The 72089-nt window shown below is 40.0% G+C and overlaps 1 protein-coding gene across 1 annotated transcript; it reads left to right on the top strand.

The window, feature by feature from the left end:
* Positions 1-14457: 14457 nt before the first annotated feature.
* Positions 14458-46645, top strand: CMPK1 (cytidine monophosphate (UMP-CMP) kinase 1, cytosolic). The gene is made up of 6 exons (XM_008578001.1): positions 14458-14673; positions 38828-38974; positions 42424-42576; positions 44300-44376; positions 44598-44694; positions 45581-46645. Exons 1-6 carry the CDS (start codon positions 14503-14505, stop codon positions 45620-45622), a joined length of 687 nt encoding a protein of 228 aa, XP_008576223.1. The 5' UTR covers positions 14458-14502; the 3' UTR covers positions 45623-46645.
* Positions 46646-72089: the final 25444 nt, after the last annotated feature.

Here is a 72089-nt window from a genome sequence, read left to right as displayed (position 1 = left end):
ATGGATAACAGTATTCAGGATGATAAATGCAACTCTACAAAGTATATAAAGAGCCATTTTTTCTTCTTTAAACAGAAGTGTCTTAAAATTTCATATTTGTCCGGTGCGCTCACAGCGCTCACTGGCTGAGCACGGTGCGGCCGGTCTCAAAAGGGACCAAAAAAAAAAAAAAAAAATTCATATTTGTCTCATCCTTCATGCATTGAAGTGAAAACATGGATAATGCTGATCCAGTTCTCATTTTAATACAATACACATAAGGTAGTTTACTCTGACAGGGTTACGAAAGCAATTTAAGCTAATGAAACTAAAACTACACAACACCTATACCTAGCAAAACATATTCTCCTTGGATAACGGCATCATCATATATCAAATGGAAACCATCAAGTCATCCTCTCCTCTTCCTCCTCCCTCTTCACCCATATAAATTGTCTTTCCATCCCCAGCACCTTAGTTGCTAACTTCATCAACTCTCACCAGATTTACAAAAAGCCCCCACAGTGCTGCCAGAAGGGGATTTCTATATAAATGTGAAAGTTATTCTGCTGCTTAAAAAGTTGATGGCTCTTCTTTCTTCATATGCAGAATAAAGGGTCTTTCACAATCTGGCCTCACTGCATTACTCCAACCTTATCCCCTATGTACTAATCATACACCTCTGTCAAACTGAACTACCTGCAGTCCCTGAGTTTTAGTACTATATCTGCACAGGTTGCCCCCTTTATTCGGAACGCAAGAGCGAGGTTTCAGCCCTCAAGAAATTTCCACAGTAAAAACACCTTTAAGTGGCAAGTTACTGACTCAAACGTCTTTCACATACAGTACGATTCCAAGGAATTCGAGGTCTGCTTAATTTCTCCCACTAGCTCCCCTTCCGTCATAGGCCCCAGGCTCCTGGAGGGCTGAACCCACCTAGGGTCCGGAATGTTACCCACTGCCCTGTTCCCAGCCCCGCTGCCGCTCCCTCAGCGGGACCCACAGCACAAAGCCCCACCTACCGCAACCTCCGCCGAGCTGGGGTTTGTTTGTTGGGCCAGAACTGAGGCCGGCTCCAAGGAGCGACCTCACTGTCTCCGGCCCCGCCTCTGGGACGTTAGGGTCGCGGGAACAGAGGCGGCAAACAAGCTCGCGAAACCAAAGGCCGCGCCGCGCCTACTGATTGGTTACAAATCATGCCAGTCAGGGAGTGGGGGCGGTGCTGGAGGAGCACGCACAATCGCCGCGACGTGCTGTTGTGCCAGCCAATCAGCGCCACGAGCCGGTTCTGTGCTCGACCAATCTCAAGCCTCCTTGGAGCACTGAGGGTGCCACCAGCACTCCAGGATCAGGAGCCAAGGATTTAAAACCTTCCTTTCGTAACGGTTAAGTTCCGGGAATGGGTTGGGGCGGGGCTTGCGCACGCGCAATGAAAAGCTTAGCTGAGTAAAGATGAGAGGGCGGCAGAGGAAGCCGGAAGTTGCGCGGCGACTAGAAGCAGACTCGTTGGTGGCATTTCCCAAACCCGTTATTGAATGGACAAAAGAGAAGGGAAGTTAGATTTCTCCCAGTTTCTTTCCTCAGAAGCATTCTCTCCTCTCAATAACAAAATCTTAGGAATTCTTTCCCATTGAGCGGAAAAGAACATGACTTTATAAACCACTTATGCTTATCTCCGCAGCTGTGGGTATTATATGTAGTATAGGTACTTTATACGTTTATATATGGCATTGATGTTGGTTTGATAATTTGTAGTTATCTCCACCGCTAATGTGGTAATTGTGCCTTCTTCACCAGTATCTTGTATGATTCTCCTAACAGCCAAAGCAGATAGGTGTTATTCCTATTCAACAAGGGACGAAACACTAAAGATCCCACGGGTTGGTAGTGCACACTCAGGATTCAAAGTGCCGCTTATTTGCTCAAGACTCCACTTCTGGGCTGGCCAGTTAACTCATTTAGTAGAGCATGCTGCTGACAACACCAAAGAGTTTGGCATCCACTTACCAGCCAGCAGCCAAAAAAAAAAAAGACTCCACTTCTGTTAGTTTTCTGAGCAATATGGGAATGTCTTAAAGTTTGAGCTGCGTTTATAGGCTGTTCTATTTAGAATAAGCTTCCACCCTTTTGAGAGAATGAAAAACTATCCCGAAAAATGTATGAAAGTAGCCAAGAAATACATGCTCTATAGGGTGTCATTTTCTTCCTTCCTGGAAAAACTCTTGGAATTTAAGGCACACATTTTAAGGGAATTGTTGGTCAGTTCCTCACCTCTGGTGCGGGAGCAGGAGGAGCCTCAGACCGCAAGGTACGTCTGACAAACTGTTGGCCAACCCAATAAGGAGCTCCAGAGGAAAAAATTGCCTGTTAGGGGAGTCCCCCATTGGACAGAAACAGCTATGCCCTAGAACTTTTACTGTACCTAGTCATTGCTTGAGGCTTTCCAGAAAGACTAAGCACCAAAGCTAAGGCAGAGTCCAAAGGCCACAGCAGGAGGCTTGTTAGCCAAGTGTACTCTTTGCAGCTGATTGGTAAGTTCTTTCAAGAGAGAGAGCTAAGTGACACACCTCAGTAGCTACCATGGGGTACATGACATGCAAAGGCCCTAAGGTGGGAGCTTCCTGGCATCTTCAAGGAAGAGCAGGAGGCCAGTATGTCTTGGGTAGAGTGAGTGAGGAGAAGAGTATTAAAAGTTGAAGTGAGAAGGGGTTAGGAGTATGGATAGACCACATAGGGCCTTACAGGCCATGCATGATAAGGATTTGGCTGCACTCTTGAGTTAGATGGCAAGCCATTGGAAGATTTTAAATAGAGGACAGACATAATCTGATTTTAGGTTTTAAATGGAACACTGGTTGCTACACTGAGAATAAACTGTAAGGGGCAAGAGTGGAAGCAAGGAGACCAGTTAGATGGCTGCTGCAATAATCTAGGGAAAGAGAATAATGGTGGCTTGGACCAGAATGGTAGCAATGGAGGTGGTGAAAGGTTGTTGAATTTTTTTTTTTTTTTTTTGGTGGCTTGCTGGTACGGGAATCCATGACCTTGGTGTTATCAGCACCATGCTCTAACCAAGTGAGCTAACTGGCTGGTCCGCTGGATATATTTTGAAGGTAGAATCAACAGGATTTGATTACAAATTGCATTTCGGATGTAAAGGAAAGGAACTCTGTGTGGGCCCCTCATGATTTGTGATTTTCTTTAAAACTACTTTAAGATATCTGAGAGAGAAATGTAAAATGATATGAATTAAACAAAAAGGAAGGAGTGAGCAGAACACGTAACTTTTCACTCGTTATGTGTGGGCCATGCATAATGACATTCTTCCTAAGTCTACAATATGGGCAAGTGGGGAGGGTGAGGAAAGAGTAACTTTACAGTGGAGAAACCTGATAAACACTACTTCAGCCAGATGATCAAGGCCACCATTAATAGTCTTTAGTCTTGCTCATAGAATGCACACTTCATATGATATGATGAAAATGGCACTTTATTTTTGCAGTCTGTCTCCCAATAAGCCAAACTTTTTTTTTTTTGGTGGCTAGCCAGTACAGGGATCTGAACCTTGGTGTTTTAAGTCTGCACTCTAACCAACTGAACTAACCAGCCAGCCCGTATAACCCAATCTTATCCTAAGAATGACATCAGACAAATTCCAATAGTGAAGAATCTTATAAAATGCCTGGCCTGCACTCTTCAAAACTATTCAATTCATCAAAGACAAGGAAAGTCTGAGAAACTGCCAGAGCCAAGAGAAGCCTAAAGAGATGTGACAACTAAATGTAATGTGGTATCGTGGATTGGATCATGGAATAAAAAGACATTAGGTAAAAACTAAGAAAATCTAAATAAACTACAGACTTTAGTTGGTAATAATGTACCAGTATTGGTTCATTAATTGAAACAAATGTACCATACCAATATAAAATAGGGGAAACTGGGTGTGTGGTATGGGAACTCTGTACTAGATTTTTCTGTAAATCTGAAATTGTTCTTAAAAGCCCATTAGAAGAAAAAAGGAAGGGGCAAGGGGAGAGTTGAAGCATGTACTAATCTTTTGAACAACTAAAATAACATGTCTTCTTTTTTGCTTAATAATAGCTCAGATACCAATAAGACTTAAACATTTTATTACCACTGGACTTCTAAGAAGGATATACCATTCATAGAGTAAATACTTTTTGACTCGAATGAAAAGTAACTTTTTTAAAAAAAGAAAAGTATTGATTTCATTTTAGGATTAGAATGATTCAGCTTTATATTTAGGAGGACTTGGAGGTGACGAAAGAGCTTTCCTTCCCAGATATTTAAAAAATTTTTTTGGAATTATCGTGTAATGCAACAAGCAATAGCTTTGGCGATCTGGCCCCAATTCTGCCATTTAATCTGAGATTGATTGCCCTCATTTGCATATTGTATATTATCCTAAAAAGAATTAATACATTATGAGTGTAATAACTTTTACACTTTTAATTAACTTATTAAAAGGGCTGCTCATATATTATTATTAGTCTAGGTATACTGACAATAAATGAGCAACACAGTGCCCTACATTCAAAGAAATTAAGGGAACTGACTGTTAAATAGAGAGAATAAGTTTAATGAAATAAAGTCTACAAATGCTATACCAAGAACTAACTTCACACTAAACTTTGTGCTACATGCTATGTGGAACTGAACAGATATACACAGGCAGAGAACAAGAAAGGCACAATTTTATAGGCTGAGTAATGCGAGGTAATTATCCAAAGCAAATATGAATTATTGTTAGATTGCTGGCCAGTTTAAATAGACTGAATTCATACTATGCTATTTCATTCCTGTTTATATCTATTTATGTGCCATTTCAAGACACTGTGGAATTGCTATCACTATTAGCCCCTTCAGAGAAAAGCTACCAGTCTTACTTTTCAAATTTTCAAGTGCTTTAATTTACTTCATAGAAAACCATTGCCAGTGTGTCATGCTTTTAGAAAATGTATGAATTTGTTGTGTAATCAATGTTATAACAAGAAAAAAATTGTAAAGGGAAAAATTCATCCAAAATTCTACATCCTAATTGCTGTAGACTGAATGCTTGTGTTCTCTCCTGCCCCCAAATTTATTCATATGTTGAAATCCTAATCCCCAGTGGGATGGTAGGAGGTGGGGTCTTCGGGAAGTGATTAGGTCATGAGGGCAGAACTCTCATGAATGGAATTAGTGCCCTTATAAAAGAAACCGCAGAGAGCACCCTTGCCCCTTTCCACCATGTGAAGTTGCACATGTTTTCCTTAACTAGTGCTCTCACCTTCTCATAAAAGATGGCTGTCTATGAACTGGGAAGGAGGCCCTCAGCAGATACTAAATCTGCTGGTGACTTGATCTTGGAATTCCCAGCCTCCAGAACTATGAAAAATCACTTTCTGTTGTTTATAAGCTACCCAGTCTATGGTATTCTGTTATAGCAGCCCGAATGGATCAAGACACTAACACAACAATTTGTCTCACCTTGTTCCCTTTGAGTCCCTGTCCACATGACATGGTTTTTATGATTAGACAAGGTAAACGTTCAGTGTTATAAACCCTGACGGTGCCTACTAACAAGCTGGCTGTGAGAATTAAAGAGCTGTTGTTATCACCATGATCAGAGAAGTTGGAATCAGTTATTTCTCCTCTTCCTGGTTCTGTTACTTATTTACTGTACCAAGTTTTTTGAAACACCCAACTTTTCCAATCTCAGTTTATACTTCTGAGCTAAGTTGTACTACTGCTTTTTAAAAACAGCTGTGCTTTTTAAAAATGACTACAGCTTTGCTTTTAAGGAACATCATATTTTTAAAGGGCATTACTAATCTGTCAATTTATGCAAAACTATTTTTAGACACTTAAAACTCTTAGGAAAGGTAACAATAACAATTTATGTCTCAAGTCATGTTGACTTATTTTACTTATTTTTTATTTATTTATTTATTTTTTTTGTCTTTTTTTTGTCTTTTTTCGTGACCGGCAACGGATCGCAACCCTCAGTGTCGCGCCCGTACCGGACTGGGACCGGCAACGGGATTGCAACCCTCGGCGCTGCTCCCGCCCCTCGTTCAGCCAGTGAGCGGGAACCGGTCTGTATGTGGGATCCGAACCCTCGGCGGGAGCACCACCGCGCTTCCCAAGCGGCGCACTGTAGCAGTGCGCCACCGGGCCGGCCCCTTATTTTACTTATTTTTTAATTAATTTGTTTGTTTTAATCAACACATTGTAATTGTACATAGTCATGGAGTACCTTCTGATGCTTTGATATATATATGTATTGTATAATGATCATGCTGATCTAAAAAAGAAACTGAGAACAAATATATATAGTAAGGATTTATAAAACCAATATGAAGATTACAACCTGGGAGACAGATCAGGTAGCCCTGAAAATGTGTTCCAAGGAGGGCAGGCAGAGCTTAACATTTTATAATCACAAGGGGGAAGAGTCAAAGGAGAGAGGGAAATGGAGCCCCACCTAATTACTTTATCTGGCTTTCTGTTGATAGTACATGACATCTAGATTTGGGATTGTTACTAGGTTACATCCTACATGCAGGGATCTAGGGTAAGGGTAATAAGAAGTATTCTAGGTTATTTTATGGCTTTCTGGCGCCATATGGCTGCTTTTAAGTAAAATGATCTTATGATAATATTTTCCAGGACAGGTGCATGTGATTACTGACTTATCCCAGATCTCTCAGGGCACTAGAATTTAGCTCAGCTGGTCAAAGCAGATTCTTTTGGTCATCAGTCAGGTCAGGGTAGTTAAGGTATCCATCACCTCATGCATTTATCATTTCTTTGTGGCAAAAACATTCAAAAGCCTCTCCTCTAGCTATTATGTAATATACAAAACTCGACTGTTAACCATAGTCACCCTACTGTGTAATAGAATACTGGAACTTATTCTTCCTATCTAACTGTCATTTCCCCTTCCCAGTCTTTGTTATTTTACTTATTTTTAAAAGCTTGGGTTATTTGAAATGAAGACTGGAATGATGAAATAACACATACCAGTAAATTCTCTAAAAGTATTTGCTGAACTGAGTTAATGTACCACCACCCTGATTTTTCAGACAAGTAAATTGAAGGTGTAACCAACCTAACTAAACTTACAAAGTTAATGAGTAAAGAGACTGTAAGATCAGCTAAAGACAATCTCCCTTCACTGGTCTGCCTGCAGTTCTGCAGTATGGAACTAACTAAACTCAGCTGAAAAAGTCACTCCTGGAGGGTAGGCATATTGTCTGCTGCCAGATTTGGTACATCAGATTTTTAAAGACTATGTTTTCCTTAACTGATGCTCTAAGAATCTTTGATAAATTTCCTTTGATAAAGCCTTACAGTAATAAACATGCAAATCTGAGTAGCAGGAACCTTCATTTTAGAAACTCCATTAAGCTCAGGTTATACAATCGGCTAAGCATCCCTCCAGGAAATAGATCTCAATATAATACATGGTTATAAAGGCTTGAATACAAAGCATGTGACCTGCATGCCTAAGGAAGTGAATCATGATATAACAATAACACACATCATGCACTTAATTCAATGCTGTACAAAGAGCACTCCTTCCTTCAAGAAGCTCTAAATCTAGTGTGGAGATACCCAATACAACGTAGTGCTACAACAGAAGTAACAAGGGACTTGTGGGAGAGAGTAGAAGCAGAAAAGAGGTGCACCTAACCCAGTCTTGGGAATACAGAGAACTTCCTGGAGGAGGAAAAATCTGAGCTGAATCCTGGAAAGTGAGTAGAACATAGCCAGCAAAGAGGAGTGGTCAAGAATGGGAAAATGAGGGGCTGGCCTGTGGCTCACTCGGGAGAGTGTGGTGCTGATAACACCAAGGCCACGGGTTCGGATCCCATATAGGGATGGCCGGTTAGCTCACTGGGTGAGCTTGGTGCTGTCAACACCAAGTCAAGGGTTAAGATCCCCTTACCAGTCATCTTTAAAAAAAAAAAAAGAATGGGAAAATGAAAGTATGAAAACAGATGATTTATCTCCAAAGGGCAATTATGATAAACAGGACAGATGAATGGTAACAAGGCCCTATTTCTAAAGCTCCTACAAAGTGCACTAATAACATAGATATACCTTGGGAATAATATGCATGCACTGAATATATGCCAAGAGACCTAATGTACTCGATGATGAATTAACACATATGGGTAGAAGTGGGTTTTAAGGATAACTCTTGCTATTCATCTTTCTGAAGACAGGTCTTCTCATTTGTAATATAACTTACTTCAAAGGGATTTTGTGAGTATGGAATTTTTATGGAGTCAGTATTATATAGAAAGAGTGCAGATTTTGAAGCCATACATGCTGAGTTTGAATTTGACTTTGCCATCTACTGCCCTGTGGTCTTGAACAAAGTACTTCCACTTCCTGGCTCTATTTCTCCATCTGTAAAATGACAGTACTAACTTCACAGCATTATAAGGATTTTATAAGGGAAGGCTGATGTTTAGCCAATACACAACTGGTAAGACTGTGCTGGTGCTTAAAATACTGAAATATTTATATATGAGTTGGTATATAGCTACTCTATTAAGCACCTCCAGTACCCTTGACTTCCCTGGGACACCCTGGACCTCTCCGTGATCTAGCAATTAGAAGATGTATGGCACAGAAAATCCTGGCACAGAAATCTCTGCAGATATTCTGATTGTTTCAATAGTTTAAAAGTTTGATTATCATCTAAAACATAAGTAATATACATGCAGTGCCTCGCACATGGTGGACATTCAATAGATATTCATCAAATTTATTTAACCTATGGATTCAATCTATGGGTTTAGATAGGGAATGGCCCTCTACTGGGTGACATCAATTTATTCTATATATATTTATTGGGACATACTATTATTGCATGTCTGGTTTTTTGCATTTAGGTGTAACTCATTGCATTTCTGCCATCTCCAAGGAGTAGGAGCACTGATATATGGCTAAGACAAAATGGATTCTTTGGGGACAAATTAGGATAAAGGTGCTAAGAGGTAGACCTTTCACTATGGATAAGCAGAAGGGTTAAATGTTCAAGTATCGGTGTAGTATGGTGTCTTTTATGAATTCTGGCCTCCTTGGCTTGGCTCCATGTGACTGCCTAGTATGTTAAGATAGGGCAAAAGCTACCTGGAGATCCTGACCTCTGTGGCTTGTTTCTCTTCTGGAGTGCTCCCAGGTATCTGTTGCCAGGGAGGCATCTAAGAAAAGAAAGGTCATCTAAGCCTGACTTCACTGATTACTCAAGAGAGTTTTCTAAGTTCTATATGATCCAACTTAGCTTACTAAAGCTAAGGTTCCACACAGGCATTCTGGGCCCTGTACCAGCTTTAAAACATGGCTCCAAAATTCTCTAACACTTCTGTTATCGATAAGGAGGGTCTGTGTACCCTCTCCTTAAATCTGGGCCCTGTCTGCTTGACTGAAAGAACATGGTAGAAGTGATGCTGTGGCAGTTTCTGGGCTGAGGTTTTAAAAATTGGCAGTTTTCACTCCCCATTTCTTTGAATGTTGACTCTTTGAACCCAGCAATCATGCTGTAAGAAGAAATCCAGACAACCTATGGTGAAACCCATGGTCCTGGCTGAGCTTCCAGCCAACAGCCAACACAAAATTGCCAGCCATGTGAATGAGACTTCTTGGAAATGGATCCTCCCTCCCCCAGTTGAACTGTCCCAGCTGATGCCATTTGGAGCAAAGATGAGCTATCCTCACTGAGCCCAGCCCAAATTTCACATCATAAGCAAAATAAATGTTTTTTTGTTGTTTTAAGCCATGAAGGTTTGGGGGCAGTTTGTAATGTAGCAATAGAAAACCAGGACAGGCTAAAAGAACCAAATAGGAATAAAGTGTTCTTTTGCCTAACCTTCTTTCAGGAAATGACTCCCTGGAAAATGCTTGTCAGGGATGGGTTTCACTTTTTTATATCTTTCTACATTAATATTTTCTTTAATAGCCTAGCATGGTTGGCAGAAGGAGATGGGCAAGGTGCAGAACATTAAGTACTCAACCTGCTATGGTCATCGTTATCCAAAGAGACAGAGAGAAAAACCAACTCATGTTGCTGTAAGTAGGTATACAAGGAAGTTTTGGACCCAAACCCCTATGTGGAATCCTTAGTTCTGGTTCTCTACCAAGTAAGCAACAAAGACTGCCTTTTTGTCTCTGGCCTAAGGCCTTCACTAAAAGCATGCCAATAGTTTCCTAGACCCTTTTACCACAGAGCCCATACCCTTAAGATCTTCTTCTCTAATTTCCAGAAGAGATACAGAAAAGTCACTGAAGAGAATGTGGAAAAGGAAAGAGCAGAGGAAAAGAAGGCACATTTGCTTTGATATGGCCTTTTTTATACTCCCGCTACCCCTTCCTAATAGGACCAATTGTCCTTGTTCTCAGCTGCCCATGTCTTAGCTCCTCCTCCCCAGAAGCTGGAGGGTTTGGAGGCTTTCTTTGAGATTGGATTAGATACCAGGTATTCTGCTAGGTCAGAGGTGGTCAGCAAACTATAGCCCCAAGCTAGGAATGGTATTCACATTTTTAAATGGATTTAAAAAATAAAAAATAATATTTTTGGACATGCGCAAATTATAGGATAATCAAATTTCAGTGTTCATTTAAAAAGTTTTATTGGAACATAACCATGCTCATTTGTTTATGTATTGTCTGAGGCTGCTATTGCACTACAATGGCAAAGTTGAGTAGTTGCAACAGAGATAAAACCTAAAGTATTTATTATCTGGCTCTTTATAGAAAAAGTTGGCATCTCCCTGGGCTAGATACCAGGGACATGCCTTCAAGACACTCAGTAGCATCAATTGGGTAGCTTTCCTTTTTCTAATCAAGAAACATAAGCATGGGAGGCCCCTTAGAGGTTGTCTACCAAGGCTTTCATTTTTCCTTTTTCTCCATTTCCCAATTTAAAGATGAAAAAACTGAAGGTCAGAGATTCATAGGAGTTTCCTAAGGTCAGAGAGAGTTATTGGTAGCACAGAGACTTAAACCTAGGTCTCTCTGCTCATTGTCAGATGCCCCTTGAATATTCATCCTCCCTGAGTCCTAATAACTGTACTAAAATGGGGCAACATCTTGGACAAGGTAATTAATTCTCTGTATCCTTGCTTCCCTACTGGTAACATGAAGAGTTTGGCTTTCAGAACTCTACAGTCCCTTTCGACCTATATGTGCTTGGCTTTTTAAATGAGATGGTACCCAGCTCTACAGTAATAACAACATGAGATATGGACTCAGAAGTTCTGAATTCCAGCTCTTGCTGCCTACTGGCTGTATATCCTTGGACAACTTTTGGCTTCAGGTTTCATCTGCAAAACGAGGTTATGTAAAAGTAACATCTATATTATTAGGTCAATGAGATAGTAGCTACAATAGGGCACAATAAACAAACAAAGAACTGGAATATTTTGTAAGAATATTAAGTTATTAATAATAATATTTCTCCGGCTGTGATAATCTGAAATATCTCATTTCCCCTTTCATGGTGGGAAGGAAAAGGTAGAAATTGTGGAAAGGAAGGAGGTAGGAACTGAAGGGAGAAGGGAAAAGAGTGGCAAAGAAAAGAAGGTGGGGAGGACAGGAAGAGAGAAGCAGATGGGGAGAAGGGGAGGACGGATGAGTAAAAAACAAAAGAAAAGGGCAAGGAGGGAGGGTAGAGTGAGATAGGGAGGAGTGCAGGAAATGTGGGGTGAAGGAAAAGGAAAGGAAAAGGAAAGTGGGGGTAGTCAGAGAGCCATACCACCATCTTCCTCTCTTGTTCACTATCATTTACCAACCTCCTGATGACTCTGCCCTCAACAACTTAGTTCTTTTCTTGTAGTCTCTCTTCACGCCAATACAATCTGATTTAAACTTCTACATGGATGATAAACCTAACACACTGCTCTCTCAGTTCTAATGACAGGGCATACATTAGGCCTCAGCCTTTCATTCTGGTGTTCTCACCTCCGCATGGGTTCACCACAGACCTCGGCATCATCAGAAACTCACAATCTCTGAAATTTCCATTCCAAATATCCCACTTAGGCTACTGTTATCTGTTCTGCCAGCTCACTTGCTAGAATACCCTACTGCAACCATTCTCCTGTCAATGCTTTAATACCTTGGTCCCTTTCCCTGCCACCCTCTACTCTTCTACTATCAGGCTTCACATGTCATTATTTGCTTTTCTTTATGGTTTTGATTCTACAATACATCATCATAAACATTCTCTTGCAAACACCCTCAACTCATTTGGCCTTCTCTCTCTGTTGTACTTGCCAGGCAAAACTCCATTTCTGGTTGAAGCCAACAGTCTGTCTTCTCTGCCTGCACCTGAACAGCCACACATCTTCAATTATTTTAAATCCATTATCTCAAATACCAAATGAGCACATTGCCTACAAGTGCTGTTGATTAGTTTTCCTTAGAAAACCAACTTTTCCACTCTCAGAAACCAACATTTCCACTCTTCATGTCTATTTCATACCTTCTCTCTCCTCAAACATCTTACTCCCTTTCTCCTTAGCCTCAGCTGATATTGCCTTTTTTTTTTTTTGGCCGAGAAAATAAAAGTCATCAGACAGGACCGCTCTCATCATCTTCCTACCATCAACCTTCAAACCTTCTTGCAACTGAACTCTACTTGCAATTCCTATTACAAATGAACTTTTTCCTATGCAAAACCTTTGAAATTACTTAAGACCCTCCACGTGCACTGTGGAACCTATCTGATTTCTCTTCTCAAGAGATTAGCTCTCTTTTCTATCAAATCATTCCTAGTTGCTTAATTACAAACTCTAATATAGCACTGCCCAATATAACGTTTTGTGATGATGGAAAAGTTCTGTATGTGCACTGTCCAATACGGTTGTCAGTAGCCCCATGTGACTATTGAGCAGTCAAAATGTGGTTAGTATGACTGAGGAACTGAATTTTTAATTTTATTTAATTTAAATAGCCACACCTGGCAGCTGCCATATTAGGTAGCATGGCTTCTATCTCCCACCCTAAATAAACTTTGCCTTGACCCCTTATTTGCTCTATTGTTTTCATTCCTCATCTTCTATCCACTTCTCTTTCATTCCAGCTTCAAATTAAATATAGTGTGATATGCTTTGGGCAAGATAATCAGTGTCTCCCTGTTGCCAAATCAACTTATCTGTACTCATCTGCTTTTATTATAATGTTCACCATTACACAAGCACAATCTCATCCCAAATACTCTCCTCTTCGCTGGGACAACACATTCTCCTGGTTTTCCTTCTATCTTTCTGGCTCTTCCTTCTCAGGCTCTTTCTTCCTCTTCTCTCCCAACTTATAAAGGTCTGTGTTCACCAAGGCTCAGTTCCTGGATTCCTTTTCTTCTCGCTTAAGATTTTTCCCTAATGAAGGGGGCAAAGGAATAGAATTATATTTAAAGGTCTTCCCGGGGCCGGCCCGGTGGCGCACTGGATAGTGCGCCGCTTGGGAAGCGCGGCGGCGCTCCCGTCCGAGGGTTCGGATCCCACATACAGACCGGCTCCCGCTCACTGGCTGAGCGAGGCGCGGGAGCAGCGCCGAGGCTTGCGATCCCGTTGCTGGTCCCCGGCCCGGTACGGGGGCAACACTGAGGGTTGCGATCCGTTGCCGGACACGGAAAAAAGACAAAAGACAAAAAAAAAAAAAAAATATGCTATGTGGGAGCCTGCTTTCATCACTTACAAAGATTACGACCATTTCTTTGAGGATGTGTACACACTCATCCTCGCTGTAGTGGTCATAGCGATAGGAGCTCTGCTTTTCGTTATTAGGCTAATTGGCTGCTGCAGCACAATCTAGGAAAGTCTCTGCAGACTTGCTGTGTTTGTCATCACACGGAAAAAAAAAAAAAAAAAAAAAAAAAAAAAAAAAAGTCTTCCCACTGCAAATAGAATATAATCCAAATTCTTTTCCATAACCAATAAGCCTGAATGGTCTGCCACAGGCCTAACTCCCCCACCTCTTCACCTTCCATTATCCCTTCATTTCTCCCAGCCCTGGTCTCATTGGAGGGTTTTGCACATGCTTTTCTCTTTTTGTGGGACATTCTATCCCAGTTGTTGCCTGGTTTTGCTCTTTCCTATCCTTATGTCTTTACTTAAATGTCACCTCTTCTGACTACCTTAATATTCTTGTTATTCCTTGGGTTTTTTCCTTCAAAACCGGGAGGCTGCTTGTAGTCATTTATTTATTCGTGTGTTTCCTTATTCAGGTCAACTGCCTCCCCACTGGAATTAAAATCTTTGCAAGCAGAGACAATAGGTTTTGCACTCGCGTGGGGCACGTCCCAGCCTCGAGCACAGATCCTGGATAAAACATCTACCACCTGCGCGGCGGGAGATCGCCCGGCGCGGAAGCTCCTCCCCTTCTGGCCGCGTTGGGCGCCGGCTCGGCCCGCCCCTTTCTCCGGCTGCCTCGCTGCCCCGCCCCGCCCCGTGCCTCCGCCGCGCCGGGTGCTGTCAGCAACCTCAGCATCCGGCAGAGGCGTGGTGTATGCTGAGCCACTGCCGCCGCCGGCTACTGCTCGTCCTGGGCCTTAGCTTCCCGCTGCTGACCCGCCGGCCGCTTCTCCTCTCCCCTTCCCGCCTCATGAAGCCGCTGGTGGTGTTTGTCCTCGGCGGTCCTGGAGCCGGCAAGGGGACCCAGTGCGCCCGCATCGTCGAGGTGAGGCCCGGGCAGCTGGCGGGCTCCCTGGCGCTTGACGGGACGCGGGCCGGCCTGTCCCGCAGCGCCTGGCCGTCGTGCCCCCAGGAGCCCCTGAGCTGCGGACTACGAGTCCCAGCGGCCACCGCTCCGCCCGCGTGGCAGTGGCCGAGGGTCCGCCAGCGCGCGGCATGCCGGGACTCGTAGTCGGTGTCCGCCCGCCTCTGGGGGACCGCTTGGGGTCGCTTTGTTTCTGCGCCCCCTCTTTTCTCACAGTTTGGGGACCAGATTCGTCTGAGTGGTCTGGGAGAGGGATCCCGGGAGGGCCAGCCTCTGCGGGTCCCCAGCGCGCAAAGATCAGTGTGACGCTGGTTGTGTGACAGGTGAAGGCAGCAGGAGCGCGTATTTATTTGGGTTGGAGGCCATGTGCGCCCACAGCTGCCTGATGGCGCTGTAAACTCGCAACTCTCAACAACGGGTCCTTACCCTAGAAAGGAACCCCTTGAGGCAGGGTGTTATTTTAGGCATTCCGTGAGCTGCAGGCTTCGGGCAGGGCCAGCCAGAGACTCAGCCCCAGGTCTGAAAAGCCCTGGAGCGGTGTACTCAACCTTTGGCCACAACCTTTGGCCCTGCTGCCAACTCACACTTCGTCCTTGGGCAAGTAGTTCTCTCTCCGTGCCTCAGTTGCTCCTTCTAATGCGATAAGAAGAGGCTCTGCCGGCCGGCCCGGTGGCGCACTGCTACAGTGCGCCTCTTGGGAGCGCGGTGGCGCTCTCGCGGAGGGTTCGGATCCCACATACAGACCGGTTCCGCTCACTGGCTGAGCGAGGTGCGGGCGCAGCACGAGGGTTGTGATCCCGTTGCCATCCCGGTCGGGTACTGGCTCGACACTGAGGGTTGCGATCAGTTGCCGGACACGAAAAAAGACAAAAAGGAAAAAAAAGTAAATAAAAAGAAGAGGCTCTGCACCCAGATTTACTCAGAATATAAAACACCTCCCAGCTATAAAATCGTGTTACTTTCTTCCTCTTTTGCTTCAAGGTGTGAAAAGGTTACCAGTTCAATTCCGTTAACCATTTTCGGGTTAGAGTGACAGGTGGTTAGCTGCAGTGATACTGCGAGGAGGTTGAGTGGACAATCTGGGGAATTCTGGGGAGAGAAGGAAAAACAGAAGATGTGTAGAAGCAGAAGAGGCGACCAGTGGTGGTGTAAAACCCCCAAAGAATCGCTGTGAAATTCAGTGATCAACAAAAGTTGTTAAAATAATTTCCTCCTCTTCAGGATATGGCCTATATGAGCTTTGGGCTTTTACTTCTCTCCTTCTATATTCATACCATCACCTCCTGTCCTATATTTTATTCTCTAAAGAGCATCCAGAAAAAGTCTACGTGTTCTAAGTCATTATGTGTTGTACAGCTGTATTTATAATTATTGATCATTTTTAGAAATAAAAATGGAGGGCCGGCCCGGTGGCGCACTCGGTAGAGTGTGGCACTTGGGAGTGCGGTGGCGCTCCCGCCGAGAGTTCGGATCCCATATACAGACCGGTCAGCTCACTGGTTGAGCGCGGTGCGGGCGCGACACCGAGGGTTGCGATCCTGTTACCGGTCACGAAAAAAGACAAAAACAAAACAAAACAAAAAGAAATAAAAATGGAACTAGTCCAACCAAAAAATATTTTTCTCCTTATTTTTATTTTTGTTGGTTCTTTTCCCTTTTTTAAAGACAAGTGACAAGTTGTTGATTTCAAGTTATTGTTTTATATACGAAATGACTTAACATGTGAATAGCATGATAGGGGAAGGAACAAAGACTTTAGAGTCAAACAGATATGCATTCAAACTCTGACTCTGCTGTTTACCGTTTTTTCTAGGACCAGAGAATTTTTTAGTTTTAGCTTGAGTTCCTTTGTGAAAAGGGAGAAAATAGAAATACAAATAATTTTTGAGAAGCAAATAATTTTTTTCTCCACTTTAAACTTCCTGATCTCGTTATATTGGTTATTTTTAAGTAATATTACTTTTTAAACATTGGTTAATGACTGTTATATTTGAATGCATCTAAATATTTTGTTTCTGAATCGTAATGTGCCTTTAAATGTCCACATCCAAACTAATAATAATACTCATATTACTCCACTGAAATCAAAATAATCTACACATTCTGTAACTAGTATTTATTCTTTACTCTGTTCAGTAACTGCTGATAATATTTTAAATCTGTTAATTATCAATTATAAAATTCCGTGATGAGATATGTACTATAATATATTATTTAAGATTTCAGCAACCCTATGAGCTTAAACTGTTTTGAACTTCTTTCACGAAAATGTTTGCTGTTGATTCCAGTTACCATAAATGTTATTGAGCTGATAGTCAACTAATTCCAAATAGTTTATAATTTAGTAATTGCTATCTCCTGACTAAATAAACAGTAGAATGTCTATGGTCAGAGGTGGTTCCCCCTCCCCCACTTTGTAAGCTTCTTGTATTTTGACTCAATATTTTATTATATAAGCTATCATAAGCTGAATCCCAAAAGATTGTAATTTTCAGAATTAAATTTTTTTTTTCCTATAGGAAAAAATTATATACATCAATGTGAAATTGCCCAACTATCATGCCAAAGCTAATTTAGCTCAGAGGGTGCCTGAAATAGAATTGTTTCTTTGGGAAAATTACATTAATTTCCAACTCTCCCTGGCAGAAGTACATCTTTGGGTCCTGGCCATAGGACCTGAGGATATTTTGCCCTTTAAGGTTCTGGGGCATCACAGTTAGAGAATGGGGTATGGTTGGAGGGAAACTGGAACTGTACTTATTTTTTCTCTCTGAAGGCTCATTCTTCTCTGCTAACTGCTGTCATGACCATGAGGAAGAAAAGGCAAATCTGAAAGTGTTCTGAACAGGGAAGGAAATTTTGAAGGAGGTTTTTGGATTGATTTTACCCATTTATTTGTACTGATGTTTACCAGTTTTTACTTTATTTTCTAAATGTTTCTAAATCTGTGTTCTCTCATACAAAATTTGTTTTTGAAAATTAGCCATTTTCTAAATCAGTGCAATACTTTATTAAAGTGCTTAGAGTGGAGTTATTGTGGGATAACTTGCTTCTAAAAAATCATGATGGAAAAAAGATCATGATGGAAATACTGTGTCATTTTGAGTTATTAAAATTAAGGTTTATTTGTATTTGTTGTTTTGGCCCTAGAGAAATTATGGCACCATAACCTAAACTTACCTTGGAAAATAACAATTTTGCATGTGTTAGTTGGAAGAAATATTTAAACCTCCTCTCTTGTATAGGTTGTGAACATTTTGCTTACATAAATTATGACTAAATCTTAAATCTGTACCAAATTGCATTCTGTAGCACCCAGAAAGCATTACTTATCATCTTGTCATAACTTCCTTCAGGGCTTGTATGGGTAACTCATACTTTGCATGGCTGTCTGTATTAATCAGTTTCTGTTGCTTATAAAAGAATACCTGAAACTGGGTGATTTTTTTTTTTTTTTTGGTGTGTGGCTGCGAATCTGAACCCATGACCTTGGTGTTCTAAGTCTGCGCTCTAACCAGTTGAGCTGACTGGCCTGCCCTGGGTGATTTAGAAAGAAAAAAATTTATTCCTTACAGTTTTGGAGGCTGGGAAGTCCAAAGCAAGGGAAGACATCTGGTGAGAGCCTTGTTGGTGGGTAGTGACTCTTCACAGCAATGCATGGTGTCACATGGTGAATGGCTTGAGCGAGAAAGAGAAAGTTAAGCTTCTCACTTGCTCTCCTTATAAAGCCATCAGAATCCACGCCCATTACTCCATGAATGGATCAATCCATTCACAAGAGTACAGTCCTTACAATATGGTCACCTCTTCAGTTACCACCCTCTAATACTGCCACAGTGGGGATTGGGTTTCTAATACATGAAACTTTGGGAGACGCATTTAACCCACAGCCCTGTCCTATTTGTTGTGCTCAGAAAAAGTTTTGGATGATATTTAGTTAAAGCATATAGAAATCAGAAACTCTCCATACAGGCCAGCTGCCAAAAAAAAAAAAAAAAAAAATCAGAAACTTCTTTTTATTTATCTTTTTGTCTCCAGTGTTGAACATTGTGCCTGGCTCATAGTAGGTGCTTAATACATATTCACTGAATTAATATAGAGGACATTAATTTGTCCTGAAGATATAAAACTTTAAAAAAATTTGGTCCCCAGGGGGCGCCCAAGTAGCAGTTAGCTTGTCCATTTCAGGAACATGAGTGTTTGAAGGAGACCAGCTCTGTCTTCCCCGGATTTCTCATGTACCACTTTTGTTTACTCTCAGTGTATAAATGGTATCGTTGTGAAAATCTGCTCAGCAAATTTCCAAGCTCCTGATTACAAATTCCCCAAACAGACTGGCATTCAGAAGAAACTAGATAGGAAATCCACTGGACATTAATGTCCAGAGTTTAAGAATAGGCCACTTTCCTTTTAGTGAGATAGGGTGGAGTAATAAGTACTTTTTTTTTTTTAAAGAAAGTTTAAAATATCTGTAAAAGATGGTTCACAGAATCCTTGACTCTTCTAAAGCACCACTGTTTTATGAAGGGTGCTTGTAATATGAGATTTTTCTGTTAAGCACTTGGAGGAGAGGAGTATATCTTTAGATTATTTACTGCCCTTATTTTTGAAAACTCTCATTTTTTGCCTTTCCATTTTAAGTTAAAAAAGTAATACATGCCATGGGAAAAGTTAAATCTCTTCTAATTCTGAGGTTACAAGGATAACTGCTTGGTATTAACTGTTTTCCCATCTTTTTCTCAATATTCTCACAAACAAAAATGCAAATATTTATTTATTTTTTACCTTCAAATGGAATTCTATTTTTTACTGAATGTATCATGGATGTCCTTTCAGATCTTTACCTATAGATTTATTTCATTTTTTTTTAGTAGCTGTGGAATATTCTGTAATATAGTTGTTAATTATCAAAGTATTGTTGTACTTGATGGACATTCAAAATAGTTTCTGGGGGTTATTTTGCTGTTGCAAACAGTGCTTCAATAAACTTCTTTATAAATATAACATTGCATATGGATGCTTTTATTTTGTGAGCAAGATTCCCAAAAGCGGATTGCTAGGTCAGAGGGTATGTGCATTTCTAATTTGAATTGGTAATTGTCCAATTACTTTTCAAAAACATTGTGTTAAGGTTCTCCAGAGAAACAGAACCTTTAGGATACACATAGGTAGATAAGAGGGGATTTATATAGGAACTGGTTCACACAATTATGGAGGCCGAGAAGTCACACATGCTATATGCAAGCTGGAGAACTAGGAACACTGGTGGTATAATCCAGTCTGAGTTCGAAGGCCTGAGAACCTGGAGTTCTGATGTCTGAGGGAAGGAGAAGATGGATGTCCCAGCTCCAGAAGAGCAGATTTGCCATTCCTCTGCCTTTTTGTTCTAATAGCCCTCAATGGATTGTATGATGCTTGCCCACAGTGGCAAGGGCTGATTTGTACTCTATTAATTCAATGCTAATCTCTTCTGGAAACACCCTCATAGACCTACCCAGAAATGTTTTACCAGCTATCTGGGTATCTCATAACCCTGTCAATTGACACCTAAAATTAACCACAAACATGCTTATTACATTACTGTCAGCAGTGTGTGATTCTTTACTGGCACTGGATGTTAATCATTTTAATTTTGGCAAGTTTGTTAGTCTCCTTTTTGAAGCTTTTCTGAGTAAATTCCTTATTTTTTCTAAGAGGTCCATTAAAGCGAAATGGCATATTTAGCTGTGTGTATTTTTAAAAAATATTTCCCTGTACTTGTCATTTATTCAGAAAACATTTTTGAAAGTCAGGCACTGTGATAGTTGCTGAGATGAATAAGACACGGACCCTATTGCCAAAAGTTTACAGTTTAGTGGGGAGACAAGGAATTTAATCAGTGATTATTACAGGACAGAGTGATATAAATATATTTATATTTATATTTATATATTTCTAAAATGTAAATATATTTCTATATTTATAAGAATATACCAGACATACCAATTAGATAAGGGACATCTGAATTTCAGTCCAGTGAGTCAGGGAATGCTTCTCAGAGTAGGTGATGTGATGTGTATGAGCTCAGTTTTGAAAGACAGAAGGAAAGAATCATCTAGGAGATGTGGTGGGGAGTGGAGAACACTTAGAGCAGAGTTATCCTTGCATAGAGTAACTGAGGGTTTGAATTCTGAGAAAAGCCTATGAGAGTAAACTGACATACATGAGCATGACACAAAAAACACTTCCTGAATGCAAACTGTGTGCTGTTCCTGTGGGTGGGAAAAACAGGCTTCTAGAGACTCTCAATTTGGAGTGGAGATAGACAAACACTTAGTAGAATTTCATGATAAAAGATATGAAAGAATTTTGCAAATATTAAGCCTTAACCATAAATTATTTTAAAACTTTATCTTTTGGTTTTGCCTCCCTAACTAGAGTGTAATGTCTTTAAAGGTGGGCTTTTGCTCCCTCTCATTCTACTGCTAGGTATTTGAAATGCCTACTTATCCTTCAGATCTTAACTTAAAGATTCCCAAACATTCACAGTTCATGGTGCACTTAGTGTCTCAGTAATTTTTTTCACAGCAATTCTAGTCCAAAAGGAATACTAATAATTGTATTTATTAAGTAATTAGGTCTAAATAATACTTAATAAGTATCTGTTTTCTAACAACTTAGTAGCTGTTTGAAGAAATAACACATACAAATTAAAAGGAAAAAGTAGCAATTTTATTTCATTCTTAAGTAACCACAATTGCAGCACTTACTAATGGAATGTATATGCCTGTTGGGAACTGCACAGTTTCTCATACATTGGAATCAAGTGGGCACTTTCACCCTTTTTCCTTTTCCACGTTATTTTTTCATGTAACTTATTACTTTTCATGATACTTGTTTTTGTCACAGCAACTTCCCAGCAAAAAATCAGCATCACAAAGATATGGTGTCAATGAAAGGAATGTACTATGATCTGAAGTTGAATCCTGAACTACCTTGAGCTGGTAGTTCACATGGTATCTAACAGATATCAAGTATTGTTGTGTTTCCCTTGAAAATTTAAACCCAGAGTACTGTATGCTACTCAGTGCTCCAGGGCACCTTGGCATACAGTTTGGGAAACATGGGCTTAAATGTTATTTCCTCAGTGAAACTTGACATTTTTAGACTAGGTCAGGTTTCTCTATCTTTCAGAGCACTTCATGATATTTATCAGTTTGTAATTCTTTTGTCCTTTGTAACATTAATCTGTAATTCCTCTTTATTTTTAGGATTATTTGATTGTCTACCCTGTTAGGTTGTAAACTCCGTTAGGGTAGGAACCCTAGATGTAAAATTTTACTATCATGTCTTCAGTGCCTAGCAAAATGTCTGGTATAAGTTGATGGTCAATAAATATTTGTTGAGTAGGTTTCGAAGCTAGTCAGACATAGGCTCCTGCACCTTGGTGAGTTAAATTTTTGGTTCTTTAGTTTCCTCCACTGAAAATTGAAGATATCAAACTACAGGGGATTGCAAGGATTAACCAAGAGAACCCATGTAATAAAATATCTGGCACAGTGCCTGATATGTACTGTATTGGGTACTTCATATATGTCAGCACCACCCCCTCTTGCCTATTCTGTATTTATCCACAAGTAGTCAACGAAGGAAATGTCTTGAGCAGAGTGAATACCTATTTTTCGGTAGGCATTCTTCATCACCGGACTGATGAAAAATTGATTGAAGGGACATGAATAAATATCAAAAGTGTCATACCTATGTATGTCTATTTAAAGAGGCAATGTGTAGAGTTCAGATTCCTGAGCAAACTACCTGGAATTGAATCTCACCCTACTACCCACTGTGTGTGGGACCTCAGTCAAGTTGTTTAACCTCTCTGTATCTTAGTTTCTTCATCTGTAAAATGGGAATAATAATAAATAGTATCTACCTCATTGGGCTGTTGTGAGGATTAAATGAGCTAATATATGTAAAGGGCTTAGAGCAGTACCTGGCACATGCTATATCCTAAATATATGTACCTATTCCACAAATACTATGTTGAACTTTCAGAACAAGAGAACAGAATTGTGGTTACTAGAAGTGGGGAAGGGGCAGGGGACAGGGGGATAAGAGAGAAATTGGTTAATCGACACAAAGAATGATTACGTATTTTAATAATAAATCAGCGAATTATCCTGATTTAACTATCACATATTGTACACAAGTACTGATAGTCAACTCTGTACCCCACAAATATCTATAATCAATGATATTTCAGTTTTAAAAAGTACCTATTTTTATTATCCTCATCTTGCTTTTTCTGTTCTTTTACCTGTTGCTCTCCCCGCCCTCCCTGCCCCCCACCCTTGATTTGATTCAGATTTTTCCCTCTCCTACTTTGGAAGAAATACAGTCTATGCCTTTTCTTTTAGTAGTTACCCTAGACATTTTAAGCACACATGTTTAACTTAAAGTTGAATATTAATTAATATCTTTATTCTCCTCCCAGATAATACAAATACCTTAGGACACTTAACTGTATTTTCTATTTTGTTTTCCAGGATTTTAATTCTATACTGAGTATTTTTTTATCCCCCAAAATGACATGTTAATGTTTTATTACAAAGATGTAATGTTTGTTTAGAATAACTCCCATGTGTACATACCATTTCCTTTACTTACCATTTATTTTTGTACCTCAGATCTCCCTTTTGAGATCATTTTCCTCCTCCTTAAAGCATATCCTTAGAAGTTTCTTTAATCAGTATGGGCTTGTGGTTAGGAATTTTTGCTGTTTTTTCCTGCACGGTAGGTTCTTTTTTCCTAGTTCAACCACTGAGGGTATCATCCTTTGGGGTCCCTACTTTATGTGGAACGCTTTGATCTGACCTCCAACCCTATTTAGGCCTTGGTCTTTGTCTTTCTCCAGTCTGTGGCCCATTAAATCCCAGGCTCTAGTCATCAGTGAAGTCCCCAGGGCAGCTGCAACTCTAGCACTCAGTTACTCCTCTTGATTTGTGCTTTCTTGGTTTATCTAAATCTGAGTTGTTCTTTTATTTTTCTGCCAGCTCAGTAATGCATTAAAGATAGATAGATAGATAGATAGATAGATAGATAGATAGATAGATAGATAGATAGATAGATAGTTCAAAAAGTTCATGGAAAAATGGAATTAAAAGATAATACGAATCTTTCCATGAACTTTTTGAAGACCTCCGTGTGTGTGTGTGTGTGTGTGTGTGTGTGTGTGTGTGTGTGTGTGTGTGTGTGTATAAACATATATTTACCCCAGTCAGAATAAGATGTCTTTACCTACATCTGCCCTAGCTCAAAGCCCCTCTTCAGTATCAGTTCTTTTCCTTGTCCTTCTTCCCTTTGAAATATATTTGTTTTACATTTGGGTTAAAGTTTCAGTAACAAAAATTGGTTAGTCTGGACACCACGTTCCAGTTAAGATGATAATGAGAAAGGAGTGTAGCCCCCGAAGACCTCCCAAGGCCACATAGGAGGACAGTATTTCAATGGTTGGCCTTCTAAATTGAAATTCAGAGCATTTCAGAGAAATCACTCTAATAGTGGGACATTTTGACCAAGTAAGAGAGAGAGGGTAGAAACAGAGGGTAATCATCTCATTCTTTGTGTCATGTTGGCCTAGTCATACATTTGTTACCTTAAAGCTAATATTTTTAGCCCTGTTGCTATATGAAAATGTATTTGCTCTAACATTTCAGTTGCTTTAACCTGACAAATGAAGAGCATTTTTATAGACTAAACATGTGATAAGAGCAGTTAGAACTTAATAGAGAACAGGTGTGACTGACATACTGTTTGCTGACAGTTTTATGCTGCCTGGTTAGTAAAGTTAACAAAACATCACTTTGGTAAAGGAAAAAGCACCAGTTATTGCTTATGATTCTCAGAAACTTTCACTTTGATGGACTGGGTCCCATGAAACATATGTTTCATGTCTGGTTTCCATCAGTCTTTTCCAGAAGACCCCATAAGTTGGTTCCACTCACCATTAGGATATATCCCATATCAACACAATTAAATACACCCAACTTTGGGCTACACAAAAGACTACTTCCCTGACTACGTTATGTTTGGAGCTCCAAAATGTATTAATCATTGATGTTTGTTATTGAAAAGTATTATGTGTTTGTAATTTAATCCACAGGATTTACCTTTATAATTAGGTATGGTTTTGGTACATAATAACATGAATTTCCATTTTCTTGGTGTCTACTGGGAATACAGAGACAGCGTAGAAGATGTTTTGATTGTGTAATTGGGAATTGACTTAATGGTTAATTAAGGTTTTCAAATGATGGAAAGTTTTCTGTGCTTCTTATTCATTTAATGATTACTGGGCAAGCAAAGTAGAAATGGTAATGTTTCAGAAGTGGAGAAAGGCAAGGATGAAGCAAACGAAGCACGGATGGTCAGAATCTGGCTGAATCAGCGTGGGTCAAATATACCTGGCTTTTTGTGTGTGGATAAAGTTCCTGCTTTCTTTTCCATGCCAGGATACAACAAAATGATGAAGCCCATCACCTTTGAGTCTTTTTTTTTTCCTTCTTAATTTCCACTAGTAGATTCTATTATCAATGGCCATAGTGGTTTAAAGACAAAAGATTCTGTATCTGCATGTGGATCACCTCTGAGGAATTACCTCAGAGGCCCACTGTAGAATAATAGTGAGTCACTGATAGTCAGGAGACCTGGCTCCACATGCCAATTTGCTCTTCACTAACTGTCAAGTCAGCTTATCTCAATTTCCCCTTTTGTAAATGAGGGGTGTCAGTCCATTTTCTGTTCTTTAAAAAAGAATACCTGAAACTGGGTAATTTATAAAGAAAAAAGGTTTATTTCTTACAGTTCTGGAGGCTGGGAATTCCAGGGTCAAGGAGGCACATCTGTGAGGGCCTTCTTCCTGGTGAGAACTCTGCAGAGTCCAAGGTGAAGCAGAGCATCACATGGCAAGGGGGTTGATTGAGCTAGTTTAGTTCTCTTCCTCTTATAAGGTCACCAGTCCCACTCCTGTGATTACCCATTAATGCATCAAGCCATTAATCTATGAATAAATTAATCCATTCCCAATCACCTCTTAAGTACAATCACCTCTTTCAGAATTGCTGCATTGGAGATTAAGTTTCAACACGAGTTTTGGAGAAGACAAACATTCAAACCATAGCAAGGAGTATAGAGTAGATCTTTCCAGCCCGAAAAGAGATCTGAATCTCAAGACTTCAGTGTTCAATAGCAATAGCATGTAACCCAATATAGTCACACCCTAAAGACAAATTATCTAATTACTATGATTATGTATGCCTTCTTTGCTGTATGAACGGGAACACCAAGGAATTGTGTTTAATAAATTCCCTTCTGTATTTCATGTTTACATAGAACTTCAGAGCACTAATAAGGAACCTGCAAAGTTGAGAAAAGGAATTTTTGAAATGTAACAATTGTGTATGTATGTTTTTTTAAAAAATAAAAAATATTGAAGAAAAATGACAAAATCCAGGGTTTGATCCCTGTAGTGGCCAGTTACAAAAAAAAAAAAAAAATTAAGAAATGAACTATTAAGACTAACTCTCTTATAGCACAGTATTACAAAGAATATAGGGCTGGCCAGTTAGCTCAGTTTGTTAGAGTACAGCCTTTGTAATACCAAAGTCAAGAATTCAGATCCCCGTACTGGCTAGCTGCCAAAAAAAAATGTAGACTTCAAAGTCAGATGTTGGTTTGATCTCAGTCTACCATTTATAGCTATATTGCTTTTCTGATTCTGTGTCATCCTTTGTAAAGTGATAATAATTTCAACTTCAATGGGTTGTTAAAAAGATTAAATGAGGAAATGCTTATACAATGTTTAGCATAGTACATGGCACTCGTTAAGTGTGTAAATGTTAACTTTCTTATTTTAGAAAAGATCTACAAGAAAGAGAGATCAAAGCATAAGTTGGATGAAAGTTGTTATGGGAGAGCATATTTCCATTGTTTACTATAGCATAAGGAAATGATTACCCACACTAATCAATTAACATATTTAAAAAATTTGTGTGGTATTTTAGAGTGTGTTGGATATGAACTATCTTTCTATTTAGAGAAAGTATTTGGGATTAACTTAGATTTATATATCTTAGAAAGGGTAAATGACCTAATGATCAGATAAGTATCATTAGCTAATACTGTATATGTATCTTAACTATCCTGTTCTTAAAGATGTGTATACTTTTTATTTTGGTTACTCTTTTATTTCAAGTACTGCACATACATGTCGAAAAATTAGAAAATACTGATAAATAAAAAGCATAAAAATTACCAGTAATCCTATTATCTAGAGAAAATCACCTTTAATCAATATTTTGGGGCATATTCTTCCAAACATTTTTACTTTTTTTTTGGCTGTCTTGTACAGGGATTGAACCCCATACCTTGGTGTTATCAGCACCACATGCTAACCAACTGAGATAACCCCACACATTTTTTTTAGGTAGGCTCATCCTCTCTGGAAAACCCACCTTTCAATTATATCACAAACATGTTAATAAATGTATCACATAATTTATATAACTATATCATACTCCATAGATTAGGTACATTATTTAATTAATTCCCTATTTTCAGAAACTGTGTTTCTAATTTTTCAAAAATTGTATTTAATATTTTATTTTTAGGCAGCTTTATTGAGATATGATTTACATATCATACAATTCATGCATTTAGAGTGTACAATTCAGTGATCTTTGGTATATTACATTTTAATTGTGGTAAAATATAACATGAAATTTTGCCATTTTAACCATTTTAAGTGTACAGTTCAGTGGCATTAATTGCATTCACAATGTGAATATGCAACCATCATCACTATCTATTACTAAAACATCCCAAACAGAAAGTCTGTAACCATTATGCAATAACTCTCCACTCTCCTCTTCCCCAGCCCTTGGTAACTTCTAATCTACTTTCTGTCTCTATGAATTTGCCTATTCTTAGTACCTCATATAAATTGAATCATACAATAGTTGTCTTTTTGTGTCTGGCTTATTTCACTTAGTGTTTTCAAGGTTCATCCATATTAGCATGTATCAGAACTTTATTCCTTGTTATGGCTGCCTATTGTATGTAGCACATTTGTATGCAGCACATTTTGTTTGGCTGCCTAATGTATGTAGCACATTTGTATGCAGCCATCTGTTGATGGACATTTGGACTGTTTCCACCTTTTGGGTTTTGTGAATAATGCTACAGTGAGGACTGGCAAACAAGCATCTGTTTGAGTCCATTTTCAGTTCTTTGGGGTGTGTACCTAGGAGTAGAATTGCTGAGTCATATGGTAATACCATGTTTAACTTGTTGAGGAATTGCCAAATTGCTTTCCTTAGCAGCTGTACCATTTTCACATTCCCACCAGCAATGTATGGGTTCCAATTCCTCCATATCCTCACCAATATTTTTTGTTGTTTTGTTGGTGTTATTGTTGTTGTTTTCTTTGTGGTTTTTCTGGCAGCTGGCCAGTAGAGGGATCTTAACCCTTGACCTTGGTGTTATAACACTGCACTCTAACCAACTGAGCTATCTGACCAGCCTTGTTTTTAAAATTACGACCATCCTAGTAGGAGTTAAGTGGCTTGTTTTTGTTTTCAGAATAGCACATTTTAAAAATTGTCTTTGCTTATTTTTTAATTGGGCTATATGTCTTCTTATAGACTTGTAAGAGTTTATATATTTTAGATACAAATCTCTTTTCTAGATACTGTATATGATTTACAAATATCTTCTCCCATCTGTGGGTTATCTTTCATTTCCTTGGTAGTGTTGTTGGAAGCAAAAATTTTTTAATTTTGATGAGGTCTTACATCTTATACATTAGAACATATAGTATATTTTTTATTGCCTATGATACAGTGATTAAATGAATTATTAAATGATAAAAATTTATTAAAGATTAAATGATAAAAACTTATTAAGTTAGTCCAAAACCTAAATAGTGGTATAACTGGTAAGTGTCTTTATTGTGCTTGGGCCTGAGAGTTGGGAGTGGAAAGAGGAGGGGGTAGTGGTAAATGGAAAGGAAGGTAGGGTGGAGGTTGGGGTTAACAAGTTTTCATTACTTCCTTGACCCAATCCAGGGCATAATTGGGTTCAAGTTAACTAAATCAGATTAGTGGGATGGGAGAAGTTGCCCATTTTACAAAAGGTTTCTAGTTTTCTTCCTATTATGTAGGCATGACAGGAAGAAAATTTTATGGAAAAATTTTCCATAAGCTTCCCACTTTTTAGGCATTTCTCTTGATGAAATTAGGCTCTAATCAAGAATCAGGAGCCCTTTATATTTTGCTCTACATTATCGAAAGGGGTAGAGTTATCAGTGGTCAACATTAAATTCCATGTTTAGCTAGGATTTGATTGCTATACCATCAAAAATTGTACATTACTAAATTGACTTTTTTTTTTTTTTCCTTTTTGTCTTTTTTCATGTCCGGCAGTGGATCGCAACCCTCAGTGTCGCGCCCGTACCGGACCGGGACCGGCAACGGGCTCACAACCCTCGGTGTTGCTCCCACACCTCGCTCAGCCAGTGAGCGGGAACCGGCCCACATGTGGGATCCGAACCCTCGGCGGGAGCGCCACCGCGCTCCCAAGCGGCGCACTGTAGCAGTGCGCCACCGGGCCGGCCCGAAATTGACTTTAACTTTATTTATTTATTTATTTATTTTTCCTTTTTGCCTTTTTTCGTGACCGGCAACGGGATCGCAACCCTCGGCATCGCGCCCGCACCGCGCTCAACCAGTGAGCGGACCTGTCTCTATATGGGATCCGAACCCTCGGCGGGAGCGCCCTAGCACTCCCAAACGCCACACTCTACCGAGTGCGCCACCGGGCTGGCCCCTTTTTTTTTTGACTTTAATTTTAGATTGAGCAAAATGTATGCATGAAGGTATATTTTATACCAAATATTTTAAAAACGTACTACTTTTCAAAACCAAATAATGATTTTTCTAACACTTTTTTCTTAATTGTTAGCACAGCTTGTTAGAATACAAATGAAGGGGATACTTTGTTGTCTAAGGAGTGATTCGTTTTCTCTAAAAAGTCAATTGAAAGAGGTTGGCATGATGTCGTTCTGAAAGTGCTCCAACGGGTTATTCTGGAGACCAGAAGTAGTATGGGTATATTGTTTATGCCATAGAAGTGGCATTTCCATAAATTTCTTGCTTATAATTTTGAACTCTAGTGTCTAGAGTAGGGCTACATTTGAAATATGTTTTCTTTTAAATCTTTGCTGCTGTGCCTTTTGGATCTGCTCAACTGAGTATGTCTCTAAATTTCCATCTGTTTCTAGGCTCTAAAACTAGACTGTTTTCTGTCTCCTTCTATAACTCTTGACTTTATGCCCATGCAGTGTTTTTAAGTGTTGCTATATTATACTTTTGTTTCTCCTTTGTTAAGGAATGGATCACTTTCCAGAGAAATTTTTATTCAACCAATTGAATTGATTTTTGGTTTTAGAGTAGTTTACCGATATCTGTCCCCAAAGCTGCTGTCCTCTACAATGATTTAATTTTAATTTTTAAATAAGTTTTTGATCGTGCAGTTACTGTTTCTCTTTTTTCTTGAAATCAGATGGAATTTTTTGTATTGGGATTCTTATCCTTAACATGAGGCTACTTTGAATTTAATTTTGGTGTACTCTTAGGATTAGATATTAATAAAATATTTAAACTATCAATCTTGCTTTGTGGCATTTGCATTTTAATGATATATGGGCAGAATATGCTTTTTTAAAATTAAAACAAAAATTTTATTTGTATACATATATATTGTAAAAAATTCAAACAATTTGAAGGTACATAAAGTAGAAAGTGAAAGTTCTCCTTAACTAATCTTATCCTACTCTCCTTATGTAATCATTTATCAATTTTTTTGTGTGCCTTTCTGGTCCTGTTTTGATGTCTATTTATATGGAGATATAATGCATATGTGTATGAATACACACACATACTTATTGTTTTGCGACTTGCATTGTTTTGCTCAACAATATCTTGGAAAATTTTCCATATCAGAACATATAGACAGCTTTCGTTCATAATATACACAATAATTTCGTATATTGGTTGGCATTTAGATTTTCTGTAGTTTACAGATGATACTGCTGTGAACATTCATATGCATATGGCTTTGTGCACATGTGCGACAGTAGCATAACTCCTAGAAATGGAATTGCTGGGTCAAATGGTAAGCAAACTTAAATTTTGGTAGACTGGCAAATTGCTCTCTAAAAAGACTAAACAGATTTACATTTCCACAAAGGATGAGGATACTGGTTTCTCTATACCCTTGCCATTGCCAAATATAATAGTCTTTTTCACTTTAACCAATCTGATGGGTGGAAAATGGAATCATGTTTTAATTTGCATTTTCATGATTACTAAGTGAGGTCTAGCCTGTGTTCTTTTTTTTTTTTCTGTGACTTGAGTTATTTATTTATTAGTAGGATCTGTTTACATACAATGTATATTACACCATTACCTTTGTGTAGTAAAAATATTTTCCTCCAGGTTGTTGCTTGTCATTTGACTATATTTATGGTGCCTTTCTTTGTTCAGAAGTTTTTATTATCTATGCACGCAAACATAAATCTTAGCTGTTTTGATTCTTGTTTAGTAATGCCTTTCCCTACCTCAAAGTAGATTTTCCTTTAGTAGTTCTTTGTGTTTTGAACTTTAATTCACCTGGATTTAGTTTTGTGTATGGTGTGGTACAGAGATTTAATTTTATTTTTTCCTAGATGGATAGCCAATGTGCAAGTATCATTTATTAAATAATTCATCTTTCCCCACTGGTTTTCAGTTGCTGCCTCTATCACTTATTGAATTCCCAATTATACTTGGGTCTGTTTCTGAACTCTATTGCGTTTTATTGTTCTGTCTGTCTATTTTTATACCAGTACTAAATTGTTTTAATTACTGTAGTTTTATATTTTATACCACGTGGTAGGATGAGTCCTCATTTGTAGTTGTTAACATTATTTTCAATTTTGGACATTCATTCACATTTACTTTTTCTGATAAACTTGAGAATCAACTCACCAAGTTTCATTTAAGAAAAAAAATCCCAATCAGGGCCGGCCCGGTGGCGCACTGCTACAGTGCGCCGCTAGGGAAGCGCGGCGGCACTCCCGCCGAGGGTTCGGATCCCACATACTGACCGGCCGCTCACTGGCTGGGCGAGGAGCGGGGGCAACGCCAAGGGTTGCGATCCCGTTGCCGGTCCCGGTCCAGTACGGGCGCGACACTGAGGGTTGCGATCCGTTGCCGGTCACGAAAAAAGACAAAAAGACAAAAAAATAAATAAATAAAATAAAATCCCAATCAAATTTTGGTTGAGGTTGCCATAAATTTGTAGATTAACTTGTAGAAAATTTAAATATTTGCAGCAAGAATTTTTCTATCCAGGAATACAGAATACCTTCTTTTTATGGTAATGACTTTATTTATGTCCTACAGTAAAGTGTTTTTAGTTTCTTCATAAAATTCTTAACACGTTTAGTTTTAGGTTTATTCCTAAATTTAAGTTTTCATTGCTGTTTTGAATAGGCTCTTCTAAAATGTATATTTTCTAATTAGTCACTGTTGGTTGGAAAGGTATCGATGTGTTTGTTTATAAGAAGGTAGTAAGCAAGATAAATTCTTGTTGGTTCTCGTAAACTTTTTAGTATGCTCAAATACATCTGTGATGCCAATTTTTTAGAGTCTCTGTGTTTGAGGCTATGTGCATAGTGAATTGGATTTCCCTGTATCATACTTTCTTAAGTCCTTTTGTGCTGCTCAGAATACCTGAGACTGGGTAATTTATAACAAACAGAAATTTATTTATAACAGTTCTGGAGACTGGAAAGTCTAAGATCAAGCCTCTGGCATCTAGTGAGGGCCTTCTTGCTTTCACCTTCACATGGTGAAAGGTGTGAGAGAGAGAGAGATGTAGTGGCAAAAGGGGGCTTGAACTCATCCTTTTATAAGGAACCCACTCCTGCAATAACAGCATTAATTATCCAAACATCTCCCATTATACCCCACCTCCAAACACTGCTGCCTTAGGGAGTAGATTTCCAACACATGAACTTTGGTTGACACATTCAAACCATAGCAGTAATATACTTGTTCTGTAGTTATTCTTTGATCCTTTCCTGTATACATTTCATTTAAATGTTGAGTCAGTTTGGTAGATCTGTTCCTCCATTGGTGTGTAATTTGTAGTTTAGCCACTGATTATTTTGGACGTTGCTCTAGGAGTAACCAGTATGAGTTTGTATATCTCGTCCCTGACCTATCCGAATGCTCTCATACTTGTAGTACGTGTTGAGTCTAATAGTATAGTCCATATTTTTAGGAGTATATTCTTCAGGAGATGCTTCTGATTGTAACAGCTAATAGTATTTTGCTATGGCTGGTAATGTAGAGTAGTATAGATATTATTTCTGATAATAAAGAAAAATTTACAAAGAAAAATTTTACAAGTAAAGAAATGGACTTAAGAAAGGTTGAATAGATTCACCAGTGTCACTCTGGGTTGCGACAGTTTAGTTATAAAACCTTAAAACACACTGGTTCAGTGTTCTGAGTATGTGACTTCATGCAAGGTTCTTCTGTTCTTAGAATCCTTGCTGAGTTCTGTTTCTCTAAATGCATTTCCCTATTAGTTTTATAATTTTGCTAATGCCCAAGTGTTGTATTTGCATATTATTGTCATTCAGAGTTTCTCTCCTTTGCACATTTTTCTCAAGTGTTGATTCTTAAATCCAAATAAATTCTAGTTCTTAAAGAGCACCTGAGCCATTAAAATGTGATTATTTTGTGATGAAGCTCTTTACAAGTTGCTTCTCAAGCAGTTGCATCTCTCAGGCTGACTTGCTTGCTTTTGATATTCCCTGGGTAAATGATATTCTCATTTTAATGTTATTTACCTTTTAAAATAAGAAACAAGTACAATTTTTTCTGCTTAATGGTTGTTGAGAAACCTCTCTTTCATAAGGAGAAATAGCAGAGGACAGGGCTTCATCTGAGTGGTTTAATGTATGTAAAGACTATGTTACCATTGCTATCTGCCCTTCTCTGAGTGTTCTCACAGGAATGGAATTAACTAAATTCTAGGCTCTTAGACCGCCGGCAACAATATTTGAGTTGTAGTGATATATTTGAGAATTCTTAAGATATTGCTTCTGGCCAGAAATGAATATGTAGCTTGTAGGCTCTGCAGTGAAAATAAGAATTGATTATTTAATTTTCAAGAGTAGATGAGTGTCTCCTAAGAGTAAAAAGTAAAAGTAGACCTCTGAGCCTGTCCATTAATGCAGGAAGTTTTCAAATTATTGCCACAGAGCTTCTGGAATTCGTGGAGGTTTCTGGGCCTGATCTTCATCTTTGACCATTTACCGTCCCCTTCTAATATAGGGAATGCAGATTGATTCAGAATGGCTGAGATTAATTAAAAGAAAGAAAAATATTGGAATTAATCAACTACAGAATGAAAATGGAGTGTGAAAATTTCAATTCACAGTTGCTATAGAGGCTATTTGGTATGTAAATCAGATACCATAATCCTCAATTATCTGATAAGCCTTCTGCAAAATGTTAGAGGGATATTCAGGCCTTACACAGACAGGAAACTATTTGGTGGCTTCTAATTCTCTAAGTTTTATTTATTATTATGCCTTCTTGCCATTGCTTCTAAACAATTAACTTCTTCCCCAAGCAGACAGTGTTGATAAAGGCTTTAAGTAATGCAAATATAAAGAATTGCCTTTATTAATTAGTAGTAGTGCTGAAGTCACTTCATATATGCAATTCACTATTGCATCCTTTTTGAATCTAATCTTTTTACCTCCCCTGAATCAGTACATTGCTCAGCACTTTGTAGACACTCAATAAATATTTATGGATTTAAAATAAATTCAAAGTATTGTCTGAATTAAGGTTTTCCTACATGAAGAGCAAAACATTCAGGAAAATGAAATGGTGCTGTAATTGTCTGCAGTTGAATGGATTATATCACTCCTCTTTTCTCCTTTGCAGGATGTAAGTTTTTAAAACATCACTTTTTAATTAGAGAAAGAAACATGCTTTGTGTTAATTTGGAGTCTGTCTGCTAGAGCTTCTTGCTTAAGATGTAGCTTCATTTATAACTTCCATACTTTATAGTTAATATGTGGATTTGCAATGAAATAGTCATGGTCAAATGCAATATACACATTTAGAAATACAATGAAGGCAGACTAAAAATGAGATTGGAAACCCACTATCAATTTAAGTCAGCTTTTCTCCCACTAGATACCATCTTTTTCTTAATGATAACCTTTCTTTAGTGGTGATTATAGGAAAAACACTTTTTTCTACCCCTTTCGTGAATAGGACTGGAAGGAACTCTAAAAAGTTGGCCAGTAAGTGGACACTGTGTTCTTATAGTCATAGGAAAGTAAGTTTTGGCAGGTAAGTTCCTGGCAGGACTGGCAGGTATTATTCTTGGAAAGTCCTTATCAGACATCTCATATATTAATCATGAAAAGTTCTGTTGGAAATGTCACTGAAACAAATGATAGCTTACATAAAATGTTGCTGGCATGTTGTAGGTTCTAAAGGCATTGTTTGCAACAGGTACCAGAGTGGTGAGTCTGGAAGACTCCTCTTCGTACCTGCATTGATAATCTCTTCTATGATCTTCCTATGTAATGCACAAGAGGCTCAGCAACAGTCATATTAACAGGAGAAGATGCCTGGCATCTGGATCTCTTCCTACCTTCAAGGACTTGCCATTTATGTGTCATTTGTACTCTGAATATGGTTTTTGTTTTTTTTTGTTTTTGGTTGTTTTTGTTGTTGTTCACATAGAACCACATTATCTTAATTGAGAAGGAGGGAAAGGGCGGTTGCTAAGAAGTGAGAGAAATCGGGCCAGCCCGGTGGTGCACTGCTACAGTGCGCCGCTTGGGAGTGTTGTGGCGCTCCCGCCGAGGGTTCGGATCCCACATATAGACCGGCCGCTCACTGGCTGAGCAAGGTGCGGGTGCAACACCGAGGGTTGCGATTCCATTGCCGGTCCCGGTCCGGTACGGGCATGACACTGAGGGTTGCGATCCGTTGCCGGTCACGAAAAAAGACAAAAAGGAAAAAAAAAAAAAAAGAAGTGAGAGAAATCAATTAAGATGGTTTGAAATTTGATGCCATAAAGCTGTCAACATTTGCCTAGCTGTAGTAGAGTGCCATTCTGTACTTACTGAAGAACATGGTCTTTTTTTCTCTTTCCAAATCCTAATGTATGATTGATAAACATTATTGAGTTGTTTCTCAACTTCTAAAAGAAGAAAATGAAAGTAAAAAATTTAGACAGTTGTTCTAAATGAATTGATTTATACATTTGCCACTAGGAAACTATATTTTTAGTTGAACAGTAGCTTGTAATTGTAGTTATTGTAGTTTATAGAATTTATAAGCTGCTGTGGTTTTAAATGTTGGTCTTTAGACTGTAGTTAGTGTTTTAATTGTTACAAAATTTCAGAGAATGTGAAAAAATTTTTGTTTAGTCTAGAAAATATCCACTCTTTCCTCAAAATTGGCTTCAGTGACTATTTAATGACAGCAGACTTCTTTGAAAATATATTCTTTAAAGTCTAGCTATTATTAAAATGCCATAATAACTATTATATAAGTGATAGTTGCTTTTTTGTTGTTGCTGAAACTCTGTGGTAAGAGAAAAGCTTCAGCCAAAATTTTAAGAAAAGTACAATATTAAAAAGTTAATGGTAAATAGAGGGGTTTGAAAATTGGAATGTGGATGAGTAATTGAAAGACACATATAGGTTTGACAAGATTATATTCATTTAAAGTCCTTGTTTCTGTGGACTTTGCAGGTAAGGTTATTTTCTCTTTTTGACAAACTGTATGATTTTTTTTTTTTTTTTTTTTTTTTTTTTCCGTGTCCGGCAATGGATCACAACCCTCAGTGTCGCCCCCGTTCCGGACCAGGACCGGCAACGGGATCGCAACCCTTGGTGTTGCCCCCGTGCCTCGCTCAGCCAGTGAGCGGGAACCGGTCTGTATGTGGGATCTGAACCCTCGGCGGGAGCGCTGCCGCGCTTCCCAAGCGGCACACTAGCGCAGTGCGCCACCGGGCCAGCCCCAAACTGTATGATTATTTAAAAAAAATAATTAGTATATATCTACAACTAGTTTCTCTTTTTAAAAAAGTGATACATTGCCAAAACCCATTTTAATGCAATATAAAACTTGCAAATTTGAGCCCTCCAGTGTCAGGAAACAAACAGGGTGTATGCTAATTTCTAAATTACTGGCTAAGCTTCTAAATTTGTATGTTGTTCGTACAGCAGAGCATTATAGAGCAATCTGTGTTGTTGGTGTTTCACTGAGCATTTGCCATTGTTAGTACTGTTTGTCTCTGCATTTATTCAATATTACCATATGCTATAATCACAGACTGGAGCATCCGGCTAGCAGAGACTTCCAAGTAGGAGCCAAAGTAAACAGTGGGAAATGAAGCTGCTATGAAATTTTGTGGACAGTAGTTGCAAAATGCCTCTTGAAAATTGTACATAGTAAGTGGGAAAGTAGGTCACACCTCACTTTTTTTGTAAAGTCCTTTCTGCACCCAACTTTCAGAAGTTTGTACGTACTCAGTAATCAAAGTAGGTGTTTATAAATGGTGTGGAAACAACCTTAAAATAATTAAACAATTTTGTATTTATTTCTGTCTTCTGTAAATGATGAGTTTTTAAAAAACCCTATTACAATAATTAAATATACTTTTGATCATTTCTTTTCATGGAAGGGACTATATGACTAAGAGAGAGACATGGGTGATACTAAGCTTTTTGTTCATTCTCGTCAAACTTTATGCCCAATTTTAGTCAGCAAATAAGCTATTTAGAGTTTTGTTTTCCATACTAACTACCTTACTGTTAGCTTACTAGTTAGCAAGCAAGAACAAGTTTAACCAACAATTTTGGGAAATAGAAAAGGGGTAACGAATGTATGGCTTCTGCAATCCCCAAAAAGAAAAATTATTATAACCTGGGTAATTGAAAAAGTTGGTTTTTGTAAAATGTGCATTTGAAACACTCTACTTTAAAAGGGGGTGGGGGTGTGGGCTGGCTCAAATCTTAACATTAAAATTAAAAACAACATTTAAAGTTATCAAATATTTATTGTATAGATAAGATAAAAACCAATTGAGGTAGTCTTAAGAATCACACACACACATATTATAATATAAAAATGCTATATATATAATATAAAAATGCTTCTATATTATTTAAGACAAGTATCTTGATAATGGCAAGGAGGTAACTGATAGCTTTTATCCCTACTGTGTGTCAGGCTCTATGGTAGGCAGTTTATATATGTTATCTCATTTAATCATAATCACAAAGTTATGAAATAGGTGTCCTGTTTTATAAGATGAGACCTCATTCCCATTTTATAGGTGAGATCTCTTGTCACAAGTAGAAAGGTAGGAACTGGACTTGGGTGTGGTAAAGAAGATGCTGGTATTTGTGGAGAGGCAGTGATACTCTAAAATAATGATTATGTGACCACACTTCAGAGTGGTCAGAAAAACTGATTTTGTAGAGGAGGTAGGACTTGTGCTGGGAAAGAGAAGAAAACAGAAGAGTGGGGTTTGTGTAAATGGTGAAGAGTTCATTGTACACATATTGAGTTTAAGAAAGCAGAGACTTTATAGAAGGTGGGTACAGCCAACAGTGGTAAGATTTTTTTTTTTTTGCCTTGAATTGTATAGACTTTTGTTAGATAATTCTTTGAACAATATTAATAACATTTAAGCCTTCATCATGTTTGCGAAGGAATATAATGAGATATTAATGCTTTGAATAGTTACATAAATTTTGGGATTATGACATGGTATGTGAACATTATAGCTATGAAGAATAAGGATATTTATTAAGCAAACTGGATTATGTGAAATCGCTGTTAATTTTTTTTAATATACAAGGAAAATTCATTTATTGTAGAAAAATTAGAATATAGAAATTAACACAAGGGAAAAAAATGTATAGTCCTATCACTTGGTTGAATGACTTCTGATTTTTTTTCCTACGTGTTGTCTCTTTCAGAAATATGGCTACACACACCTTTCTGCAGGTGAACTTCTTCGTGATGAAAGGAATAACCCAGATTCACAATATGGTGAACTCATTGAAAAGTACATTAAAGATGGAAAGATTGTTCCAGTTGAGATAACCATCAGTTTATTAAAGAGGGTAAGGAGTGTGAATGCCAACCAATTCAAACCAGCAAGGAAACAAGAAATTACATCCACCTTTCATTTGAGTAATGAAAAAGTCAGAATATTGAATTTCTTGCATGTGTAAGGTGACCATGGTATTTGAGAATGGCAAAACTGGAAACTCTGATTTCACCTGGGAAGAAATTACACAGTAGCCAGGATCCTCTACCTTGGTCTTAGGATCAGCTATAGCTCAACTTAGCACCCATGTATGCACACTTGACCCTTCCTTCCCAGCATTCAGTTATTCTCTCTTCCACTTCTATTTCTTCTTCTCCTCTCTCCCGCTCTTCTTCCCCCTGTTCTTCCTTCTTTTTGTTTTTCTGTAAACTTTCCTTGTTTCTTTCTCTCTCTCTTTTTTTAACCCATGTCCCTCTCATTGTTGATATTCTCTCAGTCTTGATTTCTGCTTTTCTGGTGCATGCATCACTATCTTCAATGTGAAATATTAAGACTTAATAGCTATCAAACTAAAATGTGTCCCATCTGAAAAAGAGACACCTTGCATTTACTTGGTAACTCTTCACTGTAGACTCCTAAGACTATAGTCATTAACAGATATTTCCACATATAAGAAACAGTGAAGGAGAAATGCAATATAGGGAACAACAGAAATAGTTAAAGCCTGATGGAAAAGAGATATGTGAGCATCAGGATGGAACCAGAGACACTTGAGGATTAAGAGTGGTTCATACAACCTTCCTTACTTCTTGTCTCAGAGTTTAGAATAACTTCTGTTCTAGAGTAAATAAATCTTTTCCCTATTCTCTGGATCTAATGCCTTTTCTCTGCTTTATAGCTAAGCATTATGAAAGTGTTGTCTACATTCTTATTACTTTTTCACTTTCTACTTTTCAACCCTTTGCAGTCAGGTTCTATTTCCATATCCATTGCAACTGCTCTTGCATGTTACTGATGATCTATCAAATCTAGGAGATACTTTTAGTCATTATTTTTCTTGTAGCATTTACCTAATCTGTCTGTTTAAAACTCATTCCTCCTTTGTTCTCTGTGACACCATTTCTGTTGCTTCTCTTTCTACTTCAGTGACTGCTATTTCTGTCTCCTTTAATAGTTTTTCTTTTGCAAGTTTCCTAAATCATGATGTTTCTCAGGGTTTTATCCATGGTTTTCTTCAGCTGTCATTTTCCATATTTCTTGCTGGATGATTTTAGCCATGTTCAAAGCTTTCACTGTGCTAACGATGCTGAAATCTATAGCTCTAGCACAAATCTGAATTCCAGACCTATATTTCTAACGAATTACTAGGCATCTATCTGAGTGTCTCACAAGTGTCTCAAAATCAACATGTCAGAGGCTGAATGCATCATTTAAAATGTGATCTTCCTTTATTTCCTGTCTTGGTTTATGATTCTACCATCTACCCAGCTGCTCAAGGCAGAAATCTGGCAGCCATCCTATATTCTTTACCTCTTCTTCACTTTCCCAAATTCATTCATCAGTCAGATCTTTCCAATTATCTTTCTTTTAATCCTCTTTTATTAGTCTCTTTATAGAGACTAATTATCACCTTAGTTCAGATCCTCTTTTTTTCCTTCCCTGGACCATTACTAGAACCTCCTACTTAGTCTCCTTGCCTTTAATCCCTCTTTGTCTCCCTGTAATTCATTCTTGGGGCAGTCAGTGTAATTTTTTTCTAAAAGGCAATATGAGCATGTTATTCTACTGCTCAAAATTCTTGAGTGGTCCTGTTTTGCCTCCAGAATAACTCAAATCTTTAGTGTGGCATAAATAGTTCTTCATTAATCTTGCCTCTGCTTACTTTCCAGTCTTATTTTCTACCACTCTCTACACATATCCTGAGATTCAGTTGTACCAGCTTACTTCAGATTCATTACAGCTGTTATCCTTTCTCATTTATGTGCCTTTATACATCCAGAGTTCACTGTCTGGAGGGCATTGATCCTTGTCTGCCTGCCATTTCATTATTCAGGATTCAGCTCCACTGCCATCTCTTTGGTAAAGCTTTCTGGCAGTTTCCCTGGAAGTTTGTGCTTACTTGTTTTATCATAGCATTCTTTGCATACTTCATCATAGAACTTTTTAGCACATCTATGTATACATATTTGTCACTCATTGGACTGTGAGCTCCACAGGGACAAGAGCCATGACCTTGTTCTTCATGTTTCCTGATAGTAGGACCTAAAAAATATATGTTGAATGGTTATAATATTGATGTGCCTTCATCAGATATCTTCCACTACCATAATTGGGGTAGAAATGCTATAGCAGAGGCCCAAAATCTTTCTTCAGAAGTTTTGTAAATATTAGAAAAGAAGCTAGATGCTAGAATAAAGCCAAACTTCACATAAAAGAATCAGGGGGCCTGACAGCCATTGTTCTTCTTGAAGAACCAGGAGAGTTTGAACAAAACCATGGATAGGATAGCAGATATATTTTTTGTTCTGTTTTTTGACTATAACAATATGTTTGCTTTGGATTAGAGGCTCTTCCTAAGGTTTGTTGAAGTCATGCATCTGTGCTTATTCTATGGTGATTGAAAGTGGCAAGGATCTGGAGATTAGAGATCTGCATCTCCCATTCACATATTCCCACATTCTACCTAAATTCAGGCTTTGGAAGAGGATGGTGAAATGTGTTGCTATTGCCATCTTTCCGAATGTATTGTTTCTTTTGCCACCTGTGTTTTGGAGTGGCCAGTGGCATTTAGGTTTAATTAGCTTCAGTTTTAAAAAAAATATTGAATCCCATATTAATAATTAATGCTAATATTTTTATGTTTGTCCAAAGCTTTTTGCTGTTGGACTTGAATTACAGTAGAGTTGAACACCTGTAGAAGTAGCATACTTCCTACCACAGCAAAATGACTTGGGAAGAGAAGACAAGGACTCCAGTTGCTGGAGCAAAGATATTTTTTTTTTTTTTTTTTTAAAAGATGACCGGTAAGGGGATCTTAACCCTTGACTTGGTGTTGTCAGCACCACGCTCAGCCAGCGAGCGAACCGGCCATCCCTATATGGGATCCGAACCCGGGGCCTTGGTGTTATCAGCACCACACTCTCCCAAGTGAGCCACCGGGCCGGCCCTGGAGCAAAGATATTGATTACTGGTTATTTTCCTCTTATTGCTTATGTAAAACTTTGTGAATGTATATGTGAAAGTAATATGTGCTTACTATAGAAAATTTGGAAACCACAGAAAAAAAAAATTGTATAAAATGAGGAGGTGGGGTAGGGCACATACCTATAACCCCACTGGCTTGAGGCAACCATGTTAATACATTGGCTCATTTCCTTCTAGTCTTTTTCTTCTATGTATCTTCCATTCTTTACTTATGGTTTAAAGAATAGTAATAAACAAACACCCGTGTATCCACTATTCTGCCTAAGAAATTTCATTTTATTAATGTAGTGTTGAACCTAAATCTTCTTTTTCTTTTAGGAAATGGATCAGACAATGGCCGCCAATGCTCAGAAGAATAAATTCTTAATTGATGGGTTTCCAAGAAATCAAGACAACCTTCAAGGTTGGAACAAGACCATGGATGGAAAGGCAGATGTATCTTTCGTTCTGTTCTTTGACTGTAATAACGAGGTAATGAAATCTTCATCTGCCCATGTGGGCTTGAAGCACTGATTGTCAACTATTACAGAAAAACAAAGTGATTTTTACTTGTATTTACATTTTTTAAAATGTCTTACTTACATTTTTATTATATTTACGTTTTTATATTGGCAGCAGTGTTTTTTTTTCTGAATCGGTAGATTGGATGAAGAGAACACTGTCTTGCTATTAGGGTATTAAAATACAGTAATGTTAGGTAATAAAGCTGAACTACTGTTTATCCTGCCTTCAGGGTGTTACTTACTGGAAAAGAAACACACATTTCTGGAAAGTTGAGAAAACTTTGTTTTTTTGTTTTTGTCTTTTTTTTTTTTTTTTGTCCTTTTTGAGACTGGTGGCACTGCGCTCAGCCAGTGAGCGCTGTGAGCGCACCAGTCATCCCTATATAGGATCCAAAACTGTGGCGGGAGCGCTGCTACACTGCCAGCGCCACACTCTCCCAAGTGCGCCACTGGCTCGGCCCGTTTTTGTCTTTTTTTGTGACCAGCCACACTGTGCTCAGCCAGTGAGCACACTGGCCATCCCTATATAGGATCCGAACCCCCGGCAGAGCGCTGCTGCGCTCCCAGCGCCGCACTCTTCTGAGTGCGCCACGGGGTGGGCCCAAAACTTTGTATTTTACAGAAACATATAGGATAGCCTGATTTGTCTTCTAAGAGTGAAATGATCTTGAATAAAGCAGGAAAGGGTTCTTTTTCTTTCTGGCACTTCTTTTTTTTTTTCTTTTGTGACTGGTAAGGGGTGCGCAACCCTTGGTGTGGTGTTGCCCGCACCACGCTCAGCCAGTGAGCGCACCGACCATCCCTACATAGGATCCGAACCCGCAGCCTCAGCGCTAGCGCTGCCGCACTCTCAGCGCCGCACTCTCCTGAGTGAGCCACAGGGTTGGCCCTTTCTGGCACTTCTAATAACATACCCAGACATACGTTTGAATAGTAAATGTATTTCTCAGAATTATTTAATTAAAAGGTTTGATTCTGTTTGACAGCTGCTATAATATAAGTGTCATTATATTAATGCCAACAGCCTGAAAGAATAAGAATCTGAAGTAGTACAGTGAGGAAATTGGCTATTCTTAGGTTGAATTGCAAATGTGTCTCTGGTGGAGAGATTTGTTGCAGCCTTTGAGTTGTTTTAAAATGTAACTCTCTTCTTCCAACTCCCAAAAATATGTTTTCACTTATTCTTCAAAGTTAACTTTAGAATGTTACCACAGCTTTGTAACTCAGGAATGTTTATTCACGATTAACAAGGGATGCTTTATTCAAATGCAGATATGTTGACTCTTAAATATTTGGATATTTATGGAACTATTGAAAAGTAAGCAAAAATGGAACAAAATTTGAGGCATGTAATTCATACCTAATAAGTTAATAATATATCTGAGATGGAACCATATACATACAGATCTTCTTTTTATTGCGGTTTGAAAAAAAAGTACACAGGAAAAACTGAGTCATGAATGAATTCTTATTATGCTCTGTACTTACTTAACCTAGTTTGTATAAATTGAACCACATGTTTAAATTTAAAAGGACTTTGCATGTTGACTAATGAATTAGACACATTGAGTTTAATGCAGGTTTTTTTTTTGTTTTTTTTTTAATCTCTTCAAGCTTCATCTTTCCAGCTTAAAAGAATGACAAATTCATATCTTTCTATTTTTTAAATAACTATTTATATCTCTTTTTAGATCTGTATTGAACGATGTCTTGAGAGGGGAAAGAGTAGTGGTAGGAGTGATGACAACAGAGAAAGCTTGGAAAAGAGGTACTTGGCGTTTTACATATAACCACCTCAATCCCAGTGTGGAACTTGAATATCAGATTATATACCTGCCCCGTTTTGGACCAGAAAAAGAAAATGTCCTGATTAAATGTGTAAAATGCTTGTTTAAGGAGATGATAAGTGAGTCAGTTAGGTCAGATCTGGTGTTGTCCTCTGAGAAAGGATGGATACCTAGAACCTGGCAACATTCGCTTCTTTTGCAGAATTCAGACCTATCTTCAGTCAACAAAGCCAATTATTGACTTATATGAAGAAATGGGGAAAGTCAAGAAAATAGATGCTTCTAAATCTGTTGATGAAGTGAGTGTTCCTAGCCTACCCTTAAAAAAAAAAGTCAAGTAGAAATGTGATTATGTCTTTGGGGGGAGAAAAGGAAATACTATGACAGATTAGTTTGCTTTTCAAGACATTGGAGACTAAATGAAAAATTAGGGTTTTGTCCTTTTTTAAAAAGAGAGTCTAAAATGGGTTTTACAACTTCAGACTTGTTCTTCATGAGAAGTGGTGGTTTATTAATTTCAAATTTCTTTTCCCAAGCACTGGAAAATTGGTATTTTGCAAACTGTGATTAGGATAATGTTCATTTTTTAAAGTCTTTAATGTGAATGGCAAGTCATCCAGCTCAAAAGCCTCAGGCTACTTTCTTCTTTTCTGTCACAGAACAAATAGTTCCAAAGATGCAGGGTCTCCATGACTTACCACTTCTATCTTTCCTCATATGTCAGTGATCTCTAAATTGTGGTTTGCAAGCCTGCAGTGCCTGGACAATATTTCTAGTCTCTTAATTGACCTAATCTCCCTTTTTCTGATTCCCTGAATCCTCTTTCTCTTATATTCATAAGACAAAAAAAGAAAGATCCAGAAGGAGAAGATTGAGGGAATCTTTTTTTAATCCATTACCACTTCCAATAGAGGTGAGGTGAGAAAACATCATGCTTTAGAATCAGAACTAAGAAGATAAACCACTTCAATTTACATTTTATCAAATTATTGGTAGACTATCAAGAAGTATATTTTGTCCTGTCTAAAGTAAATTGGATGAATGAAAGAAACTATAATGTGATTTTTTAAATGACCCATTTTGAAAATTAATATAAAATTGACTCTTTTTAAAAGGGACTTAGCTATGTGGTATTTTAGCAATATATGCTTTTAAAGTTATTATTATCTTTTTTTTCCTTTACAGGTTTTTGATGAAGTTGTGAAGATTTTTGACAAAGAAGGCTAACTCTCAACCTGAACACATCTTTGAAATCATGCTTGAATATTGCTTTGTTAGCTGCTATCACAACCTCTTTTTACTGCAGTTTTAATGTTTCATAATTACATCTCAATTAATGGCTGGAAAGTATATAGTAAGACAAATTGAATTTCACAGTAGTAGACAGTGAATTCAGTTTTAACTTCATCTTAGTTATGGTGCTCACAAAACAAAGAAGGGTGTCAGCTAGTTCTTTGTTTTTATTCAAAAATAATATCCCTTTTATAGTTTGTGCCTTCTGTGAGCAAAACTTTTTAGTATGCGTGTATATCCCTTTAGTAATTACAAGATGTTAGGATTAGGGATCCCCACTTTCTCTTTTTCTTGCAGGTTTTAAATTTCCAAACTTAAGTGAATTTGTGGACCAAATTACAAAGGAACTTTCTGTGTAGTCAGTTCTTGCACAATGCGTTTGGTAAACAAACTCATAAAATGGATTTCTAGCGTTGTTTTAGTATTTATAAAATATAAAATAACTGACCATTTCCTATAGGAAGGTAAGGAAATTTAGGCTTTGTTTTACTACAACTTGTACAAAGTTGTATAACAGGGCATAGTCTTTGCTTCCAAGGTTTGTGTTGGGGGCACAGGGGTTCAGAGCCTGGCAGAATTGTCAGCTTCTTTCTGGCATAATCTGAGGGTAGGGGATCACATCTAATGACTTGTGTTCCTTATGCTGTATTATATAGTGTTATTCATGATTAAACAGATCTTAACAAAATTCCTAGCTGTGAAACCTTGAAAGGCATGTGCTAGATTTATGCCAAAATCATTCAATTAGCATTTTAGTAACACTTCAAAGGTTTTTTTTGTTTTGTTTTATAGACTAAATATGGGGCTAGGATAAATTAGAAGAAGCAATCTAATGGTTAAATATCCCATTTGTATTTTATTTTTTGAATACTTTTTTCATAGTTATTTGTTTAAGAAGATTTAAAAATCATTGCACTTTGGTCAGAAGAATAATAAATGTATCTTACAAATGTTTGATTCCCTTCCTGGCTACTTTCATTCAGTAATTTTTTTTTTGCACCATGTTGAAGCACTGAAAGGTACAGAATTTTTTAAAGGCTGTAGAGTCCAAAGGAATTTTTTCTTTTTTTTTGAGTTTTCTTGTATGTGCATTTTCCTTTAAAAATCTCTGACAAATCTGTTTTCTCATTTCTTTTCTTTTCCTTATATCTCTAATGCTAGGTGGAATCCAAGGTTCTTAATATGAGATTTCTTAAAATGTTTCTCATTTTCTCTACTTACACAGTTTGGTACACAGGGTTAAATAGGGAAAGTAATTTTGTCTTTGTATAATTAGATGTTATATTTAAAGTCATTGGGAATAATGAGGATAAGTTAATGGATGTTCTTATGAGGGTACTTCAAAAAGTTCATGGAAAGATTCATAGTATCTTTTAATTATATTTTTTCACGAACTTTTTGAAGTACCTTCGTATATTGTAATTGAATATTTATTTCTGTGTGTGTTAAGAAATTCACTTATTAATGATAAATTTTTCAACATACTTGCCATTAGAAAACAAATTATCCCTAAGTACTGTGATGTATTGGTCACCAAAATTTGTATTACGATTATCTTGGTTTCTTGGAAGAGATTATAATGAGTTCTTATCTAGTGTTTCAGTCCAGCCATTAAAGAGGGGCTTTATTGGTGGTTTAATCAAACAGCTATAGTAGGAAGCAAGAGTAAAGACTAAGGTTTTAAGAGTATTCCTACTCACGTAAGTGAAGAAATCTGTCAGATGGGAATTAAATATACTGATATTCTGAAAGCAACCTTAAGGTTTTGAAGAAGACTGTTGAGAATAGGTGCTTTGCTTCCTTTCATTGGATATCTTTCTGTGGCATTTGAGAACAGAAACCAAGAAACATGGTAATTACTAAATTATGAGGCTTTGCTTTTTGTTTGCTTTTAAGTAGAACAGCATGTTGACAGCATTGAATTTTGGAGTTGATTGAGATACCTCTGACTTCACTGGTTTTGGTCATTCCATTTGTTACAGATGCAGTCACTAAGAAGTTTTTGAGTTTTAAAAGACCTTAATTTGAGCCTTGCTAATTTTTAAAAACTAACATTATTTCCGTTCAGTGATGTTGGATGTGTATGAATTATTTAGCAAATAATCCCAATAAATTTTGTGTTGTGATCTTTGCTATTTGCTGGTTCAGATTCCTGTTCTCTTAAGCATATTGAAAATCAAGAAGTATCTTATTTAACATGTGGGTCCTCACAAGGTAAAAGCAGAGTTCAGGATCCAGGAGAATTTTCTGCTCTATGTATTATGTTTGTGCGTCTTGACTTAAGCAGAAAGCATGACTGTCCCATTCCTTCAAGAAGTAATCTGGACTGAGGCACAACAGCCTATTTGTTTATTCACCAGCAGCATAAATTGCTTGTCTCTTTGAGGGGGAAATTGACAGCAGGCAATGTTTATCAGAATGCAGGTTTTCTGTGGATTTGTAGCTTTGTCCCTGTAATTTAAGTGGTTGCCAGACATTCCAGTGGTCTTTGGTGATAATAGTGGCTCAAAGTATTGGCCGAACTAGGTCAGCATCTTTTTCCTGGAGGTTTGGTACTTCATCTTCACAAGCCATAGTGCTTCAAACACATTTTCTACCTTCCAGGAGTTTTCTGTCTAAAACACCCTGATATGGATAGACCTTCTGATATCTTCTGTTGGTTAACTTCAATCATTCTTATATACTCTAGTCATGCACCACATAATGACATTTTGGTTGATGATGGACTGCATATACAACAGTGGTCCCATAAGATGATGATGATTATTATTATTATTATTTATTTATTTATTTATAAAGATGACCGGTAAGGGGATCTCAACCCTTGGCTTGGTGTTGTCAGCACCACGCTCAGCCAGTGAGCAAACCGGCCATCCCTATATAGGATCCGAACCCGTGGCCTTGGTGTTATCAGCACCGCACTCTACGGTGAGCCACGGGCCGGCCTCCATAAGATTATAATACCATATTTTTACTGTACCTTTTCTATGTACCTTTTCTATGTTTACATATGTTTAGATACATACTTGCCATTGTGTTACAGCTGCCTACAGTATTCAGCACAGGTTTGCAGCCTTGGTGCCATAGGCTATGTCATATGCTCTAGGTGCATAGTAGGCTATACTATCTAAGTTTGTGTAAGTACACTCCATGATGGTTGCATGATGATGAAATTGCCTAGTGACACATTTCTTAGAACTGTTGTTAAGCAATGCATGACTGTGTTTCAGTTCTCCCTACCCTTCCTGTGTATTTCAGCTAAATTAAGTACTCCTTAATTCTTTTTTTTTTTTTTTTTTTCCTTTTTTGTCTTTTTTCGTGTCCGGCAACGGACCGCAACCCTCAGTGTCATGCCCGTACCGGACCAGGACCGGCAACGGGATCGCAACCCTCGGTGCTGCGCCCGCCCCTTGCTCAGCCAGTGAGCGGGAACCGGTCTGTATGTGGGATCCGAACCCTCAGCGGGAGCGCTGCCGCACTCCCAAGCGGCGCACTGTAGCAGTGCGCCACCGGGCCGGCCCATTAATTCTAAGCATTTTTTTTAAATGAAAGAAAGGAAGCTCATTGCTTGTGTACCAAAGAGAAAGCAAAACAGTGGTCCTAATCACCTGTCCCTTTATTTCCTCATCACTGAATCCAATATAAGTACTGATCCCGGTGTGCTTCCTTTGTTTGGGTATGGTTATTACTGTTGTGATGTTAATCATGGAAGCCCTGAAGGTCACCATCTTTCCTGCTCTGGGGAGACCTGAAGGACTAATTTGAAATTCTGGCTACTACCTTATACCAGATGCCAACCATACCAGCTCCAGATTGTTACTCAGGCATTATGGGATCCCTGCCATCCCTGTTGATCAGAGCAGAACCTTCTTCTCTTGGGTCCTTCTTCAAAGAAGCTTTTCTTTCATGGCTTTGTCCTCCTAAGATCCATGTGCAAGAGAAGAGAGTTCAGTTATTGTCTTATTTAGGGAGACAAAGGTAATAAATAAGAATATTTCTCTAGGTAAGATTCTTTCAGCCACAGAAAATTATTTTTTATTTATGATACATTTGGAAGTGTATGTATGCAACTCCTGAACATTGGCCTTTGACATCCTAACCAACCAGAGGAAAAGCATCTGCAAAGGTAGGTTACCAGATTCTTTACCACATCCTAGTCCTCATGTTAGATAATCACAAACACACTTTAAGAATTATCTTCTACATAGTGAAATCAAGCAGTTAAGCAACATACCACATAAATAGCATATGCATCCTCATTTGGCTGTATAACCACATTTAAAAAGAGAAAGTAAAATATTTAAAAAGCCATATATGTGAGCTTTGGGAATGCTCTTATATTACTCTTTTGAAGGCTTCTTAGAAGAAATATACTCCCAGGAGCTACTTCTATGAAATTAGAAAAAAAAAATTGATATGTAGACTCAAGATGAGCTTCCAAGAAAAGCCCTGAATTTTATGTTTTCTTGCTAATTTCTAAGGCCTTGAAGCCCTTTGAGGACTCTGGGTTGAACTGGCCCTCTCCTCTCATAGCCTCCTGGCTCTAAGGGTTTCCAGAGCCATAGAGGAAAGACACTAGGTTTAGCAGCCAGTACTTAAAAACACAAAGCTGTGTGCCTGGCACACCCTAAGTTGTTTATTAGTTTTATTAAGAAGATTTTCACAAGTGGCTCAAAAGCAGCTGCCAGAACTTGGCCAGTCAAGTATCTGTGATGGTGAGGATATTGCATCAAAATGGCCTTGCCGGGCTGGCCCGGTGGCGCACTGCTACAGTGCGCCGCTTGGGAAGTGTGGTGGCGCTCCCGCCGAGGGTTCGGATCCCACATACAGACCGGCCGCTCACTGGCTGAGCGAGGTGCGGGAGCAACACCGAGGGTTGCGATCCCGTGGCCGGTCCCAGTCCGGTACGGGCGCGACACTGAGGGTTGCGATCCGTTGCCGGTCACGAAAAAATAAAAAAATGGCCTTGCCAAAATGTTAGACTTGTTTCTTTTTAATTATCAGGTGCACGGTAAACGCTATCATTGTCCTATCTTCAGCCAGGATAATGATCAAGATGGAAACATCATTTACAATATTTGGAGGGAAATAAATTTTAATGGCTAACTTTTAGGTTGGGTCAAAATACCCACACTTTAAAATAACCAAGTTAAAATAACTACAAAAATCCCCCCGGTCTCAGAATAACAGAATGTTTGTGCCATATCTAGTATCAAACATGTTTGAGGAGTACCTGTATTCCTTTCTCTGTTTAGGGCCTTTGTTTAGGTCTGGTTAAGTGCTGTTTAGGGAAATAAGGTATATGGGACTCAAGGCTGCTGTTACTATGTGCTAATGCAAAATTCTGAAATTCAGGGGATGGGATGGGATGGGGAGAATAAAACTGTTTGTATAGAGAAGGAGGATTTTCTTCAGTCCAGTTCTGCTTCATACATCATGGCTCTTGCAGGAGCTTACTTAACCTGCCAATAACCACTCCCACAAAACACCATTTGTTTTTTTGGCAGTGGGTTGGCACAGGAATCCAAACCCTTGACCTTGATATTATCAACACCACACTCTAACCAACTGAGCTAACTGGCCCAGTATTTCTTTTTTCCCTCCAAGATAGTCACAAAATCCTCCTTCTCGTTACAACGGTTGTGCAGGCTCTGGTCTAGGCACTGGGAAACAGGGATGAACAAGACAGTCAACATTTTTGCTTTCCTGGCACTTAAAATCTAGTGGGGGAAATTAACAATAAGCAAAAGTAACTTCACATGGTGATATGTACAATAAAGAAAATAAGCAAGAGTATAGGTTAGTGGTGGGGTATTGGAGATCAGACTACCTTATTATATAGATAAGCAGCAGGGGCTACTAAGAAGATGGGAGGCAGATCTGGTAAGGCCCAGAGGTCCGGATTCCAGTTCCAAACCCACAATATCTAGCTGTAAAGATTGTGGGCAGTTGATTTGGACTCTTTGGGCCTCAGTTTAATCATTTATGAAAAAGGAAATCACCATTCCAACTTGCCTTTTGTTGGGAAAACAAAAGGAGATCATAGAGGTTAAAAAAAAAAAAAGTTTGCCAGCATTAAAAGCACTATAAAGAAACAACATTTTGGCAAAAATCTCACCCACCCATCCATAGTTCAGTCTATGTTGGTATATTTTCAACCTATTGTATCTCTATTCAGTGGCTCTGTGTTAGTACATGGAAAAATATCTGCTTTATGAAGACTTTTGACAGTTTCTGGTTTATGTGATAGATTTGAAACCACTTAACATAAATTTCTATTTGAAACCTTATAAGATTACAATTTATCCTCAGCACTTGAACAATGATTATATTTATGGAATTGGGAAAAAACAAAGTGAGATGCTTTCAGCCTGCTTTCTCTGTAAGTTGTACACTGTGGTTCTTGATCAATGGAATCTTTGAACGGGAAAGAGATTTTAGAGGTCTTAGCTGTATATCTCTATTCTCTTAAAGACCTGGCACAGTGTGGATTCTTAATAAATTTTTGTATATTGAAAGAAGGAAAGTGTCCTCCTTGAAGCCCTCCAGACAGGAACAGCTAAGCCTAAAACTCAGCTCTCCTCCCAGTTCCTATTCCTCAACACCAACGTGCTTCTTCCCTAAGCCATCATTCCTATTAAGGACTTGGAAAGGCAAAAGTAATATCTTGTGATGCCCCAGAACTGCTATGGTACTATGGAACAGGATTTCATTCAGTGTGCTGAGCATTTATTGAATGTATTTTAAACCATATTTAAAACAAAAACCAATGCCTCAGGTCCTACCCCCAGAAATTCGAATTTAATTTTAAAGGCTCTCTAGGTGATTCTAAACAAGTGGTTCTCAAACTTTATATCAGAAACATTGGGAGGGCTTGTTAAATCCAGATTGCTGGGCCTACCCCCAAAGTTTCTGATTCAGTAGATCTGGGGTATGGTCCAAAAATTTGCATTTGCTATAAAGTTCCATGTGATGCTGATATTGATACTTTGAGAACCCCTGTGCTAAATAAAATGACCAGAACAGACATTGGAAACTCACAGCCTTGTATCTTTGTGGGCAAGGGACCAAGTCTTTCTGGTCTTTGTATCCACGGCGTCTAGCATAGAGTAAGTACCTTGTGGTGGCTGGCTGGTATTAGGGATTGAACCCTGGACCTTGGTATCTAACCAACTGAGCTATCTGGCCACTCTGGTACTTAGTGTTTGATGAATTGATAGTTGGGGACAACCTTAATGAAAGATCACAAATGTTTTCTTCCTAAGAGAGTTGTCAAAATGGATACCAGCTTGATGTAGTGGGCTTCCCCTCATCTTACCTAGCAGCTGCCACTGTCCTAAATGGTGAGGAGAGCCCAGGGGATTACAGTCACTGTCTCCAGCCTTCTGAAGGGAGATGAAGTAGAAGTGTTCAGTGTGGGCTTGAGGGCAGAGCTAGGGCAGTAGAAGCAATGTAAGGAAGACCTTTTAATGTTAGAACTGCCCAACAGCAGATTGGGCTGCTTGAGGACATGATGAGTTCCCCATTGCCAGATGTGTGCAAGCAGACCCTGGATGCCTATTCGACAGGATGTTTTAGAGTCTTCCAGACTGAGATTCTGTGATCAGAGACCATCCTGTTCAAGTTGTAGCTATCTAAGTCTGAATTCCATCCGGAACCCCAGCCATAGTCTCTGGGCCCTCTTGAAGCCCAGGACAGATGAGTTTCCTGTCCATAGAAGCAGGGGGGAAAGGCTAAGGGGCATCATGAGGGTCTGTGCCTTACCATAAGAACCCAATCCTAAGGTATTTCCCCAAGCCTCTGTTTCTGCCTCCAAGTTGTGTCCCCCCACCTCCACCCCTCAGTGCCTGGATAGGTGCTCATCAAAGTTTGTTGGTGGTAATGCTGCTGGTGGTCAGGAAGTGCCTGGTTTGTATTGGAGGAAAGGAACAGCATATTCCAGGAGAGAGAAATAGCACTAGCAAACAGGTGGCAGTAAGAAATGGGGGAGACCCACCTAGCTGGAGGGGGTGAGGGTCCATGTACCAAATAATGGGAGAGAGGGGTATGCAAAGATAAAGTGGGGAAATATAATGGAAAAATCTTCAATAACAGGTAAAGAAACATGGATTTTATCCTGTGTCTATTTAGCTGAGCCCAGACTAGACAGCTGGTTAACTGCTAGGCTGGTGAGTCAGTTTGACAAAGTCTTCAAATTTAGAGCGCTGCTCTCCTATTTTTCTCCTTTTCCTCCTCCTTTTCTCCTGATTACTCTCCTCTTCACTGTAAGCTGTCCCTTGAGTTCTATTCTGAAACCCATAATGGTTTTTCCATCTCACTAGGGACAGTTTGCAAACCCTCTCTGGCTTGGCCTGTGTTGGGGCTAGGCCCATGGCAAGCTGGGGAGAGGAGGTGGCTCCCAGCAATAAGCAACCCACAGAATTGTGTCTGTTATTTAAGAAAAGTTTCTGGGTTTTCGGCTAATTGCAAAAATACATAATGGATGCTTTTCGCATCTGCTAGTTATTCTGGAATAGGCCTGCATCCAAGAGCAAACTTTAAACAAACAATAAGATTATGGAGCTTAACTATTTCAATGTGTAACAGAAAAGAAAGCCAAGCCCCCAAAAGTTATATTAACACACATGCACTCAGACACAAACAAAAAAGCGGTCACACCAATATGTGTTTGTACACATACATACAAACATATAGATGCACATTTTGGCAGTAGTGCACACAAATGCGTGCTTGCATACTAGCACCTAATACATGTACACACAACTTGCACATATGTGCCCAATCACTAGCACCAATATACATACTCAGACACATGCACAAATGCACACGCATACACTCATATACATGTATACATATACATGTATTACACTTACATATTTGGACAACACAAGTGCACAGAAACACAGCCCCAGACGCAGATGTATTCACACAAATCATTTTTACTGCAATGAGTGATCCTCCTGGATGAGTGAGTGCGTCCTTCCAGTGCAAAGATCAGTGAAGCACTCAGTCAGCTGGGCACTGACTTGTGTCTGGTTGGTATCAGGTGCAGTTATCACTGTGGCCACCAAGGGGCGACCATGATCCACCCTGCAGTCACCTATCAGGAATTCTGTCAGCTAGTCAATTGTTTCTGTACAGGCCTACACCTTCCTGTTCTGGATCCCTGCACAGAGCCAGGAGGCTCCTTGCTCCCAGCCCCAACCTTCCAGGATCCACTGTACTCATTCTTGTCTTTTCCCTGTCCACACCACTGAAACAGCAAGTCCCCATCCCTGGTAGCAGAATTCGTGCTTCAGATCTCCCTGCTCTCCTGCAACTATGCTCCTTGGATAACTGGATCTGCCAGGGATTGATCATGATGTAACTTCTACCTAAAATTTCTTCCCCAGGAGCGGCTGTCAAAATCCCACCTATTTTTCAGTCTATTTCAGTATTTCCCAATGCAGGGCTGCCAAAATCAACAATACATGTTAAAATAATTGAATGAATGAGTTAATGCCCAGCCCAAATACCTGACTCTGCCTTCCCCACTAACCCTACCTGGTGAAGTCTCTCACCGTCTAGCACCTGCCTCCTGGGTACTTTTCTTCTTCTTTTTTTTTCATAGCTGGCAGGTATGGGGATCCAAACCCTTGACCTTGGAGTTACAAGGCTGTGTTCTAACCAGTTGAGCCCTCCTGACTATTTTTGTGCTTCAATAAAACAAATGCCAGCTTCACAACACAAGCTAGGGGCGGAAAGACTCAAGATGTCACGAAGTCGGTCCCTTTCAGCATCCCTGACAGGTAGCTACCCCAGTAACAGAGAACTCACCCCTCCCTAAGCAGCCCCCCCCCCCCCCCCCCGCCCCCCTCAGACTTCTAGGAAGTTCCTCTGTGTTCCTCTCTCACATTCTCAGAACTCCTTTGTCATGACAGGTGCTGTGGCAAGCTCTGAAAAGACAAGATTTCTGCCCTCTAATAAGTTAACAGTCTGCCGAGGGACTGCAACAGTACAGCATGAAGCGTGTGGTAGTAGAACAAGTGCAAAGTGCAGGGGAGGGTGTGAGGACTTCCCAGAGGAGTGGGCGGGGAGCGAGGGGATCATTTACAGAGGCAGGGAGAGAGCAAGAAGGGTCATTGCGGCTGCTATTTAGTGAGTGTTCACTGAGCTCATTTTTCCTCTATGGTAATCCTCATAAAGGGAAAATCCTAACTCAGGTCTGCCTGTCTGCAGTCTGAGAGCTTAACCATGAGTCCAAAATGCCTCTCACGACATAGACAAAATAAGAGTCTGGGGGCAGACCAGGAGGGGAAGGGCATGCCAGGTATATAATTTTCTGTCACTGTGTAACAAATCACCATAAACTTGGTGACTTAAAACAACACCCATTTATTATCTCACAGTTCTGTAGGTCAGAAGTCAGTGGGGGTTTGACTGGGTTTTCTGCTCACGGTGTCACAAGCCTGAAGTCAAGATGTCAGCTGGCCCAGGCCCTGGGAAAGAATCCATGTCCAAGCTCATTCACACTGTTGGCAAAATTAAGTTCCTAGTGATTACAGAACTGAGGTCCCCATTTCCTTGCTGACTCTTGGCCATGGGGTGCTCTTGGCACTAGAGGCTGTCTCAGATCCTTTCCACATGCCCCCTCCATTTTCAGGACAGCAAAGGCAGATAGAATCTTCCTCCTACCTCAAGTCTCTTACTTCTCTGTCACTAGCCAGACAAAACCCCTTTAAAGGTCTCATGTGATTATAATTAGGCCCACCTAGGTAATCTCCCTATCTTACGTCAATGGGTGGGTAACCTTTAGTGCATCTGCAAAATCTTTGGCCATGTAATATATTCATAGAGGAGGGACTTATTCAAGGGTGACGATTATTGAGGTCGTCATAGAACTCTGCTTGCCCCAATGACCCTTACCCTTGTATACTTCCCTCGCCTTTGAGTATGGGTCGAACCTGTGGTTATGCACACTATAAAGCAAATGGTAGATTACCTGAGTGGGCCCAAGCAAGTCACATGAGCCCATTAAAAGTGAGTTTTCTGTGGCTGGTAGGAGAGAAGGAAGTCAGAGAGATTCAAGGCATGAGAAGTATTTGACCTGCTGTTGCTTGCTTGAAGATGGAGGGGGCATGTGCAAAGAAGGGGAGTGGCTTCTAGGAACTGAGAGTGGCCCCAGCAGACAGTCAGCAAAGAAAGGAGGACCTCAATTCCACAACTGAAAGTAATGTTCTGCCAACAGTGTAAATGAGCCTGGAAGTAGATTCTTTCTCAGAACCTCCAGATAAAAGCCCGGCCCAGCCAACATCTTGATGCTGGCCTTGAGATTCTGTGAGCAGAGAACCCAGTAGTTCTAACCCACCCAGATATATGGCCTATAAGACTGTGAGATAATAAATGATGGTGTTTTAAGCTGCTAAGTTTGTGGTAATTTGTTATATAGCAAAAGAAAACTAATATGCCAGGCAAAGAGCAGAGCACTGACCAGACCAGGGCCATCTCTGATGACCCACTTTATTAGTCCGTGTCTGTTACTTATAACAAAATACCTGGAAATGGGTAATTTACTAAAAACATGAAATTTATTGCTTATGGTTTCAGAGGCTGGGAAGTCCAAAGTCCAGGGAACACATCTAGTGAGGGTTTTCTTTGGTAGTGGCTTAACAGCAGTACAAGGATCTCACATGGCAGAAAATGGCAGAGCAGAGAGAGAGACCCATGTGCTCTACTTTTAAAGTCCTCAGAACTGCACCCCTGACCACCATTATTAATCCATTCACCACAGCATGGTCCTGCAATCTAATCACCCCTTCAAGTCTCCACCTTTCAATTACCATAATAGGATTTCCCACCCTCTTTACAGTCACAGTGGGTACTAAGTTTTAGGGGGACACCAATCCATAGCACGCACTTCTGTCATTCTCCTCCTTTACTCCTCTATTTAAAAAATAGTTTCATCTGAATATTATTCAGCCTTAAAAAATGCTGACTTTGACACATACTACCATATGGATGAACCTCGAAGATATTCTGCTAAGTGAAATAAACTAGTTACAAAAAGAAAAATATGTGTGATCCCAAATATATAAGTAGTGAAATTTGTAGAGACAGAAAGTAGAATGGCGGTTGCCAGGGGGACAGGGAGAATGGGAGTATTGTTTAGTGGGTATGGACTTTCAGTTTGGGAAGATGAAAAAAGTTCTGGAGGTGGATGGCGGTGATTGTTGTACAACAGTGTGAATGTACTTAATGCCACTGCACTGCACAATTAAAAATGGTTAAAACGATGAATTTTATGAATACTTTACCACAATAAAAACAACTTAAAAAATTGTTTCATCGAAGTAATGCATAACATGGTTAAAAGCGAAAGCTCCTTCTGCCCCAGACCTTCTGTGAAGTGAAAGACTTGCGACTTAGCAGTTTCTTCTAGGACTTGCCTCCATATATTTTTATAATATTCTTCTCCTGCTCTTTTTTTTTTTAAAGTTTAGCAACATACATGGTAAAAGTTTCAAACAGTGAAAATTTTGTCTCCAACCAACCCCCAGTTTCCTTGTCCACGAACCTTCCACAAAAAAAGCAACCCCAGGTACTGATTTCCAGTGTATTTTCCCCCAAATACTCAATGCATATATAAGCATATTCTATACATATATAAACATATATAAATAGCTCCCTTTCTCCTTGCTTTTTGCACAGTGACAACACCTCAGGCACTCTCTTTTAGCCTTTCCTTTTTTGCATATCATATTGTGATTATTTCTTACCTGCATTTATAGCACTTTCTTGTTCTTTTTACTGGCTGTAAAGTGTCCCCCTTGAGTGTTTTTTACTATTAGTCAATCTCCTACTAATAAACATATAGGTTGTTTTCAGTTTTTTGCTACTGTAAACAATGCTACAACAAATAACCTGGTTCAGGGGCCTGTGTACTCAGGAATAAGCACACTATTTCTATTCCTTATTAATTTTAGCTTCTTGACTTCTCAACATATTAGATCAGCTCACTTTGATCATCTCTCCTGTCTCTCCCATCCTCCTAATAGAGTTATACAACTATTTTTAATTGCTATATTGGTGACCTTTTAAGTTTTAAGTAATATACAAACAATTTATTCCTTATTCCTTAACCTAAGGATTTTATTTCTCCCTTTTTTTTTTTTTTTTTTGTCTTTTTTCGTGACCGGCAACGGATCGCAACCCTCAGTGTCGCGCCTGTACCGGACCGGGACCGACAACGGGATCGCGACTCTTGGTGTTGCGCCCGCACCTCACTCAGCCAGTGAGCGGCCGGTCTGTATGTGGGATCCGAACCCTCGGCGGGAGCGCCACCGCACTCCCAAGCGGCGCACTGTAGCAGTGTGCCACCGGGCCAGCCCAGGATTTTATTTCTGACTCTTGCTTTGTGAGATAAGAATCTAGGTACCCTTCCTTGCTTTTCCTTTCCCATATTTTCCCCAATTTTTGTCATTGGTAGTTTTACTTTTGCATTGTCAAGGTTTATAATGTTCAGCTTCTCTCCTTCAACTACAATGACGTCTTCTATGCTTTGTTTACAGATGCCTCCTAAAGCCTAGAAACTAGTAATCTATATTTTTCATGTAATTGTGTTAGCATCTTTACTACAGAGCTGCTGGTTACTAGATTGCATTTCCTTGCATACACTGTTTTTCTTTTCCTCAAGTTTTGAACTGCTTTTATCTTTCCCTCATGTTTATCCAGTCTCTCTTTCACCCAGTCTCCTTCCCCCAGAAACTTCCTTTCATGGCCCTCTATTCTCCTACTTCAGTCTGGTCTGCTAATGTCCAAGCCTGCTGGACATCTATCATTCTGACATCTTTTCATAGCTTTCTGCATGAAGTCCACTCTTTTCTAAAACTCTTATTTTCCCCTTTCATCATTTATTTCCTTGTTTTCCTGGAGCATATCCTCCAAGTAACCACTTAAGGAAGGGTGCATGGGACACAAATGTTCAGACTCCTTATATGTCTTTATTATTTCCTTACAATTGATTGTTCAGCCTATAGAGAATTATAGATAGAACACTAAGTTCTCTCAGCATTTTGAAGCATTTCTCCATTGTCTTCTAGTACCCAGTGTTGCTGCTGAGAATTCTGAAGTAATTCCGATTCTCACTCCTTTATGACCTTTCTTCTTTATTTTCATTTTTCTCCCCTCTGAAAGCTTTTAGATCTCTTTATCCCTGTGTTAAAAAATGTCAGGATGTTGTTCACCTGAGTGTGGATCATTTTTTCATTCATTTCTTGGGCACTTTGCTGTTTAAATGTGGAAACTTTATAAACTTTGTTTATAGGAAATTTTTAAATGTAACTTTTAAATAATTCTTCTCCATTTTTCTCTGCTTTTGCTGGAATTCCCATTTGTTGGATTATTTACTTCCTGGATTGATTCTTTATACGTCTCATATTTTCTCTTATATTTTCTACCTCCTTATTGTTTTGTTTCACTCTCTGAGAAATTTCTTTTACTTTAAAACATTCTCTGAAATTTAAAAGCATATATATATTTTAAGTTTCCAAGAGCTCTCTCTTGTTTTCTGATTGTTTCTTTTTTCTTCATACCATCCAGTTTTTACCTGATGGATACAATGCCTCCTTGAATCTCTGTGAGGGTATTAATAGAATGTAAAGATTTTTAAAGTTCTTTTTGTTCCTTGTATTACTTCTATTTCCTCCGAGGTCATTTTATTTGTCTTACTCTCAGTTTGGAGGCTTTCCTCAAATGTGTGGTAATCTCTGATTGTCCGTTCATATTCAAGGATGAAGAACTAAAAGGCTCATTGGCTCGCTGGTATGCCTCAGCTTGACTGCTCAGTCAGTCCGTCACTAGCGCAGAGGACTTTCTCCCTCCACTCCTACCTCAATGTCAGAACATGAATGGTTTCCAAGGACATTAGATTTCTCCAGAAGCCCCCTGATCTCCCTCCTAGAGAGTAGATGCCAGCTTTCTTGGTGCCCTGTGCACAGGAGTAGGGAGAAACTGTCCAATGTACATACTTTCAATTAATCCTCTGGTTTTTTTTTTTAAAGATGACCAGTAAGGGGATCTTAACCCTTGACTTGGTGTTGTCAGCACCACACTCACCCAAGTGAGCCATGGGCTGGCCCCTTAATCCCATTTTAAGCTTTGTGTCTTGCTGGTTCTGCCAAGGCAGACTGCCTCCGCCCTTGGCTGTGTCTTCCTCTCTGCACGCTCTATACTAAAGCTTTCTCTGCCCTGCTGCATCAATTACCACTCCATATGCTTTCTATGGTCCTGAAATTTTTTGTAATATCTTATCTACTGAGGTTACCTCACCCATTATCTTTATTTTGTGGCCTTATGTTCTTTTTATTCTTAACAGTTATTTTAGCAGGCCTTCAGGAGAAAGGGGGATACTATGTGCAGTCAATTTATCACCCTAGTGACATGTTAGCCTAAGCTCTTTCATCCATCCCTGTCATTACCACACTCGCCCCATTGTGAGGTCCTCAAAGTGTCTCAGGGCTCCTACACTCACTCCCTCCTCCCCTAACCCCAGGTACCTCTTCCTCACTTTCTCCTCTTCTCAGGAAAGAAATGTAGACTCCTTTATCCTGAGGGTGCATGTCAGGTGAGAGCTTCTGGGAACACAGTCCTTATTGGTTCAAACCTAACAAATGAAGTGTGAATGGTGGGATTTCAGTTCTAGAGCTTGGTTTGGGAAAGACAGGTCTCAGGAATGAGTGCAGTTCTTATGTGTCTCAAGTCCTTAAAATGATACCACGTTACTCACTGGTGATAATAAAACAGGACTTCCTGCAAAAGACTGAGACACGCCAGCTATGGCTGGAGAGATGCTGCTGCTACTCAGCACTACACTCTGTTTCCAGGCTTGGACATGCAACCTGTGGTTGCTGAGGGGCTGTTGCTGCCCCTGGCCTAAGTGGCTGCAAGCCTGATTGCCCTGGAGGTGGCTCTGCATCCCCAGCCTGCATGGGACAGACCCAAGGGGCTGGGTGATATCCTCAATACAGGGACACCAGGCTTCCCTGAGTCCTGGAGAGTTCCACCTAGAGGACCTCCTGCAGACAGAATCTGACCAACCATCCTGGTTTGCCCCAGCCTGAAGGATTTTCTAGGACAGCAGATTTTCAGTACTAAACCTGGGAAGTTCTAGGCACATGGGGATGAGTTAGTCACCCTACCTGCAGAGGACTGCTCCCTTGCCCCTCTCTCCAAACCTCAGGCTGATTTTCATAGAGGAAGGTTTGGGGCCTCTCTGCTTTATTCTAATTTCCCAGGGTCCCAATTAGAACCCTCTCACCAGCCCCCAAATTACAGGCTCACTCCTACCTCTTCCCTGTCTCTGAGCTGTAAAGGACAATCCAGCTTTTCCTGGGGCAGAAACGCTTCTATAGCCTCCTAGCTTTGCTTGTGCCCCCAGAGATGGAAGCTGGGCACACCGAGATGCAGCTCTGTTCCTCACAAAGAGCTTTCCTGATACTTCTTCTCAGTGGTCCTAGCAATGGACTCAGGAAAAACACAGAACAAGCTGGGTTCCTCTTCCTCATGTCACTTAGTAACATGATAAAATAATGATGATAAATAGCATTTATAGATCATTTATTATGTGTTAGGCCTCATGCTAAGCTCTTACTATGTATCATCTCTTTTAATCTTCATAACAACATTATAGGCAGATACTATTATTTCTATTTTGCAAATGAGGAAACAGAAGCTTAGAAAGGCTAATTTGCTCAGGGCTACATTTGAAATAGAACTTGCAGAAATAGAACTCAAACCTAGGAATATCTGATACCAAAATCGAGGATTTTGAGATGGTCTTAACATTTCCGGTTTAAGTCCTACCTCTTCCAAGAAGCCTTCTTTGATGATGTTTAGCTCTTGTTCCAAACTTCCACAGAAAACCCAACTCACAATGGCTTAAACCTTTAGGACACTTTTTTTTTTTTTTTACTTAACAGGAAGTCCAGAGGGCGCTGTCTTAGGGCTGGTGCAGTAGCTTAGAGATAACAAGGACCATGAATCTTTCCATCTTACCATATCATTATACTAACAGTGTAGGTATTGCAGATTACATTTTCCAAAGATGAAGGCAACAATATCTCCCATTCCAATTGCTCTTCAGCAATGTGACCTTGCCATTTTCTCAAGAGGTGGAGTCTAGTTCTCTTCTCCTTGAATCTGGGCTGGTCTTAGTGACTAGCTTAACCAATAGAATGTGGTAGAAAGGACATTTTGAACTTTCAAGGTTAGGTCATAAGCCTTGCATCTGTCTGGGCCTCTTAAAATTCATAGTCTTAAAACACTTGCTCTTGGAAATCAGCCACCATGCTGTGAGACACCCGAGCCACATAGAAGGCCACGTACAGGTGCCCTGGTCAAGAGGTCCACATGCACTTCCAGGGGATATACAGCATCAACTGCCAGCTATTTGAATGAACCATCTTGGACATCTAGCCCATTCTAGCCTTTAGATAACTACTGCCTCAGACTCTGTCAGACTGTAGCCACATGAGACCTTGAGTGAGACCCATCCAGTTGAGCCCAGTCAACCCACAGAATGATAAAAGATAATAATGAATTGTTTTAAGATATCAAATTTTGGGTGTGATTTGTCAAGCCTCAACAGATGATTGGAGCCACTGGCTTTCTTCTGCTGGCCTTTTGCCTCAAGTTACAAGATAGCTGCTTTAGCTCCAAGCATCATTTCAAACAACCACATCTAAAAGCAGAAGTGAGGGAGTGTGTACAAAGCAAAGAGTTTCTCCTTGAGTTATTTTAAGAGGGAGGAAAATCTTATCCAGAAGTCCCCCAGCATTATTATCAAATATCTCATGGGATAGAACTGAGTCATGTAGCCTCTCCTGACCACTAGAAAGTCTGGGTAGAGCCTCTTTAGTGGGAGATGGGCAAAGGAAAGGGAAGCTGAGAATGACTGTTGGGTGGGCAACCAACAGTGTCCGCCATATTTGTTGACGTGGTGGTTCTAGGAAAAAGAAGGGTAAGGTAAGAAAATTACCAAATGCTATAGAAGGAGCCTTTGCTATTCCTTCCAGAAGCAAAGCTGCCTCCATGGCAACAAGTTTATTGAAAGCTCCTTTAGATAGAAAGCATGGTGTGATGACGGGAGTCCTGATCTAGGAGGCAGAACCCGGCTCTACTGTGGTGTAATATTGGTGAGTCAGCTCCCAATTCTGTGCCTTGCTTTCCTCATCTGTACAACAAAAGGATTCCTTCCAACTCCTTTGGACTAGGAGAAGCCAGAGCAGAAGGGAAGTGCTCAACACCCAAGTCAAGTTCAGCAGAGCCTGCTGTAGCCACAGATGCGGAGATTTGCCAAACAAACCCTGATCACTTAATGAGAAATGAAAATGGTGCCTGGTTCCTCCACCTAATTGCCCCTTTGAAAAATAACACACAGCAGACGTATAGTAATCACCATAATCACCTCATAAAAACCCAGAGGTTTGAAGATCAACATGCCTCATTTCTGGGAGGTATTAGAGGCAAAAATTAAGGCAAGGAATTCCTGGCCTGCTTTGGCCTAGGCTCCCTGGAATCCAGGACTCTGCCCACAGAGCACTTGCCACCCTGGATAGCCTCCTGACCCCAGCCAAATATTGTTCTAAATGCTCCGCAGCCAATATTTCCTTGCAGGTGGGCTCCCTCGATCTGTGCTGGTACTGTTACTGCTTAAGGAGTGTAGACCAAATGCACCGAGAAGGCCAAATATGCCTGAAGATCAGATGGAGGTCCTTTAGCAGGGAGGATGCAGGAACTTCTCTGAGCTCACTTGCGACACCTGAGATAAAGGACAGGAAGGGAGGTTGGGGGAAACATAGGCTGTCCCTAAGTATTGAAAGCTATAGCTTGTAGGTTTTCCTGAGGCCATCCAGTCCTGGCTTGTACATCTCCCACAAGGAGTTTCAGTCTCCCAGGTCATTCACTAAGAAACACTGACAGCAAGAAGATTTACACTGCTCAGCAGAAATGTGTTCCCTTTCACTTCCTTATAACTGGACCCAGATCAGTGAGCATCAAGGTTAGGACTGTCCTCTGGGTTTGCCTCTCTTGCTTCTTCCCTCCATAGCAATTTCTTCCTTTCACTCTGCTATACTCCATTCATTCATTTAAAACTATTCATTAAATCCCAAATGTGCATCAGAGACTATCAATTCTTACCATAGTAGGCAGTATGATACTTTAAAAACCCAAATCAGATCTCTGTCACTGTCTAGTGGCTTCCCAAATCAGAGTAAAGGCAAAACCCTTACAGTGCCTTACCCTTTGCTCACTCTGCTCCAGCCACACTGGCCTCCTTGCTGTTCCTGGAAAACATCAGGGACCATCCTGTCTCCACACCTTTATATGAGCTGTTCCCGTTGCCTGGAATGCTCTTCCCTCATGTACCCACATGGCTCCTTCCCTGACCTCCTTCAAGATCCTTCCTGACCTCCCAACATAAAATTGGACCCCTACCCTCTCTATTATCCTCCCCTACTTTATTTCTGTCCATGGTACTTATGACCTTCCAAAAAAATACACAATAAGATTTGCTTATTTATCTTGCATAATGTCTGTCTCTCTCCACTAGAAGGTAAGTTCCAAAGGGCAGGGATTTTAACCTATTTTTGTTTTTGTTTTTCTCTGTTGTATCCCAAACACCTAGCACAGTGCCTCTCACATAGTGGCCACTCAATAAGATATTTGTTGAGTGACTGAACCAATGGGGATAAGGGAACGAACCAATAGAGACAGGGCAATGAAAAAGATAAAGTCCCCACCCTCATGCAACTTATAGCTGATGGTAGAAGCAGACATTGGACAGACAGTCACCCACAGGACTAAGCAACTGCTCCTATGATAAATGCTGGGTGGGTAAGTAGTAGGGGTAATGAGAGTCGTCTGTGACTAGGGACACAGGCGTGAGTTGCTCTGGAGAGCTGTTTGTGAGAGAACTGGAGTTTAGGGTGATGAGGTTTGGAGCCATGAAGTTTTGGGAGGAAAAGGTGCTGGAGAAGCTCATGTTGCCATCTCTAGACTCTTTAAAGGCAATGGGACTCCATGCAGGGGGTAGCCATTTGCAAACTGGGTTTGAGTCCCCACTCTGCATTTCTAAGCATGCACCCTGGGACAAGCCACCTAGTGCCGAAACACTTGCTTCCTTATCTATAAGATGAAGAAGGAATAACTAGCTCCTAGGCTTGTTGTGAGGAACAAGTGAAATATCTGCCAGAGCTGGAATCTGTAGGTACTCAATAAGTGCCAGCTCATTTCCTACTCCTTTGTCAAACCTTTTAGCATCCACTTTCCTTTCATCCAGCCATTCCAATCTCCTGGCCCTGTGTGAGCGTGGGGAGTTGTATGAGGAAGGGAAGAATCTAATCACTCTGAATGTAAAATTACAGGTTAACAGAGGGTAACAGGATTGTTAGGGGGCATGATTTGACAGGTTAGACTGATCTCCACTGTGCCCAGCATGGGCGGCTTTGGAGCTACTGACTAAATCTCCCATCAGCCTCTAAGCCTGACGCTTCTTGGCCCATAGGACCATGTGACTAGGACAAAGAATTGGGGCAGGGGGTGGCTGCCCATGGCCTTACTCTGGGATGAGCTCTCCTTGACTTACAACTAGACAGAGGCCCCTGCACGTACCCATACACTCAAACACACACGTGCACATACACACATGCATAGCCATACACAACTCCCAAGTCCACCCTCCTTCCCTCCACGGGAGGATGGACTCCTGGCCCCTCAAATCTTTCTCTCTACTTATTGGTAAGTGGAGGTGGGAGGTTGATAAGGAGGCAGCAAACATGTTACTCCTTCCCACAGTTAGCGTGACAGTGGATACGCTCAGGCATTTAGCACATTTCCACCTACCAGGCACCAGCCCCAGCATTGGGCGATGGAGAATCAGATCTGAGACCAGGCCTCAGTGCTCATGTTCTAGTGGGGAAAACAGGTACTTGTGCAGATATTTATAATAAACTACACGGTAGTGGGTCCAAGTGGGAACTCACAGAAGAGAGCCTGGATTTCCCTTTGGGGTAAGGAGAGGGTGATAGAAAAGGCTTTAGGGAAAAAGTAGCCCTTTAGCTGGGCTGAGATAGGATGGAAGGGCAGACAGAACTGCATGACCAAGGGCACAGAGGTAGGACTGTACGGGGCAGAGGCAGGATATGGCAAACTACCTGCTGTCAGGCTAGAGCTTAGGATGGGGACCTAATTGCGTTCACTGTAATGGTTTGGTTTGTAACCAGCTCTGAGAAACCCTTCCAGGAGTTAATGCCTCCCTATACCCACCTGACACCTTGGATGGCTTTGGATGAGCACCTAGGGGACCAGAAGACCTCCATCTTTCTTGTTTATTGCTTCACCTCCTTGCTTGTCCATACATTCAGCTCCTTCAAATCAGCCTCCCTTCCATCACCTCAAGCATTGCCTGAGAAGCCCTCCCACCTCTTTTCTCTCTGCTTTCATCCATTTCATCCTCTTAGGGCAGAAGAGTCCTGCAGGGAAGCCTTCCCAACCACTTCAGCCCACACTAGCCTCCTTGTCTCATCACCTAAAGTGGTGCTGAAGTACCCATTGGACTTCATGCAATAGCCCCCACTTTAGTAGAGGCACTTTGCTACATGCTGTATTAGGATGCTATTTTCATAAGAAGTCTGCTACGGCCAATTTAAACAAAAAAGGGGAGGTGATTACATGGGAATTAGGAGTCTAAAGGAACCTAGTGCAGAAAAGGACCTGACCTAAGTCCTCAGGAACCCAGCGGGTGTGGGTTTCTCCCTGCCTCCATGTTCTTTTCTCTTCCCAGACTGGCCTTCTCTGCCCCTCAGATCACATGTAGGAGAACATGACTGCTCACAGCACATTATAGGTCCAGCCATGTAAAAAGAATTGACAAATTCCCAAGAGAGGTGATGATTGGGTCAACTGAACCAGGTGTCCAATGGGGTCACAGAGCATGAACGTGGCTTCCAGGCTATACCTCTGAGAGTCACCTCCCACAGTCATGTGGATTGGTGGGTGTGCTCTTTTGAGAGAAGGAAAATCATCATGAGCAGAGCAGGTTCCCCAAAAATGCTGATTACACACCTATAATCTAATGTGACTAAAGGCTCATATGACTTCCAGTTTCAGACTACCCTACTGAGCTACTCTGTGACTTCAGGCAAGTCCCCTACCTCGTGGGGTTGCAGTTTCTTCATTTGTACACAGAGGAGGGTGGGACAAAATGCACTGTTGAGGCCCATAACTCTCTAGGACTTCAGGTCAATTACTTACCCTCTTTGAACCTCAGTTTTCTGATCTGTAAAATGGGAGTAATGATATCCACCTCACAGAGTTATTACAAGACAATGGGTATAAAAATATCTAACGTGGGTTGAGTACAGAGTTGCCCAAGAAATGCTAGTGACTCTAGTAGATTTAAATTGGGGTGGCTGCCCAGTTCGAAATGATTGCCCCCAACTGTGGCTATGATGCCCCCTGTGTTTGCGAGAATTGGCCTCTTCTTGTTGGGAGCTTCCATCCTCCACAGTGATTTGTCAAGGGGTGACAAATTAGACTACTTAAAGTCCTTTTCTAGAGATTTTTTTCTGACTGCAGCTCTTTTGTCTCCATTTGCAGAACTATAAGGATGGGAGCATGGAGCTGCCAGCAGCAGGTCTCCAACCTTGTGGAGAAAGTGGTCTGTGAAAGTGAAGCTGACGTGAAGAGGACTTTTGAGTACTTGACTCCAGACATCCCTAAGTCCAGTGTTATCCCTGCCCTGATTTATGAGCCACAAATGCCTCTACCTTGTTTTTCTTAAGTTAGTTTTGAGTTGGCATTCTGTCACTTGCAACCAACGATTCCTGATAGTACCTTCTCCCTTCCCTCTCTAAGCCTGTTTCCTCATGTGTAAAATCATGGGGCCCCATCCTTTCTCCTTTCATCTCTGATGCGCTATTACTACATTCATCAATTTATTCATTCAGTCAATTAGTCAGTCAGTTGGCATTCGCTATGCATTTATTCTGTCCCTGACCCTATGTCAGATACTGGGAATCTTGCTAAAGGAATAATTCACACCCCCAGTTCTCAAGACTCACACAGTCAGATTGGGGTGGGAGCTAAGCAAGCATTCAGTACTGCGTGTGATAATGGCCGTGGCGGAGTGAAGCACAGGAGCTGTGAGGGAGTCGGAGAAGGAGACTTATCCTCATTTGGAAGGCGTCCTGGAGGAGGAGGCAGGCGCAGAGAGAAGCAGGGTATTCCAGGCAGAACAACCTACCTTTGCAAGGTCCTAAAAGAGAATAAGAGGAGGTAGCAGCCTGGGGCGGGAGGGGAAGAGACACTAGACAGGAGGCTGCAGATTCGTCTCTACTCTTCTTGAACTTATTTCTATTTTTCACCCATGAAACTTCTAGGGGAAAAGAACCCTCCATTTTTAAAGCTCACAAATCCCCTGGGTGAAGTCTTTGAATGGCGATGAAAAAGAGTGACTCAACCACAGTAAAACTCTGGAGTAAATGATTCTTTCCTATCAGGCAGCCCCACTGGTCCTCAGTCCCATCTGGGGGAAGCTACACTCACAGTCACATCCAGTGGCTGGTCCTAGAGCTGTTGGGTGAGTCTAAAAGTAGGAAGACGGGTGAGCCTAGCCAACCAGATGGCAGAAGGGTAGCCCGGGCAGGCCTGGCAGGAGCGTAAACATCCCCCCTCCCTTATAGGAAATATACTCACTACATTCTGATCAACAGACGTTCCCAATGCACCCTGGAGAAAATATGCAGTTATTCCCCCAGACATGCCAAAGCCCTACTAATGACTGCAAGCCTGTTCCAAAGGCACAGACTGTTCCAGATGCTGCTTCCTGTCTCCAGGAGAGCTGGAGGCTCTTCTTCTTGCCCAAGGTCTTGGACTCTTTCTTGAGTTCTAGTCCTTTGGGAGATGTATGGTCTGCTGGGGGTTTTAGGGTGAGTGATTGGCTTCTCTGGACCTCAGAGGGGCAATTTAGGGGACTCTTGGCTTAAGAGACTGTTGTAGAGACTATGCCTGTTGGCCTGGGAGTGGTGAGAGAAGAGGTGCCAGGCAGGGAGCCAGGAGCCAGGGCTCTCAGTGACCTGGGGGTGAGGGAGGTGGGCTCTAAATTCAGGTGTTTTTAGTTTCTGCTTCTATCATATGGTAATGAGCCTATAGAAAAGCAGTAATTTGCAAACTCAAAGCCCCAAACATACTCAGGGATTGCTACTCCTGGACGTGCAGTGGAGTTGGAACCATCTTCTAGCTGGGTGACTCTGGGCAGCTCCCTCTACCTCTGTGAGCCTCTGTTCTTTCATCTGCAGATTGGGGATAATTTTTAAAATTAGCATTTTTTTCTAGTTAAATAATTCATGCATACTTATTATTTATTTTTTAAAAATTTAATGAAACCATTTTTGAATAGGTTATATACTCACATGATTCCAAGTTCAAAAGATGCAAATAGTACAGAGTTAAAGTCTCTCTCTCCCTCCTGTTCTATAATGACACAGTTCTCTTCCCTGAAGTAACCATTGTTATTAGTTTCTGGTGTGTTAAATATCTATACATTTTTAAAACTTTTTGTTGAAGTATTCACATATATACAGTGCAGTGCATATGTCACAAGAGCACAATTCGGTGACTAATGTTCATAGTTATAATTCCTTTTATTTATTTATTTATTTATTTTATTTTTTAAAAGATGACCAGTAAGGGGATCTTAACCCTTGACTTGGTGTTGTCAGCACCACGCTCTCCCAAGTTAGCTAACCGGCCATCCCTATATGGGATCCGAACCCGGGGCCTTGATGTTATCAGCACCGCACTCTCCCGAGTGAGCCACGGGCTGGCCCTATAATTCCTTTCAAAATAAAAGAGAGAAATTAAAAACAAAAACAAAAACCCAATTTCATCACCTGGAGATAAAAGTGTGGATATTTTGATGTATTTTCTTCCTGTTCTTTTCCCATGTATGTATATATACAGAAACATTGGAACCATGTTGTACAACTTTTATACCCTGTTTTGTATATTTAACATATCATGAACATTTCCTCATGTCATTAAAAACTCCTTAAAAATAGTTTTTTTAATGTTTACCTAATGTATCAAGGAATGGATCCAAACTTACTGCAGGATTTTAAGTTAAGTTTTTCCTCTATGACAAATAACACAGGGATGACCATCCTTGAATATGCATCATTAAGAAAGATGGATTCCAAGAAGAATTACTGAACCAAACTGTATGTCTCCTTTAGAACTCAGGATAAAATAGGGAGGGTCAGGCCTGACCTACAGAGCCACTGAAAGGATCAGAGATGTTATGTGAGGCTTTGGCCGAGTGCTGGTCACAGACACAGAGCTCTGTGAGTGTGAGCCTAAGGGGTTCCAAAGAGAGGACAAGTAAGTGTCTACCACCCCCCCAGAAGCCCTACCTCTAGTCCTTCCCTTCCTGGATCCCGAGCCAAATGAAAAAGTCTCAGTCTCATCTGGTCATTAGTATTTTATTTATTTATTGTTTTTGTTTGGTGGCTGGCCAGTATAGGGATTGGACGAACCCTGGACCTTGGTGTTATCAGCACCACGCTCTCACCAACTGAGCTAACTAGCCAGCTCTAATCTTTACTACTTTAATCATTGGAACCTTGCCAAGTGGTGGGCTGGTAAATGTTTCGTAACTGGATCTTTGGCTGGTGGGGGGCACCCTGATTTGTAGTGTTTGCCAATTTCCATGATGTAAATACTGCCTCTGTGGCCAATTTCAAACTACCAACATGATGTCACCAAAAGCAAAGCTGGGATGAGGTGCACCGTCTCACAAGCTCACTGAAGCTGGCTCTAGCACACCAGTTCTTGTCTTTCTACCTACCCAAGTCTCCCTCTTCCCCCTCTTCTTTACCCTTCCCCATTCATGCCCCACCAGGGGGCTCTTCCAAGGTGATATAGATTTAATATTTTGTGGGAGATGAATGTTGTTAAAGAAAAAGAACATCCTCTCCCAATACTCTAAAGGAGAAACAGGCTCGTAATGGTCAAGATGATTGCCCCAGGTCACCCAGCCAAATGATCTTTCACTGGGTATTATTACCCAGTCCCTGCTTGGGACACTTCTCATATGGGATCCAGTGATTTCTACTGTGGAAATATACTGTCTTTTCTGGCCACTCTTCTTCTCTTTTCCCTCTTCTGTGACCTCTGTCCTGGATCCACAAAGGATGAGCTCCAAGCTTTGCCCTCAGGAGCTGAGAGCCAAGTGGGGAAGCCAGACATATATGAACAGCTTGTACAAGGCAGCAGTGAGTTCTGTACAGAAGTCACCTTGTTCGGTCAACTCCAGTCTGGTCTTGCAGCTTCAGTTCTTCTCTCTTTGCAGCAGACACTGTTGAGG

This window comes from Galeopterus variegatus, unplaced genomic scaffold (genome assembly GCF_000696425.1).
Source record: "Galeopterus variegatus unplaced genomic scaffold, G_variegatus-3.0.2 Scaffold1617, whole genome shotgun sequence".
Taxonomy (NCBI): domain Eukaryota; kingdom Metazoa; phylum Chordata; class Mammalia; order Dermoptera; family Cynocephalidae; genus Galeopterus; species Galeopterus variegatus.
The sequence above is the reverse complement of the archived record's forward strand: the minus strand, read 5'-3'. Positions and strand labels throughout refer to the sequence as shown.

Excerpts from the sequence above, each read along its gene's own strand:
- CMPK1 (XM_008578001.1), top strand. The coding sequence starts at position 14,503 with ATGCTGAGCCACTGCCGCCGCCGGCTACTGCTCGTCCTGGGCCTTAGC. Across the intron at positions 14,674-38,827 it reads AGTGCGCCCGCATCGTCGAG|AAATATGGCTACACACACCT; the intron begins GTGAGGCCCGGG and ends TGTCTCTTTCAG. Across the intron at positions 44,695-45,580 it reads CTTCTAAATCTGTTGATGAA|GTTTTTGATGAAGTTGTGAA; the intron begins GTGAGTGTTCCT and ends TTTCCTTTACAG.